Here is a 72,089-nt window from a genome sequence, read left to right on the forward strand (position 1 = left end):
GTCAAATTTCTACTTGGGTATTAGATACCGCCTGTGGTTCTCATATTTGCAATTCGTTGCAAGGAATAAAGGGAAGTAGGAATCTTGAAAAAGATGAGGTGATTCTACGTATGGGCAATGGAGCAAGGGTTGCGGCCATATCTGTAGGATCATTTAGTTTACATATGCCTACGGGCAAGACTATTATTTTGAATAATTGTTATTACGTTCCCTCTATTGTAAGGAATATTGTTTCTATCCCTATGTTGGATTTGGATGGTTTTTCATTTATTATTAAGAATAATGAATGTTCTATCCTTAGAGATAATATTCTTTATGGACGTGGAATTTTAAATAATGGTCTGTATGTATGTGACGTAGAGCATGATTTACTTCAGATTGAACAAACTAATAAAAGAAAATGAGATGATGAAAATCTGACCTATTTATGGCACTGTAGGCTTGGTCATATTAGTGAAAATAGACTTCGGACATTGCATAAGGAAGGGTTACTAGACCCCTTTGATTTTGAATCATATCCTACATGCGAGTCTTGTCTATTGGGTAAAATGACCAAATCTCCATTTAGTGGACATGGAGAGAGGGCTGCAGATTTGCTAGGATTGGTACATACAGATGTATGTGGACCAATGTCTACGCAAGCCATGGGTGGATTTTCGTACTTCATTACTTTCATAGATGATAGATCTAGATTCAGATTTGTGTATTTGATGAAACACAAGTCTGAAGCCTTTGAAAAGTTCAAGGAGTATAAGTATGAAGTGGAGAAACAAACCAAACAAAGTATTATAACTCTTCGATCAGATCGAGGTGGTGAATACTTGAATGGAGAGTTTCTAGATTATCTCAAAGAAAATGGTATAGTCTCCCAGTGGACTCCTCCATATACTCCACAGTTGAATGGGGTATCTGAAAGGAGAAATCGAACTCTGTTAGACATGGTTCGGTCCATAATGAGCTATGCGAATCTTCCAGTATTCCTATGGGGTTACGCATTGGAAACCTCTGCATATTTACTGAATAAGGTGCATTCCAAATCTGTTCCTCAAACTCCATATGAGATATGGAAAGAAAGGAAACCGAGTCTTAAACACGTTAAGATTTGGGGATGTCCAGCTTATGTCAAGAAAGTTGACCCAGATAAGTTGGAATCTCGATCCGTAAAATGTAGTTTTGTGGGATATCCTAAAGAGACTTTAGGGTATTACTTTTACACCGATCATCAGGTGTTTGTCTCCAGACATGCTACCTTCTTGGAAAAGGAGTTTATCCTTGAAGGAAACAGTGGGAGCAAAATTGAACTTGATGAAGTTCAAGAAGCACAAACTACTACGGTTCAAGTGGAAACACCTGTTCAGACTGAACAACCTTCTGTGGAACAGCCCATTCGTAGGTCAGAGAGAGTGTCTCGCCAACCTGAGAGGTATTATGGCCTTGTCATTGAGAATGACAATGAGTTGTCAATCATTGATGAAGACGACCCTAAGACCTATAATGAGGCTATGAGTAGTGTTGACTCAAAGAAATGGCAAAGTGCCATGAAATCCGAAATGGAATCTATGTATACCAACCAAGTATGGACTCTGGTTGAAGCGCCTGAATGTGTTAAGCCTATTGGGTGCAAGTGGGTATATAAGAGAAAGATTGGAGCAGATGGCCAGGTAGAGTCCTATAAGGCCAGGCTCGTGGCAAAAGGATTCAAACAAAGACAAGGGATTGACTTTGATGAAACTTTTTCGCCTGTAGCCCTGTTAAAATCAATTCAGATTTTGCTTGCGATTGCTGCTTACTACGACTATGAGATCTGGCAAATGGACGTGAAAACGGCCTTCCTCAATGGGGAACTTGAGGAGGAAGTGTATATGACACAACCAGATGGTTTTCTTTCTAAGGGAAATGAACACCTAGTGTGTAAGCTGCTGCGAACCATATATGGTTTAAAGTAAGCTTCTCGTAGATGGAACATCCGTTTTGATGAGACAATCAAAGAGTTTGGTTTTATAAAAAAGATAGATGAACCATGTGTCTACAAGAAGGTTAGTGGGAGCGCGGTAACATTTCTTGCATTGTATGTGGATGACATACTTCTTATAGGAAATGGTATACCGATGCTGCAATCAGTCAAAGTGTGGCTATCGAAGAACTTCACTATGAAGGACTTGGGAGAAGCATCCTACATTCTCGGTATGAAGATCTATAGAGATAGATCTAGAAGAATGATAGGTCTTACCCAGGGTACATACATCCAGAAAGTGCTTAAAAGGTTTAGCATGGAAAACTCCAAAAAAGGTCTCATACCGATGAGCCATGGAGTGTCCCTTTCCGAAAAAATGTCTCCTAAGACACCTGAGGAAAGAGAGCGTATGAGTAAGATTCCTTATGCTTCAGCAATAGGATCTATCATGACCGTGATGTTGTGTACAAGGCCTGATGTTGCTTATTCAATAAGTGTGACGAGCAGATATCAGTCCAATCCAGGTGAAGTCCACTGGAAAGCAGTGAAAAACATCCTTAAGTACTTGCGAAGGACTTAGGACATTTTTCTTGTTTTTGGCGGCGAATCTGATCTGAAAATAGAGGGTTATACTGACTCTAGTTTTCAATCAGAGAGTGATAGCAAATCCATGTCAGGGTACGTGTTTACTCTAAACAGTGGTGCGATAAGTTGGAAGAGTTCCAAACAGTCGACAACAGCTGACTCCACATCGGAAGCAGAATATATAGCTGCAAGTGAGGCTGCAAAAGAAGCCGTTTGGATGAGGAAATTTGTTTCTGAGTTGGGAGTTGTTCCTAGCATTAAGGAGCCTATTGTGTTGTATTGTGATAACAACACAGCAATAGCACAAGCCAAGGAACCTAGGTCTCATAAAAATTCCAAACATGTTTTGCGACGCTTTCATTTGATTAGGGACATCATTGAAAGAGGAGATGTCAAGATCGAGAGAGTTGACACACATAACAATGTAGCAGACCCACTCACAAAGCCACTTTCTCAGAGTCACTTTGATCGTCATAAAGACAGGATGGGTATTAGATACCAAAGTGATTGGCTTTAGTACAAGTGGGAGATTGAAAGAGATATGTCCTAAGTCCAATCATGTATGAGGATTTAGGAATAACTTTTTATGTAATCTATTTTGATTTCATTGATATTAATAAAAGACATGTTTTGTTTTTATTACGGGCTCTATCTATTTAAGTGTTTAAATAAGATATAACATAGTTTAGAGTAAAGTTTTTTATGGATTATGATGAGATCATAATAGTGAGACCTAAAAGATGATAACTCTAAACTTAAATAGTTCTTGGTCATAGGATTACTAACTGGTAATTAATAATCCGCAAAGATCGGTACATACTATGCTTGCTTCATTATGAAGGATGTCTGTTCTCATAGATATTTTTGTGGTGACACTATAGCTAATATGTAGGTGCTTATTATAGAATAAGTTCACTGAATATGACTCGCACAGCTGAACGACTGATGGAGTTCACTCACGTGTCAGCAGTTGTTCACATAGTGATAGTTGTACAAGTATCCTTAGACTTGAGGTCATCATAGTCATCTTGTGTACACTGAACTATGCTTTGGTTTAGTTCTTAGTCTCCAGGGACAATTATTAGGGCTCTACTGGGTATAGGAATTTGTACACGAAGATAGTGTATAATCAATAAAGGATCTACCCCTTCCAGTGAAGGAAGAGAATGTTCATAGCTGATCCACTTATGCTAGTTCTGGAATCTCTGGCCAGAGTGAATGAAATTAGAAAGGAGTTTCTAATTTACATAGAACTGAGCATAGTGAATGGGAAAGCAAATGATTAAATTAGATAGGCTTGACACAAGATCCATGCCTTGTATTTAATCAGGACATTGGAGGGTAGAAGGAGTTAATTGTACGGTAACTATTCACTGACAGGTTCTTGGTATTCTAAGCAGTGAATTCATATTATCCGGATAGTCGGTTATGTTGAGAAGCATCACTCACGATGTAGAATAAATAATGATAAAATAGTTTTATTATTATTTATTTCTACTACCGGCTTAATATTGAACCTACAGGGTCACACCATAAAAAGAGAATGATTTAATGGTGGAGGAAATAATTAATAATGGCTAATAATTATTTATTTATGAAATAAATAATTAATTGGCAAATTTAATAATTGATTAAATAAGATTTAATTGATTATAAATTAATTAAGAAAAGTTCTTAATATTATTAATTAAGAATTTAATTTTTGGAAATTAAATCAAGAGAGAGAATTATTTCTAAAGTGTTTAGGAAAAGGATTAATAATTAAAAGGTGTTTTAATTATTAATGAGAATAATAAATGGGATAATAATAATAATATTTATGGGAAAATTTCAGCGGAAAATTTTGCCTATAAATATACTATTATAGACCCTATTTTTATTTGAACCCCAAAAAACCCAAAAAATTTAGAAAACCCAATTCTCTCCACCTCCTTCCTCCTCCTCAACATCGTTTTCTTGGTGGATAACGGTGGAGTGCTTCACACTTGAGGAGCAACTGCTAAGGATCTCTGATCGTTGTCTACGAATTATTTTAAAGGTTAGATTTGATCCCTATGTTTTTACCACGATTTATATGCTTTTATTTGAATTTTATATGTGTATAAGTATTTTGCCATGCCTCCGCTGCGATTAAAATCCAACAATGGTATCAGAGCATAGGTTGTATGCATATAGATCTGTGGTAAAAATTTCAGAATTTTATGTGCTTGTATGAATTAATTATGATTTTTACAAGTTATATCATGGATTAATTTTGTCTGATGAGAAATCGTTTCTCAGAATAATTTTGAATATTGATCTGGGTTCTACAAGTGTTGTAGATCGTCTAGGTATTTTTTTCATAATTTTATGATGTATAGATTTTTTATTATGAATTTTTGAAGTTCTTGTAATTAAATTCGTAATTAAATTAGTATGAATATATGTATATATAGTATATATATGTTTGTATTGTCTGTGTTGTTACTGTACTGCTGCTGTGTTACCTGTTGAATGCTGCACGGAAGCACAGACATAGAAAAGCAGATGTCAGGCTCGTTTTCCGAGGAAAAAGACGGCGACTGCTGCAGAGAAAAAGAAAAAAAAAGGGGGTGTCGCGCATTCCGGGAATGCGTTACACCCTGTGGCGCATTCACGGAATGCGTTACACCTTTTAATTGGTTAAAAGGGTTGTAACGCATCACCAGAATGCGTTACAGGGCTTGTAACGCGTTCCTGTAATGCGTTACAGCCCGACTGTTTACATTAAAATTGATTTTCTGGGAGTTTCGTAACTCCGTTTTAGGCGTGCAATATACCTTTGGATTCGTTTTTCCGAGACGGATCTAATGGAGTGATCAATTTTAGTTTATATAAAAGCTTTGAACTGTTTATATTTCCGGAAGTATTTTAAAGTTGTTTTTAACTGTTTTAACTGCTTTTAAATGCTTCATGTGATACATAGAGATGTATAATGCTTAGACTAATGTGCTAGATGATATAACATGCCTACCTTGATGTTTATTCATGTTTATATATGTGATATATGCTTAGTTTATCATGCGATGATAGATTTAGGTGAACTTAAATGAACATAAGGCGTTTGTTAGACAACCTAGTATAGTGAAATTGTTTCATAACCTTAATAATAATATTATGAATACAATCATGAGATTCTTGTGTTTATGAAACACGTAATTGAATATGAATTTTCGATATGAGAGAAAGGATGATTCTGTCAACAACAGATTTCTATCTGTAAGAAAGGGTTATTAAGTGACGCCTCTTGACAATGCTCCACCCGATCTGGGAATCATTTGATTATTGATTATTGATTTGAAATATTTAATTTAAAAGGAAGAAACTCTTTATAATATGATTATGATTGTAACGTAATATAATCCCTCTAAAATTAAATAATATCAAGTAGTAATTGGCCAATGACACAACGGGCTTGTGTCGGTCATAGCCTTCCAACATGATAGAAAAGTAGTTCTTATTTTTGAATCATTGTCGGTTCATGCTACAACCAAGGGATTTGATTTCGAAATAAGAAATACTTGTCTATTACATAGAGATGTGTACATTGAATAAGAATCTAAAGGTCGGTACGTGCCACAGCCGTGGGCCTTTGGGGACGGATTCAATTGTACGGAATGTTGGGTTAGACTTAACTTAGAATATTGAGTTTGTCGTGCCACAGCCGTGACTCAATTATTCAAGAGGCTAAAGTTTGATTAGGGAATAACATAAGATGTAATTGACAAGAGTTGTCTGCCTATTGAACATTACATGGCGGTTCGTGCTACAGCCGGGGTTGTGTAATGGAATACAGGATACCTATTCCCACTAGCATTATGAATGCTTAATTTTTCACGTAGGGGGTTGAATAAATTAGGTAAACTAGTGGGAGCCACTTATGAATAAAGACCCGATTCATATAGTGTTTTAAAATGAAATCGATTATTTGCTAAGTGTTGTTATGTGTTTATCATTTACAGATTTACTTTGTACGTTATGTCTTCTGCACTATCACTCAGGAGTATACTGGATGCTCACAAATTGACCGGTCCTAATTATGCTGACTGGCTTCGAAACTTGAGAATTGTTCTCAGGATTGAGAAGCTGGAATACGTGATTGACTCACCTAAGCCTACCGAACCTGCTAGTGATGCACATAATGATGAACATATTGTGTATCGTAAGTGGATAGATGATACAAATGTTGCTCAATGCATCATGCTATCTTCCATGAACATTGAGCTACAGAAGCAACATGAGCATATGGATGCTCACACTATCCTAATGCATCTACAAGAGTTGTATGATGTGGCGGGGAGGACAACTCGATATGAGATATCGAAGGAGTTGTTCGGTTGTAAGATGTATGAGGGATCATCTGTGAATGACCATGTACTTAAGATGATCAATTTGATTGAACATCTTGGACAACTTGGTTTTGCCATGGATGGGGAGCTGAGCCAAGACTTGGTCTTGCAATCGCTTCCGAGTTCGTTCTCGCAGTTTGTTGTGAACTTTCACATAAATAAGTTGGATGTCAGCCTGCCTGAACTCCACAACATGTTGAAGACTGCGGAATCGAATTTTCCCCCTAAGAAGAGTTCTGTTCTTCTAATTGGTGAAGGTTCCAATCCTAAGAAAAGGAAGAGGAACTCTTCCAAGAAGAAGAAAGTAGGTGAAGAAAAGCCGGTTCCACCAAAAGCTGAAGACCCCAAGAGCAAAGTTGTTTGCTTTCACTGTAACAAGGTGGGGCACTGGAAGAGGAACTGCAAGGTTCACCTTGCAGAATTGAAGAAGAAGAAGGGTAGTGAGACTACCACTTCTGATTCAGGTATGTTCATGATAAAAGTGAATATGTCATTAAATCAAATTTCTACTTGGGTATTAGATAATGCCTGTGGTTCTCAAATCTGCAATTTGTTGCAGGGACCAAGGAGAAGTAGGACTCTTGAGGAAGAGGAGGTGATTCTACTGATGGGAAATGGAGCAAGAGTTGCTGTTGAAGATGTAGAATCATTTCATTTACATATGCCTACGGGCAAGACTATTGTTTTAAATAATTGTTATTTTGTTCCCTCGATTGTGAGGAATATTATTCCCATGTTAGACTTGGTTGGATTTTCATTTATTATTGAGAATAATGAATGTTCTATTCTTAGAGATAATATTCTTTATGGACGTGGTGCTTTAAATAATGGTCTGTATATATGTGACATAATTTACTTCAGTTTGAACAAACTAATAAAAGAAAAGGGATGATGAAAATCTCACTTCATTGTGGCACTGCAGTCTCCATTTAGTAGACATGGAGAGAGGGCTGCAAATTTGCTAGGAATGGTACACACAGATGTATGTGGACCAATGTCTAAGCAAGCCATGGGTGGATTTCCATACTTCATTACTTTCATAGATGATAGATCTAGATTCGGATATGTGTTTGATGAAACACAAGTCTGAAGCCTTTGAAAAGTTCAAAGAGTATAAGTATGAAGTGGAGAAATAAACCAAACATAGTATTATAATTCTTCGATTAGATCGAGGTGGTGAATACTTTAATGGAGTGTTTCTAGATTATCTCAAAGTAAATGGTATAGTCTCTCAGTGGACTCCTCCAGATTGGTATCTGAAAGGAGAAATCGAACTTTGTTAGACATAGTTCGGTCCATGATGAACTATGCAAATCTTCCAGTATTCCTATGGGGTTATGCATTGGAAACATCAACATATTTACTGAATAAGGTGCCTTCCAAAATCTGTTCCTCAAACTTCGTATGAGATATGGAAAGTAAGGAAACCGAGTCTTAAACACGTTAAGATTTGGGGATGTCCAGCTTATGTCAAGTAAGTTGACCCAGATAAGCTGGAATATCGATCCGTAAAATGTAGTTTTGTGGGATATCCTAAAGAGACTTTAGGGTATTACTTTTACACCGATCACCGGGTGTTTGTCTCCAGACATGCTACCTTCTTGGAAAAGGAGTTTATCCTTGAAGGAAACAGTGGGAGCAAAGTTGAACTTGATGAAGTTCAAGAAGCACAAACTACTACGGATCAAGTGGAAACACCTGTTCTGACTGAACAACCTTTTGTGGAACAGCCCATTCATAGGTCAGGGAGAGTGTCTCGCCAACCTGAGAGGTATTATGGCCTTGTCATTGAGAATGACAATGAGTTGTCGATCATTGATGATGACGACCCTGTGACCTATAATGAGGCTATGAGTAGTGTTGACTCAGAGAAATGGCATAGTGCCATGAAATCCGGAATGGAATCTATGTATACGGTATACAAAAGATAGATTATAGCAGATGGCCAGGTGGAGACCTTTAAGGCCAGGCTTTTGGCAAAAGGATTCAAACAAAGGCAATGGATTGACTTTGATGAAACTTTTTACTTGTAGCCCTGTTAAAATCAGTTCGGATTTTGCTTGCGATTGCTGCTTACTATGACTATGAGATCTGGCATATAGCCAGATGGTTTTCTTTTCGAGGGAAATGAAAACCTAGTGTGTAAGCTACTGTGAACCATATATGGTTTAAAGCAAGCTTCTCGTAGATGGAATATCCATTTTGATGAGACAATCAAAGAGTTTGATTTTATCAAAAACGTAGATGAACCATGCGTCTACAAAAGGGTTAGTGGGAGCGCGGTAACATTTCTTGTATTGTATTGAAATAGAGTTGACACACATAACAACATAGCAGACCCACTCACAAAGCTACTTTCTGAAAGTCACTTTGATCGTCATAAAGACAAGATGGGTATTAGATACCAGAGTGATTGGCTTTAGTACAAGTGGGAGATTGAAAGGAATATGTCCTAAGTCCAATCATGAATTAGGATTTAGGAATAACTTCCTGTGTAATCTGTTTTGATTTCATTGATATTAATAAAAGACTTATTTTGTTTTTATTACGGGCTCTATCTATTTAAGTTTTTAAATAAGATATACCATAGTTTAGAGTAAAGCTTTTTATGGATTATGATGAGATCATAATAGTGAGACCTAAAAGATGATAACTCTAAACTTAAATAGTTCCTGGTCGTAGGATTACTAACTGGTAATTAATAATCCGCAAAGATCGGTACATACTATGCTTGCTTCATTATGAAGGATGTCTGTTCTCATAGACATTTATGTGGTGACACTATAGCTAGTATGTAGGTGCTTATTATAGAATATGTTCACTGAACATGACTCGCCCAGCTGAAAAACTGATGGAGTTCACTCACGTGTCAGCAGTTGTTCACATAGTGATAGTTGTACAAGTATCCTTAGACTTGAGGTCATCATAGTCATCTTGTGTACACTGAACTATGCTTTGGTTTAGTTCTTAGTCTCCAGGGACAATTATTAGGGCTCTACTGGGTATAGGAATTTGTACACGAAGATAGTGTATGATCAATAAAGGATCTACCCCTTCCAGTGAAGGAAGCGAATGTTCAAGGCTGATCCACTTATGCTAGTTCAGGAATCTCTGGCCAGAGTGAATGAAATTAGAAAGGAGTTTCTAATTTGCATAGAACTACGCATAGTAAATGGTAAGCAAGTGATTAAATTAGATAGGCTTGACATGAGATCCATGCCTTGTATTTAATCGGGACATTGTAGGGTAGAAGGAGTTTATTGTACGGTAACTATTCACTGAATATGTTCTTGGTATTCTAAGCAGTGAATTCATATTATCCGGATAGTCGCGATATGCTGAGAAGTATCCCTCACGATGTAGAATAAATGTGATTAATTAATTAATCATATTTAATAAATTAGAGAATTTATATGAATAATGATAAAATAGTTTTATTATTATTTATTTCTACTACCGGCTTAATATTGAACCTACAGGGTCACACCATAAAAAGAGAATGATTTAATGGTGGAGGAAATAATTAATAATGGCTAATAATTATTTATTTATGAAATAAATAATTAATTGGCAAATTTAATAATTGATTAAATGAGATTTAATTGATTATAAATTAATTAAGAAAAGTTCTTAATATTATTAATTAAGAATTTAATTTTTGGAAATTAAATCAAGAGAGAGAATTATTTCTAAAGTGTTTAGAAAAATGATTAATAATTAAAAGGTGTTTTAATTATTAATGAGAATAATAAATGGGATAATAATAATAATATTTATGGGAAAATTTCAGCTGAAAATTTTGCCTATAAATATACTATTATAGACCCTATTTTTATTTGAACCCCAAAAAACCCAAAAAGTTTGGAAAAACTAATTCTCTCCACCTCCTTCCTCCTCCTTAACATCATTTTCTTGGTGGATACCGGTGGAGTGCTTCACACTTGAGGAGCAACTGCTAAGGATCTCTGATCGTTGTCTCCAAATTATTTTAAAGGTTAGATTCGATCCCTATGTTTTTACCACAATTTATATGCTTTTATTTTGATTTTATATGTGTATAAGTGTTTTGCCATGCCTCCGCTGCGATTAAAATCCAACATGAAGGCAGAGAGCCAACAAATAGATAAGAGATTAATACCGAGAAAGATGATAAGGGAATAATGAGGTATTCCTACAAAATTTGGGTTCCAAATGTTCAAGAGCTTAAAGATGAGATCTTAGATAAAAGCTAGTTTGAGGAATAAGATTTAGAGCAAACCCTGAATGTAACACCCCCAAATCCGGGGTCGGGGATCCGGGTTGTCACGAGTTCTATTTCCCTTAATAACACCCAATCTTAATAATTAATCAACTACTCTGTACTGTGACCCCACAATAAACACACACACCACAAGTTATAGTCTCAGAGATGAACATCCAAAAATAATCACAAGTCGTTTTATTCCACAATTATATGCCAATACACCTTAAACAGGTTTCTGAATAAATTTACATTTCTCTGCCATTATTACAACTCATAATATACATAAGTCTGGTACATCATTAGTTGAAAACTTAGCCTATTGGTAATTTCTACCTCAGCTACAGCGGCCTCAACGCTTCCAGAAAGCTGCGGAACGTTTCCTATCCGCTTGCGAATTGAGAGCTTGGTCCTGTTCATCTTATCTATCTGATGTTGTGTGATGAAAGAAGAAAGCAAGGGTGAGCACCAAGGCCACCGAAATAATATGTATAATAATTTACAATATATGAGCATTCTCATAGTACTCAAGAAAGTCTTGGTTAAGAAGAAATGAACCAAGTTGATATCTTAATGCGATGAAGTCGCAAAATATTCAGTATATATATATACATATATACTTTTCAAAATATTGGAAGTCCTCTTCCATGCATAATACACACAGAGTTCCAGTGTATAACTGTATAAAAATACCGTTGCAAGGTGATCTCATATATCTAACCTTGTCTCAACGCTTTTCTGAAAATCTTTGTCATGCATAAGATAATCATTTACTAGATATAAGTTTAAAAAATGAAGTTACAAGATACTCCAATATACTTATATCCTTTCCAAATACTACTTGAACTACCACCGTTCAAGTTATAATTAGTTCAAAAGTTCATCACATAGATGAGACTACAAGATAATACTTGAATATATTCAACCTTTAAAATATCATCAAAATAAAATGAAGTTATGAGATACTTCATTTGATGCAAACATCATTTTGAAAACTTGACCCTGCCAACACTCAACAATCGCCCAACCGTAGCCTTTCTATCGAAGTGCTCTGGGTAGTGTTGCAGAAATATCCAATTGGATGATGAACTCATTACGGGAGTTTGCCGCTCCAGGAAGACCACTTACGATGATCAGTCGTAGTAGTACAACCCCACCATTTTCTACATGTAGAGGAGAACCTGTCGGATTTACTTGTCAACCGAACACTGAACTCCTAAGGAATGGACCGCCTTAGCGGAACTTCCAGGCCATTTGGGCCAATATAATAAGGCTGGGCCGGCGCTACTCGACCACTTACGCCACTCCTAGTTCAGATGAAATCCATGACTCTGAAACGTAAAGCTCGTCCCCACTTTCCCCAAGTAGAAACTTGTTGATACGGCTCCACCAAGAAGTCGTATCTAGTTGGAAAGGAAAACTCACCGATATTTCCCACGCGATGCCTGTTAATGGATTAACTTGTTCCAAGAATTTTACTTCCCGAGTGTTGGGTAAGTAATCAAAAACTCTTTTATCAAGACAACAACCTTGTTGCGAATATAAAATACACCACAGAGCCGGATCCCTCAGGTTTTGAGCGAGTATTTAAATCCCCTTCGAAAGGAGGATCTTAAATATAAAAATGAGTTTTGGGATCCGCTCTAACTTTTAAAAATCATTTTGAAGACTCGAAAACATTTTTAAGAATGTTTGGAGTGATGCTGATTTAATAAAATAAATCAGTCCCAATATATAAAAATATCTGAATATTATTATTTAAATAATATTCCCATAAAGAATAATCTTTATAAAAATAATTGAAGTAGATGTTGTAAAACTTATACTTGAAATGACTCTTAAATAACCAAAGATATACTTATACGAAAGTAATATCTTTATTTGAATAATTCAAAAGTAAGTTTGATTATCGACACATTATTCTTTAATAAAATAAAGAATATTATTAAATAATAAGCGGAGTCATAATACCTCGAATGAATATTATAAATAATATTCATTAAATAAAATAAAGGAGTCATACATCCTCAAATGAATATCCAAGTAATATTCAATAAATAATATAAAGGAGTCATAAGTCCTCGAATGAATATTCAAGATAATATTCATTAATAAAATAAAGTTATCGAATAAACCTTATTCGATTAATTGCTTTGAAAACTATAACCATATATATAAAAAATATATATATATATATATATATATATAATTTACTCGGGATCCTCGACTCCCGGTTTTAGAAAATGTTTTCACCTTTGGGTCCCTATACTAAGGGTATATGCAAATTACCGCTATTCTCTAGCATAGGTATTATCAACTGAACCAATAGATATATATGGCAAGAATATGAAACAGGCATGCATATGTACCATATCACATGCTACAATATATCGCAAGAATTTGCTAATATAACCATCATGCATCTATTACAAGATAATGCATATACAAGTGTATACATAACAACAACAGTATAACGGGTAGAAAACTTGCCTAAGCGACTGGGGGTGATAAAAGGCTCGGGACGAGTCTGGTAACCTATAAACAACAAGTAAGTTGGAATTAAACCAAAGTCACTTGTAAATCTATACTTTAACTAACTTAGACTCTAACGCTTGTTTTGCGCTTACTGATTCTCTTAAGTTACTCGAGTACCCTCGGCTCCACCATTTTTAATAATTTAACCATTACGAGTTTTAAGGCGATTCCTTCGCGAGTGTCTTACCATTTGCCTAATACACTCTACATAAATGATTCATACTCCAATTAGTCCTTTAGGGTCCTTAATAAATGTTTCAAAGTAAGGCGAGGGATAAGGTTTCGTTCGCGAAACGTCGTTACTTAAAACGGCCAATTCTCCTAAACCGTACATCGGAATCAAACGAACTACATATCAAAACGAAGCTCGTAACATGAACTATCTAAACATGGTAATGGTAAAAACCTAGCAGTGAGTTCTCGGGTCCTAATGTTAAGAATAAAAACAGCCTAAAGTAAATTGGACATTACGAAGGCTATGTTTACGTGATTACCCAATTTTATATCACTCCAATTCATCACCAAACAACCCCAATCCATTCATACAACCAAAGTCCATCCTTATCACATCATAACATCCCCAATAAATTCAATATTAAAATTTATACTTATGCTTAAGCTTGAATTTAACTATACTTAAGTTCTTTTAACCAAAACAACAAGATTCACCATTCCATTTCACTACCACTCCAACCCAAACTCTAAACCACAAACATTAAGCTACTATATCACCATAACAATCAAAATCATCTTATTATACAAAGGAATCTAGGGTTTGGAGATGATATACCTTCCTTGAAGTGGTGGGAGTAGCTAGGAAGCCTTAAGAAGCCTTGAGAAGTCTTAGGGATGCTTGGATCTTAAAGGAAAACAAGAAAAAATCAAGTTAAAAACTTTGAAATCACTATTCATTGTCTTCTTCATTGATTTCTTGAAGAAGATTGAGAAAGAATTGAAGGCTTAAACTCATAAGATAGCCATAACTATGCATAAGGATGACTAGGGAATTATCTTACCAATTTAGGAAGCCTTGATCTTGAGTTTTGAAATTTCTTTCTCTTGAAAATGGCAAAAGCCGAGAGCAATGAAGAAATAAGAGGTTTTGTGTTTTTTGTTTTGATGAAATGAAATGTTTGGCTTGGTTGATTGAATTAGATTTGTTTTATTTTAGGTTAATTACCAATTTAACCTTGGTTTTGTGTGGTTAACAATCCACCACATTTCCTTCCTTCTTATGTCATGCTTGCATCACTTTGTGATGTCATCATCCCTCCTTTGTCCTCTTTCTATTGGTTGGATGACATCATCCCCACTAATCTCTTTGATTAGCTTCTAATTGTTTGCCTAATGACCGCTGATCTGTTATACGGTTCGCTTAACTTTCGTTTTCGTTTATCGTTTGAGGGATCATACCCGGGATCTTATTACTTAGGTTCCCTTAACCTTTCTCAATACATTATATTCCTTTTTATGATCCTCTATTATAATCCTTTAATTTAAATCCTTTTTATCCTGTTACCTTATACTCAATTCTTTCCGTATCTAATGGATTTCCGGGAAAAATCAAAGTGTTCGGAATTGGATTCTGACGATCTTTACATACACTTATATACCATATAGAGTACTAATAAAATCTCAGAATATCCATAACAGAACCCCTACATAGTGTGGCATGAAAAGTTTTCTCATTCAGCTAAAACACTATTCATAAGGGTTACAAAAAGTTCAAAATTTTGGGGTTATTACACTGAACGTGATAGTCAGGGAGGTCGTCATCAAGATAGAAGGAACCCATAACATAATGGAGTGGAAAATGAGGATTTAAAACATGTAGGATGACCCCGATTATGGGGAGAAGGAGGGAACGTTCAGACTAAGGAAACGGAAGTCGAGTAAGGAAAGGAGACCCGAGACGGTACTCCTATATGACAATTCATGGACCTTTTTAGACAGAACTTAGACTATTATCCCCAACCACCACCCTGAGGAAACAATACGGTGAGAAATTCTTTCAGGTTCTTTAAGTCGCTAAGCTCTCAGAGTTTCAAGGAACAAGCTGACCCAGTCGAGGCAAGAGCCTGGCTAAAGGAAATATAGGAATCATTTGAGATTCTAAATGATTGACGAATCACAAAAGATTGTTTTTGTCACTTACCCTCCTAAGAGAGAGACCACCCGCTGGTGAAAGTCCAAGGAAGGCACGGAGCCAGAGGTTACAATAAACTGATTAAAGTTCAGTCAATTGTTTTCAGGAAAGTACTTCCCAAGGTTATGGAGATAGTGTAAAAGCTTTAGAGCCAGAACAAAGGCGGACGAGTATGATGAATTATGAATCTAAGTTGTAAAAGTTGTCAAGATTCGTTCTGAGGACACGAATCCAGAATGACGGGATGTTTGAAATCAATGCTTATGTTGTGTTGGTTCATGAAATAATGATAAGAGAAAGGAAAATAAAAAGAAACTGAAGTGGAAAGGAATATAAAGGCAATAGAGTTTGAGGAATGATAAGGGAGTTAGGTATGAGGAAACCCTAAAGACTCGTAGCAATAGAAATAGAAAAGTATGTAATCGTTAGGATGAGGGTGATTCAGCAGGAGTTAAAGTTGATGATTGAAGGAATAAAAGATACGTATATTTTATCCCCTGTAAGTTGGGAGGATTCGAGGAAACCTTGAGATAGTTCGAAGGATAAATAATGAGACGCGGATAGACTGAGGAGACAAGGAAGTAAGAAATTAGGAAAATTGGATGAAGGAAGTGACCTTCAAGAATGTGAAGTGTAAGACCGGTGGCTTGATACCCAGAAAGGGAGACGCCGGGTATGAAAGATATCCCAACATTGAGATGACTGTTGAGATAAACAACAAAAGTAAATAAGGAATTATTAAGAAGAAGTTCACATTGAACATGACCAATATCTTCCAGAACATCCTTGTTATCGTTACCAAATTAGGCAAGAAAAGCGGATAACCGTTGTTATCTTTTGGAGGACATATTGATTGACCTAATTTTGAATACATATGTTATTGTGAAATTAGGCATATACTATCGAGGTGTGAATGATTGAATAAGACACCCTTATTAGGGATATATGACTTGATTTATCCATGGAAGGATGCATGTACCTTTTTAAAGGTGGAATTAAGGATAGAACCTCGGTAACTTAAAATGAATCCTAGGGGAATGCATAAAGGTTGGCATTTCACCCTTAATAGGGATAGTATGAGTTTTGACAGTATGAATTGGAAAGGATTAAGGTAATAACAACCTTTAAGAATCAGTGGGGAAATTTTTCAGAAGTATATAGACAATGATTCTGGTATTAATAAATGATATCTTAATATGCCCTGTATCTAGGGAATACAGGAGGAACGACTCAAGGATAACCTTAGAGGTTTTACAAGGAGAAAGGTAATATTCAAAATTCTCAAGAATAGAAATGTTGATAAAGGAAATATGACGTAATTATAATGATGCCAAGTGGGGCACGTGTTAAACCACGAGAAAGTATGGATCGAACCAGTAAAGGTCGAAATTGTTCAGGGTAATTAGGACCTAAGATAAAAGATGTTCTAAGTATGACCAACCGTAGTAGTAATTGGTAAAGGTTTAATTCGTGTAATCGCCATGAGCGGGCTATCTATCTTAGAAGGTCCTATCTTGAGAATAATCCAGGACCATGTTTCAAAAACGACTAAACGAACCTTTGAGTTAAGTCTTCTATTGAAGGCATATGATTAAGAATGGTATTAACCTGCTATCGTTGCTTTGATTGAAACTCTTCTGCAATTTTATCTGCTTGATGTCATGAAAGTACGTCAGGATCTGGAGTGTTCTTCATGAATTATGAATGGGGTTTATGTTAACTCCTTAGAAGAATTCGATACGACAGGTATGGACTCCGTATGGTTAGCCATTAAGATTCCAAGAAAAACGAATGACTACCGTAGGTCCGTGGTGGACTATAGTAATGCTCCAATGAGTCTATGAATAATGAGACAATGACAACTGTGAGAGTTGTATTGTAATGAATGTTGAGATTGAGTACCACTAATCGGGTCGTGGTGATGTATAAGTTATCATTGAATAGACTAATTAAGTAGATTATTTACCTATCGAATATTTATTCCTCCTTATCAATAGAGGATCGTATGACTATACGAGGAAGGTTGCGATGCAAGCATAGAATTCTAGTAACGATGATGTCTAGAATGAGATCCTAGATTCGATTTTCGATGTCGAGGGAGTTTCAAAGGTGATTGTGTATAAGCTCGAGGAAGAGCATGGGTCCATAGAATGATGGACAGAATAGCAAAAATAATTAGGCATGTGAAATACGATGCTATAATGCTTAATGTTGATTTATATACATATATGTTTTTTTCTCCTATGATAAACCTCTATAGTTCAGAGGTAGATTTCAAGCCAGATATTTTGTGGCAGTATATATTTTAATATATATACAATTCTCTTCAATTCGTTCTTTTCTCTCCTTTTCATTTCATGTAAGATGAGAAGTACAACCCTTCCAGAAGGGGAGGTATTGTCGAATGACTATCTATCTGTGTGATAGAAGCCTAGTAGGATACCATCTATTGTTTAATTGCTTGTCAAGTACTAAAGGCTGGCCACCTTCTGTACTAACTATGCGATATAACAAGTGTTCATGATCATAGTGATCTCTCAACAAATTCCTTTACTTCTATATGATGGATCAAGCTTTCGAAGATAGAAGCAGCTAGAAAGGAAGTAGTATCAGTACGGTGGTATTCTGATTCTAACACGTTCGTGATACTAAGGTTGACGTGGTTATTAAAAGGTTATAGAATGCTAACGAGCAAAAGTGTAACCAGTATAGTATTATGTACGGAAGATAGTAACGACTACGAACTGGAAAAGAATGGGTATTGAGAAGCAAAAGCTATAATGCTAGAAGCTATGATGAGATTCGGTGCAATAGACTTGAAAGAATTTGGAATGATCACTTAACGCGGATTAAGTTTTCTCAAGATAATCGATCGTATGTCAGTATCGAGGTATCGCCTAATAAGATCCTTGAGGGAAGACAATGTCGATCTCCCTTATGATAGGATGGAGTTGGAGAGTGCAAGATGCTCAGACCAGCAGTGGTCCAAAGGACCAAGGATATAATAGATTTAATCAGAGGACGGCTGGTAGTAGCCCAAGATGGGCACACGAAGTATGTTGATTTGACACAAAAGGACAATGAATAGGAAGTAGGGGACCTAGTGTTGTTATAGGTATTCCCTTGGAAAGGATTGATGAGGTTCAGAAAGAAAGGAAAGCTAAGTCCACAAATTGTTGGACCCTTGGATATATTAAGACGTATTGGGAAGTTAGCATATGAGCTAGGCCTACCCCCGAACATGTAGCAAGTCATAACGTGTTTAATGTATCAATGTTAAGGAAGTGTAATTCGGATGCCAGATAAATAGGGGCATATGAGCGCATAGACATACAACCAGACGTAACCTATATGGAGTAACCAGGAAGGGTTATAGATTGAAAAAGGAACAAGTGCTTAGGAGAAGGGTTATCAAACTATTCAGAGTTTGATGGAAGAACCACAATGTGGGAAAATTTACTTGAGAGTTAGAAAGTGCAATGCTAAGAAAGTATCCCTATTCATTTTCTATCTGATTCCGGGACGGAATCCTTTTAAGGAGAGGAGATTGTAATAACCCCAATTTTTGGAATTTTTTTGAAACCCTTATGAATAGTGATTTTGGTGAATAAGAAAACTTTTCATACCACACTATGTAGGGGTTCTTTTATTGATCTTCTGAGATATTATTAGTACTCTATGTAGTATATAAGTGTATGTAAAGATTGTCAGAATCCAAATCCGAACACTTTGATTTTTCCCGAAAATCCACCAGATACCGAAGGAAGTGAGTATAAGGTAACATGATAAAAAGTATTTAAATTCAAGGATTTTAAGAGAGGATCATAAATGGAATATAAAATATTGAGAAAGGTTTAGGGGAAGCCCAAGTAATAAGATCCCGGATATGATCCCTCGAACGATAAACGCGAACGAAAGTTAAGCGAACCGTAAAACAAATAAGCGACCAAGAGACAAGCTTGTACAAGAAGCCAAGGATTGTGACATCATCAAACCACAAGACAAAGACATGTGGCAAATGGATGACATAAGAAAGGTGACATAAGCATGACAAGTGAGATTGTTTTGTTGGTTGATTTGTAGCTAAGCATTATTTACCATGGTAAATTCTAAACTAACCAAGCTAACAAAACACCACACAAATACACCAAGCAAGCAAAAAAATTCATTTCCTCTCTTTTCTTCATGAAGCTCTCGGCTTCTTTCTTAGAAAAAGGGAATTCAAAGCTCCTCCACTTGCTAATTTACAAGGTAATTATCCTAGCTTCTCCTAGTTAAGTTACATATTTCCTAGGAATCTTAGCTTCAAAATCCTTTCCTAGCATTTCCTATAAATCATTCAAGAAGATGGTGAATAGTACTTTCTTGAAATTAATTTTTGTGTTCTTGATGTCTTTGAAAGATCAAGCTTGTAGGAGGTTAGATTAAGGCTTCCATGGGCATTCCAAGGATCTTTCATGGATTAAAAGCTTCAAGGAAGGTATAACTCTTCATGATCTTAGTCTTAAGTTTTGTTGTTTGGATTTCCTAATTTTTAGATTATGGGTTAGTGTAATGGGTGTGTAATCATGTTTAGAGCTTTGTTTAGTAAGTGGTTTTGTTGATTTTGGAGTTAAGAGTGATATTTGTTGGATTTAAAGTTCTTGGCCACATTTTTGACTTGGTTTAGATGAATAAGTTGAGATATTGAGTTATGGTTGAATGATATTGTATTATGGTTGAATGATGGTGGAATGGTGATGATTGTGGGTTGTTTGTGAATTGAATTGGAATTGTACGAAATTGGTAATCGCGTAAACATAGCCGTCGTAATGTCCGATTATCCTAGACTGTTTTTGTTCATAACATCAGGACCCGAGAACTCACTGTCAGGTTTTGACCATTGCCATGATTAGATAGTTCATGTTACGAGCTTCGTTTTGATATGTGGTTTGTTTGAATCCGATGTACGGTTTAGGAGAAACGACCGTTTTAAGTAACGGCGTTTCGCGACCGAACCATTACCCCTCGCCTTACTTTAAAACCTTGGTTAAGGACTTTAAATGACTAATTGGGGTATGAAACAATTATGTTAAGTGGATTAGGCAGTTGGTAAGGTAATCGCGAAAGAATCGCTTTAAAATTCTTAATGGTCAATTTATTAAAAATGGTGGAGCTGAGGGTACTCGAGCGACGTAAGTGAATCGTTAAGCGCAAAAGCAAACTTTAGGGTTCAATTGGTTAAAGTCTAGTTTCTTAAGCGACCGGGGTTTAATTCCGACTTATGTTGTTGTTCATAGGTTATCGGACCCACTCTAAGCTTAAGTCTATCCGGGAGCACTCAGGCAAGTTTTCTACCCGGTATACTGTTGTTGTGATGTATATATGTATATGCATTATCTTGTGATAAGTGCATGATTGTTATTAGCAAATCTTGCGATATATTGGAGCATGTGATATGGTATATATGCATGCCTGTTTCGTAATCTTGATATCTAATTGTTGATTCAATTGATTATAAGTTGCATAATACCTATGCTAGAGATAAGCAGTAATTGCGTATACCCTTAGTATAGAGGACCCGAAGGTGAACATTTTCTAAAACCGGGAGTCGATGTTCCCGAGTATATTATATTATATATATTTTTATATATATAGATATAGTTTTCAAAACTATGAATCGAATAAGGATTATTCGATAACTTTATTTTATTAATGAATATTATTTTGAATATTCATTCGAGGGCTTATGACTCCGTTTATTTTATTTAATGAATTTTATTTTTAATATTCATTTGAGGACTTATGAATCCGCTTATTTATTAAATAATATTCTTTATGTTATTAAAGAATAATGTTTCGTTAATCAAACTTATTTTTGATTATTCAAATAAAGATAGTACTTTCGTATAAGTATATCTTTGGTTATTTAATATTCATTTCAAGTATGAGTTGTAAAACTTCTACTTCAAATTATTTATATAGAGATTATCCTTATGGGAATATTATTTAAATAATAATATTCAAATATTTTCTAATATATCGGGACTGATTTATTTCATTAAATCAGCATTACTCCAAACATTCTTAAAAATGTTTTCGAGTCTTCAAAATGATTTTTAAAAGTTAGAGCGGATCCCAAAACTCATTTTTATATTTAAGATCTTCCTTTCGAAGGGGATTTAAATACTCGCTCAAAACCTGAGGGATCCGGCTCAGTGGTGTATTTTACATTCGCAACGAGGTTGCTGTTTTTGAGAAAACATCTTGATTACTTGCCCATCGTTCGGGAAGTAAGTTCATCTATTTGAGTCGGCATAAGCAACATGGGCTCAGCGGGCGTCCATGAAAGTGTACGTGGCTCAGTGGGAGTCCATCAAATGCGTAAGTGGCTGAGTGGCAGTCCAGCATAAGGTCCTATTGCGGCCAGGGTGATGACCAGTGGGGAATTCGTCCATCTACTAGTAGAAAAGGTTACTTATTGGTATCTTTGCCTGATCAGCAAGATATCAGATTTATGCCAAGGTTTTCTCCTTTCCAAATTCATTGGATATTACAACTCTGTTTATAATTTTCATATCAGAGGTTTTCAAGGAGTGTATGAAATATATATATATATAGGTGTGTATATATATATATATCAGGACTTAATGAAGTATCTCGTAACTTCATTATTTATAATGATATTTCAAAGATTGAATCTATTCAAGTCTTATCTTATAGTCTCATCAGTGTGATGAACTTTTGAAACTAATTATAACTTGAACGGTGGTGGTTCAAGTAGTATTCGGAAAAGATATAAGTATATTGGAGTATCTTGTAACTTCATCTTTTAAATTTATATCTAGTAAATGATTATCTTATGCATATCAAAGATTTTCAGAAAAATATTGAGACAAGGTTAGATATATGAGATCACCTTGCAACGATATTTTTATACAGTTATAAACTGGAACTCTGTGTATATTATACATGTCAGAGGATTTCAAAGATTGTGAAAAGTATATATGTATATATATACTGAATATTTTGCGACTTGGTCACGTTAAGATATCAACTTGGTTCATTTCTTCTTAACCAAGACTTTCTTGAGTACTATGAGAATGCTCATATATTGTTAATTATTATACACATTATTTCGGTGGGCTTGTTGCTCACCCTTGCTTTCTTCTTTCATCACACAACAACAGATAGACAAGATGAACAGGACTAAGCTCCCAATTTGTGAGCGGATAGGAAACGTTCTGCAGTTTCCTGTAGGCGTTGATGCCGCTGTAGCTGAGGTAGAAATTACCAATAGGCTAGGCTTTCAACTTTTGTTGTACCAGACTTATGTATATTTATGAATTGTAATAATGGCAAAGAATATGTAAATTTATTCAGAAACCCTTTTGAGGTGTAATGACTTATAATTGTGAAATAAAATGACTTGTGTTATTTTTGGTATTCATCTCTGAGACTATAACTTGTGTTGTGTGTATATTGTGGGGTCACAGTACGCAATAGTTGGTTGACTGTTAAGATTAAGTATTGATAAGGGAAATGGAACTCGTGACAACCTGAATCCCCGACCCCGGATTTGGGGGTGTTACATATAATCACGTTATCGACTCGGAAACTAAATTTCCCATGCATAACATAGTGTGGCTAAAAACTTTCCCCAATTTTCATGGTTACTATTCATCAAACATTTTACAAACTCTTCAAAATTCGAGTTATTACAAATTATAACGGGAAAACTCTTATTAGGCCCAAGAAACATGTACTTAAGAGTGTTAGGAAGAGGTTTGAGTTCTAATTCTGGTGGACTTTGCTCAACTGGTTCACTAGCTTGATAAAGTGACAAAGAAAGTTGTTCAAGCTCTTGGTTAGTTATAGGAATGGTGGACTCTAATATTTCATTGACCTCATTAGTGTAATCGAAATCAACCCAATTTTGATCAAAATGATTTACGCAAAAGTCAAGAGCATCATCGACACTCAAGGTTTCATGATCAAGTATTTCATCAATTAAAATAATTTCCATTTGTTGGTCATAATATTCATTGGGTTGGATCCTGACATGAAAAATATTGAGATCAATGGTCATATTTCCAAATGTTAGTTTTATTAAACCGTTCCTATAACTAATCAATGCATTGGATGTGGCTAGAAAATGTCTTCCTAAAATGATTGGAATTTGATATTTATGATTTTTGACTGGTTCAGTTTCTAGGACCATAAAATTAAGGGAAAAACAAAATCACCAACTTTAATCAACACGTCTTCAATTATTCCCTTAGGAATTTTGATAGAACGGTCGGCTAACTGAAGTGTGACATTTGTCTTTTGAAGTTTATATAGACCTAATTCTTGGCAGAGAGAATATGGAAGAAGATCCACACTAGCACCTAAGTCAAGTAAAGCTTTTTCAACAAAAGTGTTGCCTAGGACAACCGGGGTCCTTATATTTCATGGGAATTTTATTCGAGAGAATTGAACTAACTTGAGATGTTAAAAAGGCTTTCTTAAGAACATGAGTGGTTCGTTTATGAATACACAACTCTTTAAGAAACTTAGCATATGAAGGAATTTGCTGAATGGAATCTAAAAGAGGAAGGTTGACCTTGACTTGCTTGAAAACTTCTAAGATCTTGTCTACTTGAGCCGATTGTTTGTTCGAAATAAGTCATTGTGGATACAGAGCTTTTGGCATAAAGACTCTTTCGTTAGACACATCAGGACTAGGTTTCGAAGGTGGTGCAATCGAATAAGGTGTTTCGCTAGATTCAAAATCCTCAGGTTGCTTTGAATGATCTAGACTAGGACTCAAAGGTGATGGATTAGGTTCTGAACTCGAATTCTCTTCTTTATTAGCATCAACACCAACTCGATTTCTCACTTGATTTCCCGACCGTAGAGAGATGACGGCGTTCACATCATGAGGTCTTTGATTAAGCAAAAATTTAAGATTCACCTCAGGTTGACTTGGAAACTTGTTCTTCTCGCGCTCACAAATCGTGTTAGCTAATTGACTCATTTGAACCTCTAACTTACATATTTCTTGGGCATTGGAATTCAATAATGCCTATCTTGGTTCATGGTTTGCATGAAGGCTTGTTGAGATTGAGGATTCAAGGGGGCTTGAATTGGGTTTGAATAAGGATTTTAACTAGAAGTGGAGTAAGAGTTTGGATTAGGCTTTTGAAAAGTAGGTTGAGGAGATTGGTACTTCTGACCTTGGTTCCAGGAGAAATTAGGATGATTTTTCGAACCGGAATTGTATGTGGGTGCAAAAGGGTCATTCCTGCGCCTAGGTTGAAACATAACATTCACTTGCTCAAACTCTTGAAAGTTTTAAGATCCATGACTATGAGAGTTATAGTTCGCACACATAGACGCTTGGGAAGGGGCATTAGTGGTTTCTAAAGCTTTTAATATTCTAGTGAGAGTAGCTAACTTTGCTTCGGTTGTTATAGAATTACCAATTAAATGTGAGCCTTTATTAGCTAATGAACCGAGTGTTTCATTGTACTTACTAGGCTCCCTATTCAGCTCCTTAGTAGACTCCCACAACATGATATTTTCCGTTAGTTCCTCGAAAAACTCCCAACCTTGATCCTCATTTTTTCCATGAATTTACCTTGGCATATAGACTGTAACAACGCGGTTGTAGAACTATCTAAGGCCTCGTAAATAGTCTTACAAAGTCTCCATTTTCTATTCCGTGGTGGGGACATTGGGACAAAAGATTTTTAAATCTATCAAAATATTTCCAAAAAGACTCGTTTTCTCTTTGATGAAATTGATTAATCTCGTTTGTAAGTCTCGTAGTCTTATGTTTGAAAAATATTTTTTTAGAAAAATGACTATGAATCCCTCCCAAGTTGAAATAGAATTAACCGGTAGGCTATATAACCACATTTTATTATTTTCCTTAAGAGCAAAATTGATTAGTCTAAGCCTAGTGGAGTCCTCGGTCAATTGCTGGAGTTTTTCTAAGGCACAAACCTTCTTGAATTCATGAATAAAAAGATACGGATCCTTACCTTCACTCCGGGTAAATTTAGGTAACATGCTAATATGGTGACCTTTATTTCAAAATTATTACCATTAACCAGTGGAAGAGTAATACAAGAAGGTTGGGCTGAACGGGCGGGGTAACAAAGATGCTTAAGAGAAACTGCCATGTTTACTACCGGTTCAAGAATTTCTACGGGTTCGGATTCCAATGAGGAAGTACACTCAATTGGTCTCACTAACCTACAGGAATTTTCTCTAATCCATATAGTGCGCATACACAAGATAGGAATCAAGTAGTAAATAAGTGCAAGAATTTAAAACACGCAAAAGAAAGGGTGAAAAATCGAAAGAAAAATTCTAAATCTAGGGTTCCCTAAAAATTATAGACTTGCTCCTAAAAAAAGATATTACTAAAAGTCACAAAACTAAAATTATTCTATCTGATTGGCCAGGTAGGTGCAAGCATTGCCAAGAGAGTAAACACCATCCTAGTCACCAATCTAAATGGTCAGGTAAGCTTTCGCTAGCCTAGACACCAAAGAATGAATACTTAAATATTTGTTCATTTCAGGTTTTCTTCCTAGTTGACGCGAAGTCCTAGGGCTAATGTCTACTTAATTTTATTAAAAAGGCTATGGTATGCAAAATGATGGATTTAATGGTTGTGGGCCAAGAAAAGAGTGATAAAATCCCTCCCCTTATCTTGTGATGTGGTTTTGCCCTTAAAGTTTATTTAAATGATACAACACACAACGAGATATAAAAGCGATAAACAGTTATGGATGTTTACACTATGTGTCTTAACTAAAGAAAAGAAGAAATTAAACGTACCTTGGGTCCTCCAGAAATCACCACAAATTATAAGGTATGAAAAATTAAAAACAAGAAAATAAAATCTGAGATGATGTGCTCCTAGGTGAACAAATGCATGATGAAACAATTATGTATTTAACTAACTATTTTTTTTAACTTTTGAATTTTCAATTTTTTTGTAATTTTTTTAACTGTTCATATACCTTGAAGTTTGAATATCCTGCAAATGCTAAGAACATCCTAATGGCTTTAAGTCTAGCAACTAGTGCGAAGGTTTCATCGTATTCAATCCCTTCTTCTTGAGAATATCCTTTAGAAACCAGTCTCTCCATCTTTCTTGTAACAATTTCATATTCATCAAACTTATTTCCGAAAACCCATTTAGTTCCAATCACATATTTATCTTTAGGCATGGGTACAAGCTTCCACACTTTTGATCTTTCGAACTTATTGAACTCCTCTTGCATAACAATCACCCAATCTGGATCTCCCGGAGCTTCCACTACAAGAATAATGTCAATAGACATCACACATTAGACATCGGTTAACTTTGCCACTGATGTTAAAAAAAGTATTGACATCACCCCATGTTTTTGTGATGTCTTTGTTCTTTGTAGACATTGGTTATAATTAAACCGATGTCTAAAATTCACCAAAAAAAATAAAATTCGCGCCCACCTTTTCTTTCCCCCGTTAGTGAAATTTTTATTCAGATTTTAGTTCTACATTCCCCCCAATCCCAAAATTCTCCCCCCTTCTACATTCCCCCCAATCCCAAAATTCTCACCCTCTCCCATCTCTCTCTCCCATCCCTCTCTCTCCCCTTCTCTCTCATGAATTTGAATAGATATATAGGTGGTGAAATGGCGCTGGTTTCATCGAATTCAAAAGATTCATCTTCACTTCCTTCTGGATCCAGAGAATCCAATTACTACCGCAAACAGAAATCTCTTGGTCTCTTATGCTCAAAGTAATCTCTCTCCCACCTCCCTTTGTATACACAACATCCTTAATTTAATTCTATATGCATCTGTTTTTTTTTAAATTTTATTATAGTTTCTTGATGATGCTGTTGCCCGTCTAGGTATTCTTCCTGATACCCCCTTTCTTTATTTTATTTCTCGATTTAATTTTTATTAAATTAATTTAGAATAATTTTTTTGATTTTTTACTTTAATTGGAGAGGTCTTGTGTGTTGAATTGTGTAATTCTTGTTTATATGTGAATTGTAATGAATATCGTGTTGATTTTTTTTGTAATTGGTTTAATTTTAGGTGTTGAGAAGCGAAGGTCTATGGTATTATTAATGTTCTTGAAAGCATTGGTGTAAGATATATAGTTCCTCGCCTTTTCTTCCATTTATATTATTTGGTTTAGGGGAATTTTCTGATTTTGATATTGATATGCAGCTTCTTACCAAGAAGACCAAAAATTGTTATTTATGGAAAAGGTTTGGATTCATTCCAAAAACTCTACAGCTGCTTAAGGTGTTTACTTTATCCAACTTGTGCTTTTATAAAGAACTTGATTATTGAACTTGGTCGAATATCCTTTGATTGTATACTTATATGTAATAACGCGGTTTGTATTTTAGGCAGATGAAGTCTCCAACCCAACCAAAGAGCAACTGGTTGATGTAGTTCAGAGGCATTTCATGATGATGGTAATTTATGCATTTTCTGTAATAATCTTTTTAAATTGCGAACTTGTTAACTGTCATTATATAAATAATATAAATATTGTCCCAAAACTCTCCTCATGTTTAAGAGTGTTGAGATTTAGACCAGTCATAAGATTGCTCCGGCAACTGATATATAGTGTATGCTTGATTTTTCTAACCAAATAATAACTTGTTAGTTACTGCTACTCTTAGTATATTAGTTTTGGCTTTCTGCCTTTTAAAGTTCTAGTAATATACTACATATATGTATTGACTTTAAACAATTTATATGTTGTTGGTGAAGCAATTGGACGAGTTGCAAGTCATACCGGGGTTTGTGCACTCTGCTAAGCGATTGAAGATGGTGTGTAAATGACAACTAATATTGTCTCTTCCATTAAAAAACTTGGGTTTGTTTACAAGATTTGAATACAGGAAGCTCCAAATATCTTGACGATAGTCCTAAAGAGATTTCAGGTAATTGTTGTCTAAGCAACAAGCGTTAAAATACTCATGTACTGATCCTTAAATCCCTTGTTCTACACGTTGAGTTTGAGGTTTAGCCATAAAGATCCAGATTTTTGTCCACCAAAAAAAGCAGTTTGGTAGGTTTAGCGTGTAATATAAGCAACTTACTATTTAAGGTGTCCTTAGTGATACCCATTGGCAATTTTCTTTTGGTAAGAGCAGTTCAACATTTTAGTTATTATCTTTATCCATTGTTTAATCAACATGGTAGCCTAAATATATTGTGAAGCCATTAAGGCTAACATTCTATTTAAATTCCCTACTAACTGGTCTAGTTGCAGAGCTATTGCTTCTTTCTGTTTAAATTTGTTGAGTTTCTCTATTCTTTAATAGTCTATTCAGAATCATGATTTTGCTTTCTCAGGAAGGAAATTATGGAAAGATAAACAAGTGTATTACTTTCCCAGAGATGTTGGATTTGATTTCGTTTATGACTGTAGCAGATGATATTACATTACCTATAGATATGCTTAATGCATCTTTCTCCGGGCATTACATTACCTACTTAATGTAAGGTCAATTTTTTTTCCAATACTGTGAATCTTTGACGCAACAGTTCTCCAGTATCAGAATCAGAAACTTGTTCAGCAGTTAGACGTGCAGAAGCATGAGTTGCACAATCTTGAAGGCAGAATAAGAGAACTTAAGGACAAACAGTCCACATATGATGAGATATTAATCACAGTGAACCAACAATGGAATCAGGTTGCTTCATCTTTTGCACGTCTCATATTCTGCTGTCACTATATAATTTATGTTATTATTATTTTAACTATTTTCCTTGCTCTTCTGATGTAGTTGGTTGATGATTTTATTTTTCTTGGCGCACGTGTTGGGGCTGGAAAAAGTACAATATAGATGTTGGATCGTGCATAACGTGTGAGAGGTTTTTAACGATATTAGTTTACTTTGCATAATACTGGTGATCCCATAAATGCATTGATTAATTGTATCTTATCTGTAATTTAGGTTCAGTTCCATCATGTCCTGCAGAGGAGATGTTTCTTTGTAGAATATTAGAATTGAGTTGTGGAAAGAGACAAAGCTGAAAGCATAAGGCAGGTTTTGCATGGGAAGCCATCCGGAGAAGGTCGGGAAACTTGCCTATTATTAAGTAATGCTATATATAAACATCGCTTATTATTATTATTCGCTAGATTATGGAACTCCTCTTGTTGCTTTCTGGCTATCTGCTCTATTACAATCTTAGATATTGTTGTTCTTTATAACCATTTAACATTGACAATGTGCTCTGTTACAATCTGGAGTATGCAGATACTGTTGTGCAGTTGTCTAAGATTGACAATATGATGAAAGAGGAGGCTAATAATCTGCATGAGGTGATTGAAATTCTACATTTGAAGCATAAAGAATATGCTGAAGATATGCAAGGCAGTTGGTTCAGGATAGATGACACTGAGGTAATGAGTCTCTATTGAATGGATCATATATTCACAGTATTGGAAAAAAAATTGATCTTATCCCTTGTTTATCATTCATGACTAACTGTTGTAATATTTTTTGATAAAAGTCGGTTATTTTCTATCTTTATACATATAAAGAACATTAATAGATTTTAAAAACATGTAATTTTTAGATTTTTTATTCATAAGTAGGTGGTTGTATCTTCTTCGTGAGTGTAAATTGGGTATAACAATGATAGCATGTCAATAGACAAGTTTATAGGAATGTTTATTAGTTGATACGAAAAGAGTGAATATTGTGAGGATTCAAATCATGTTCCATTTTTTGAACTTGTAAGTTTGTGATTTTTTTCTTAATGTAGTGTACTATACATGATTATAAAAGATCATAAAGTAATGTACTTCAGAACTATATTAGAGCTCACTACAGAACAGTACATTAGAAGGGTTTACTTGATATTCAATAATCATAATACTGAAATCTCAAGCTGCATAAAATTTCAGTGGTACTTTTTGTTTGGAAAGTAACTCTTAACTGTCACCCAACTCACGTCTTTTAAACTTACTGCTTTTAGGAAAATTAGATTGTAGTGCTGTAAAGTTTATAAATTTATGTTTCCTCTTACCCTTTTGTTATCGTGCAGGTTGAATCTCCCTTTCCACCTTTTGATAAGATAGGCATCAACTCAGTACATAGGGAGGTTGAAGAAATTATTCTCGATATTTATGTTAGCAGGGATGACTTAGCAAACATATAACAATAGTTTGGTTTTGAACGATTCTGTAATAAAATTAGATACTTGATATTTATGTTGCTGAATATAAGTGTTTAGTTAGTTCATTATTTAAATACTTTCAATGAATAAATACTGATGTCAAAAAAATAATTGTACATCACTTTTAATATATAAATATTGATGTCTCAAATGCAATTGTACATCAGTTTTAGTGAAGAAAAACTGATGTCAAAAAAGTTGATATACATTGCTTTTTCCTAAAAAACCGATGTCAAAGACTAACATGTTCAACTCTAAAAGGAACATAGACATCACTTTGTTTGGGATACAACTGATGTCTAAGTGCCAACATAGACATCACCTTTTACTAAATAAATCGATGTTTAATATCAGATTTTACATCACCTATATGTAAATATTCGATGTCTATGTGGAAAAAAAGATAGCCCATTATATGTTTAATTTGTTGTAATAGGTGTAATTTATTTATTAAATTATTTATTTCTAAAAATTTTTTGTAAAAAATAATGCATGGACATCACTTTTTTTCCCAGAAATGATGTCTAATTAAGTAAAGACATCGGGTTATGGCCGATGTGTAGAATAGACATCACCGACATCAACATCGGTTGCCAAACAACATAGACATCGGCCAAAAACCGATGTCTATGGGCATTTTTCTTGTAGTGTTCATCTACTTTCTTTGATTCCATTTGAAAAAAAACTTAGAATAAAGACATTCATTCGCAGTATCTATTCTAGTCTGAACTCTTGACTCTACAATCCCAATTATTATATTAGGAGTATGAGATTTATTCCATTTAGTTGTTCTAGGCAAATTAGCTCTTGATGACGCATCATTTTCAGTATTATGTTGAGTCTGACTAGAGGATCCTTGTCATGCTTCTTGTTCTGCTCCCCCTAAGTTATTTCCAATTTGATCTCCAAAATCTGAAGCTTGACTAGTTTCATAGATAGTTTTAGTGTCATTACTTATATCTGGATCATTTCCACTATTTCCATCAGAGTATGAATCGGAATTATGACCATTACAGAGTCATTGCCATTGTTATTACCATCTGGAACAACCTTAGGTTTTTCTTCATAATCAGAAAGATCTTCAACATCAAGACTATCAAAACTATCTTCCTTCTGAATACTTGGGAGCTTGGCATCATCAAAGTTACATTAAGGCTCTCCATAACCTTTAGATCACTAATCACATATACCTATACGCCTTTGACTCAAGAGAATAGCCCACAAAGATGCATTCATCAGCCTTAACATCGAACTTGCCAAGATGCCATCATTCTTAAGCACAAAGCACTTTCTTCCAAACACATTAAAGTATTTCACTGATGGTTTCTTATTGGCCATTAAATCATAAGGGGTCTTCTCGTACATCTTGTTAATCAGGGTTCTGTTTTGAGTAAAGCATGCAGTGTTAATTGCTCCACCCCAAAAATAGGTAGGAAGATTGACTTTATTAAGCATAATCCTTGCAGCTTCAACCAATGTTCGATTCTTCCTCTCAACCACTTCATGTTGTTGTGGTGTCCTTGGTGCTGAAAATTATCTTGAGATGCCTTTTTGATACAGAAATCATTGAACTTTGCATTTCTGAATTTTGTACCATGCTCTGATCTGATAGTACAAACATGCACTCCAGCTTCTAATTCAATTTTCTTGATGTGATCAACAATCATATCAGTTGTTTCATCCTTTAAATGTATGAATAACACACATGTATATCTGGAATAGTCATCAATAATCACTAAACCATAATTATTTCTTGACATTGACTGGGCAAAACAAATCCATGTGAATGAGTTGTAGTGGTTTAGTGATGTCAGTCATTGTCTTCTTCTTTTGTGATGCTCTCTTTGACTTTTCTTTCTCACATGCTTCACAAAGTCCATCAGGACTAAATTCTAGCTTGGGCAGACATCTAACCAAATCCATCTTAACCAAAGAATTCGTGGTCTTGAAGTTTAAGTGGGAGAGCTTCTTATGTGATAACCAACTTTCATTTGGAGAAGCTTTTCTATAGAAACACATTACTTGACCATATTTAGCAAAGTTCCAGTCAACTATGAACAAATCACCCTTTCGCACTCCATTGAGAGTAAGCTTCTCATTTTTCTTATTAGAGATCAAGCATTTCTCCTTTTTGAATAAGACTTCACATCCTTTGTCATGTAATTAACTAATACTTAGGAGATTACACATAAGACCTCCTAGTAACTTAAATTAGGAGGGCACTTGAAATTAAACATGGGGGAATTTAATCAGGAAACATAAACTAATTTAATCTTAAAAATGTTAAAAGCAAAGGAAACGAAAGAGGAAGATGACGATCCTCAAAATATAACCACGTGCACAGGAAAGATACTAACAGAAGCAAAAGTCTTAGTGATTTCAACTAATGGACCAAAAAATTACAAATTGTTACATTAAAGGTTGTTATTAGTTATGGAAGTGCCAAAATTAAACTTAACAAGTGCTCTAATATGACCCCAACACAAATGGCGTTTTGTGCTAGAGCTTAACTATCGTCGGTGAAATTAAAAAAAATGTCGGAAGAATAAAAGAGAAGAAATCAAAATGTTAAACTAGAGGGCTCCTTTCGAATCCCAAATACGTAACTGTAAGATTTTAAAAGATATCATAACCCAAAATAAAAATAATAAGACATAAAAGTAGAAGAGAATATGCAATAAAAAGATTTGAATAACATTAATTGAAAAGAGTGTTACAATAATTGAAAACTTGAGAATTGGAAACTAGATCTAAAATGTAAAAAGAGAGGATACTACTAAAATTAGGGTAAAACTAACAAAAAACTAAGGTGCTCAATACAAGGGGAATGGGGTATTTATAGCTAAAAAGTAGGGTTTAGGGTAGAGTTGGGTGAATCTTGGCCATCCAAGTGAGAGCTATCTTTTATTGATCTTGACACTTGATTTCCACCAACTCTTTCTTTTGGCTTTTTCTTTAAGTTGCTTGGTGACATTATAACTCTTCCATTTTTGGCCCGCAAGGGTTGGCTCAGTTGGTTAAAGAGGGGATAACTATCCTCTTGGTCACAGGTTCGAATCTCAAGGGAGGAGAATTAATGATTATGCCTCCTGAGCCAGAGTATGTCGCTATGCAGTTTACCTTGGTTCACGTGATTTGAAGGCTATTGCATGAGCCCGTGGGGTTTACCCAGTGTGCACCCGAAGGGTAACGGCTGAGGGTTCCCTACGATATAAAAAACAAATCTTCCATTTTTCTCTTTTCTTTTATTTTCTTCATATTTCTCATTTTTCTCACTATATATAAAATAATGAGAATGCAACAAAATAATTTATAAAAAATATGAAATCAAGCAAGAAATAAGTATAATATTATGCAAAAATATGTGATTATCAAATGCCCCCATACCTATCTTTTGCTCGTCCTCGAGTAAAATAAAAAATAAAAAATGCTAACTAAGAAAAATCATATTCTCCTTTTCGTAGGCGTGACGGAAAATTTTAGGCTTACCAACCCAACCCATTAAACCCATAGAAGATCTCCATAGGAGGAGTATTGTCTGCTAAGGGTTAACAGAAGATATACTCATAAAATCTTTGAGACAATATAACAAACATCTACCTCAATTTTACTCTAATGTTCATTGTTGTTAATAAAAAGATTTTATAAATCAAATACATGCCTTAAATATTCTTCTAATAATACCCAAGATGTAGGTGACTCAAATCTACTTATGTCGACTTAGAAATTTTTACAAAAGATCCCAAGGTGTGTCATGAATTTAAGGCCTTTGATGGATTTAACTGTCTAAGAATATTTTCTCTTTTTCAACGAATATTGAGCTAACCCATTCTCTATCAAAACAAGTATCTAGCCAAACTTCATAGTTTTTTTTATAATTAACTTTATGATGTATGTTTTCTTAGGATTTTTATGTTACCCATGTAGCGAGCTTTAGGTCAGTGACTCCAAAACCAGATGGTCATAGGGCACTAGGTTTTAAAACCTCCCGATGAACTTAATAACTCGAGTAACAAAGGCCACAAAACAAGACTAGTCAATTCTACTTGTGCCCATTATCTAAAAATATTTTATTTATAACTGTTTTAGCATCATCAACCAAGTGAATCCTATGTTGGATAATTGTCGGACTAATTCCTTTAATATTAGAAATACTCCAACCTATTGCTTCCTTATTCTCTCTAAGCACACTTAAAAGTTCCTCTTCTTGAGATGGGGTCAAATTAGAAAAAATTATAACGGGAAAACTCTCATTAGGCCCAAGAAATATGTACTTAAGAGTGTTAGGAAGAGGTTTGAGTTCTAATTTTTGTGGACTTGGCTAAATTAGTTCACTAGCTTAACAAAGGGACAAAGGAAGGGTTCAAGCTCTTGGTTAGTTATAGGAATGGTGGACTCTAACATTTCATTGACCTCATTAGTTTAATCGGAATCAGCCCAAGTTTGACCAAAATGATTTAAGTAAAAGTCAAGAGCATCATCGACACTCATGGTTTCATGATCATGTATTTCATCAATTAAATTAATTTCCATGTGTTGGTCAAAATAGTCATTGGGTTGGTTCCCGACATGAAAAATATTGAGATCAGTGGTCATATTTCCAAATATTATTTTCATTAAACCGTTCCTACTATTAATCAAGGCATTGGATGTGGCTAGAAAAGGTCTTCCTAGAATGATTAGAATTTGATTTTTAGGATTATTTACGGGTTCAGTTTCTAGGACCATAAAATCAACGGGAAAAATAAAATCATCAACCTTAATCAACAAATCTTTAATTATTCCCTTAGGAATTTTGATAGAACGGTCGGTTAATTGAAGTATGATATTGGTCTTTTAAAGTTCACCTAGATCTAATTCTTGGTAGATAGAATATGGAAGAAGATTCACACTAGAACCTAAGTCAAGTAAAGCTTTGTTAACAAAAGTGTTGCCTATGACACGAAATAGTAGGACAACCGGGGTCCTTATATTTCACGGGAATTTCATTCAAGAGAATCGAACTAACTTGAGATGTCAAAAAGGCTTTCTTAGGAACATGAGTGGTTCATTTATGAGTACACAACTCTTTAGGAAACTTAGCATATGAAGGAATTTGTTGAATGGCATCTAAAAGAGGAAGGTTGACCTTGATTTGCTTGAAAACTTCTAAGATCTTGTCTACTTGAGCTGATTGTTTGTTCGAAATAAGTCGTTGAGGATATGGAGCTTTTGGCATAAAGACTCTTTTATTAGACATATCGGGAGTAGGTTTTGAAGGTGGTGCAATCGAATGAGGTGTTTCACTGAACTCAAAATCCTCGGGTTGCTTTGAATGATCCAGAATCGGACTCTAAGGTGAGGGATTAGGTTCTGTACTCAAATTATCTTCTTCGTTAGCATTAACACCAACTTGATTTCTCACTTGATTTCCCAATCGTAGAGAGATGACGACGTTCACATCATGAGGTCTTTGATTAAGCAGAAATTTAGGATTCACCTCGGGTTGACTTGGAAACTTTTTTTTCTCGCGCTCACAAACCGTGTTAGCTAATTAAATTATTTGAACCTTTAACTTAGATATGGCTTATGAATTGGAATTCAATAATTGCCTATATTGGGTCATGGTTTGCATGAAGGCTTGTTGAAATTGAGTCAAATTAGTTTGAGATTTTAGCAAAGCCTCAATACTCTTTTCTAAGAAATTAAGTCTCTTATACGAATCATTAAACCCTGGAGGATTCAAGGGTGCTTGAATTGGGTTTAGATAAGTACTTTGACTAGAAGTGGGGTAAGAGTTTGGATTAGGCTTTTGAAAAGTGGGTTTAGGAGATTGGTAGTTTTGACCTTGGTTCCACGAGAAATTAAGATGATTTTTCCAATCGAAATTGTATATGGGTGCAAAAGGGTCGTAACTAGTTCTTAGAAGTAAAACCTAGTCTAGCATTAGAATGTTCACTATAACTAGCCACTGTACACTAGGTTTCTTTGCCTTATCCTTCTTAGAAGTCTCTAAGTCTTTAACAAGCATCTCATGATAAATAAACAAGTTATTAGCATCATAATGATCAACTATAGCTTTATTGAAAATGGGTTTCTTGGCATTCTTAAGCATATGATGTGTACTAGGGAAATTGGTAACTTTCTCCTTGGGTTCTCTCTCAACTACAGGATTCTTAGAAGACTTTCTAAGTTCATTATAGTTTAAACCTATCCTAACCTTTCCACCAACTAACTGATCAGCTATGAATTATTTAGAAAGATAAGCTGAATCAGTAAAAACATGCAATTTTTTATCTAACTCTGCAATTTTGTTGTTCAACTCCGACTCGATCTCAACCAGCTTCTGATTCTTAAGTTCTAGATATCGATTGTCCTTCTAAGCTATTCTAAGGTAACTACTATAAGAGATAATTTATCATTTTCAGGTTTAACTTTCTTAAGTTCTTCTTTTAAATCTCCTACAGTACCATTAGAAGCTTTTAAATAGTAAAAACAATTCCTATAACTCGTACATATAGCATTATATCTATCAATACAAGGTTTATCACTACAATCTACCTTTATCCTGTCATAAGCAGTTTGAGAGCCAAGTTTTACAGTACCTCAAAAAGCAATACAACTTTCATTCTCACATAAATTTGAAGTATATAAATCAGTGGAGTGAGGTGATTACCTGTGAGTCAGAGCTTGTGATAAGTGCTATATTTTCAAACTGCTTTTCCTCATCATCTGTGTCAACCCAACCCTTCCCTTCAGCTAAGTAATATTTTATTGCATGCTTTTTAGAACTTTCTGAGTCCTTATTATGAAAGATTTTTCCTTTGTCCTTCCCTTAATGAGACTTTCTACATTCAGTGGCAAAGTGCCAACCTCATCACAAATAAAGCATCTGAATCTGATCCTATCAACCATCTCAGTCTTATAGCCAGACCCTGAAGATGAACTCGATCTTTGTCCTCTATTGTTGCTTCCAGATTCCCTAAAGCATTGCTTCCTTCTAAACCTGATGTTACTAAACATCCCTGCAAGATTGACCATTGTAGGATCTGTCATATTCTGCAGCTCTTCAGTGGTATAGTAGTCACTTGGATCACCCGACATATTTCCATCATCCATTTCACCTTCAAAAAGTGTTTCAGTTTTAGACTTAGGCTTTGCAGCCATTATGTCTAGATCTTGATGGTCAGAGGCTACAAAAGCAGTTGTCTTGAGCAATTTAGCATTCTTTACATCCATTGTACATCACCATAGATCATTTTCCTTTACTCATGTTCCATTTCACGAGTTTTTATTTTTCCACACAGCTTTTCCAGAGTCATGATATTGAAATCCAGATGCTCAAGAACTGACTGGGACTTGTTATCCAATTGGTGAGGTAAGGTTAACATAAACTTCTTGTTAATTTCTCTCTGAGGGTACCTCTTCCCGTGTATACTCATCTCATTAAATAATTTGTTCAACCTTTCGAACACCTGATTTATACTTTCACCGGGACGAGATTTATACCTTCACCAGAACGAGATTTGAATGCCTCGTATAAAGTTGTCAACATATCGAGTCGATTATCCTTGACATCATCAGTTCCTTCCATTAACAGTTCTATGATTTCCCATATTTGTTTACCACTTTCATAAACCATAATCTGGTGACTCATGTCTTCATCCACTGCATCAACCAGAATTAACTGCAAGTTGACATCCAGACTCATCATTTCCCTATCAATTCTACGAGTGTGGGATTCATTTCATCTAGGTCTTCTGGATCCTCAATCTCAAGTATAATTGGAACCTTTCCGTAAAAACTCAAAATAATTGGTATTTGCAGCCCTAAGAAATAGAAGCATCTTTTTTTCCATAGGTTATAGTTTTTCTTGTTGAACTGAGGGACCTTGATGCTACTAACTTCCTGAGTACTCATATTTTCCAGATCTGAAAATTTCCACAATATAACGCCTAAAAATACGACTACCCAAACATTCAAACCAACACCAAGTCAAATCAACAACCCAAAATCAGATTTACACCAATGAAAGCACTCTCAGTCTCCGTACAACCAAAATCAACTCAAAATTTATCAATCTAACCGATCTAATCTATATATCGATTAACAAGATCTGATACTAATTGTTATGACCATAGTACACATACAGAGGGTGGGATGAATGTATGTTTATCATTTTTCAATCGATTAATGCGACCGAAAAATAAATTAAATGATCCAATACACGATATTCGGGGAGGGTTTGATTACAACACAGGAGACAATATATCATATACTACCTATCACTTAAAAAAGATACAACTCGAATCAATGATATTAATACAACAATTAAACCTTGATCTAATGAGTGCAATCAATATTGTAAGACTTAAATGGTATGACAAGATTTGGGCAGCACTTCCCCTTGTAAAATTAACAAATTGAATCAAAGAAGCTTGAGAAAATTTATACAGAGATTCTTTTCCCTTAACTTTTGGAGAAGTCTGTTATTCAAATCTTCAATCTGCTGGGTATATAATATATGTGACTTGATTAGAAAAATAAAGATACGTGGCTTAATCTGGTCCAAGCATTCAAATTGTAGGAGCAAAAAATGACAAAGGAAACCACTACTAATCGACAATTTGTTAAAGTCGAGTAGTAGCTCCCTTTACTTTATTCTTACAAATCGACCAAGTGATTGAGAGAAATAAACACGCGGGTCCCACCAGGAAGCAAGCTTTTGGCTAATATGATTTAACTCATCGGTAACATATTATGTTGATTAGTAGTTTGATGATTTACCATTTCTTCATTTGGAGCACTGGAGTAAAATCAAATGAAACCATTTCGACGGCTCCACATCCATGTACTACTCGACAATATAAATTAACAGGAATTGAGTAGCCATTCTACTAATTGACTAACAATAATGTCAATTAGTATTATATTGTTCCAAAGTTATTTTAAAAGTATAGAAATCGATCAGCGGAGAGAATCACTTGCTTGGCAATTTGACTTCAAAAATAAAACACTAGTTCAACCATTTTTCTTTTGCATGTGCAAAGTAAATCAGACAAGTGGCCTAGCATTCTTCATTTGTTATCTTTTAATTAGTTATAATTGAATAACTCATGGCATAATGGCTTCGTTTTCTTTATCTAATAAAATAAACAAGAGCCCGATTACATGCAAGTATTGAATTCGACCCTTGATTCAAGTACATAAAACGAATTTAACCAGTGGGTCCCTAGTGGATGTAAGCTTTGATTGCAACTCTTTGTAATATTTGAGATCACCCTTGCAATTTAAAATTTGACCAAGTAATTTTAATTTCTTGAAATTAATTCATGTGTTTTTGAATTCAGAATTTGCCCCTTTTCTTGAAATATATTCATCATTTGGCTATATGAACTGATTCACTATGTAAGCTTAGTCAATTTAAATTATGAGTCTGTTGTGGACATCTAATCAATAAGACCATTTGTTTTATATCAATAAAATATGTTTGATATTTTTCATAAGATCAAATAAATAACTAATATGTATCAAATTTACTAATTTGAACAAAGAGTGGTTATTTTACGGACTTGACATACATGAAATTTGACATTAGTCGCCACAAAATATGTTGATCACTCAAACTTCCAAGAGGTGTGCTTGCCGGTAGAAGTTATGAACCCAGTTGATTTTGATGTATTCTCTGACCTATTAGATCTGATAAAAGGATCGGGATTGAAAATAAATAAATATTATGACTAAATTAGTATATGGAAAAAGGTTGAAATCATTCATGAATAAAAGTATACAACTATTAAAATAACACTATATTAATCCCTATACTGAAAACAATATATGTCGGACCTATATCGACATGGCCAACACTATAACATATTCTAAAATACATGTATCATCACTACTAGAAAAACGTCAATAGACATCAGCTAAAAACCGATGTCTATGAATGAAAAAATCTGATGTCTTCGTGGGTGATGCTAAAGACCCCCCCCCCATTTAACATCGCTTTTAAACTGATGTGAAAGAGGACATATAACATCGGTTTTTTGTATGAAACCGATATATATATCTTGATGTTAAATTTTTAATGCACATCTATTATTTATATATTAATATAATATGATATTTTTATCAATTTAAACATATTCCAGATAAGGAAAATGTTTTAGTTTGCCCATTAATCTGATGCTACTAATACCGATAACATCGATTTTCAAGAAAAACTGATGTGAATTGAACCTTTATCATCGGTTCCCATCTGAGAACTGATTTCTATAGTCACTGAACTGATGTTTATAAGAATTAATAACATCATTTTTTTAAAGTTCTCTTTAACATCAGTTCTGTATTCTTATGCCTTTGTCTGTTATGGTATTTAACATTGAGTTTTTTTATAAACTGATGTTTATGTACTACTTAAACCGATATATTAAGCCTTGATAGACAACAATTTTATACTGATGCCAAAAATTTTCCAAACTAAAAAAATTGCCAAACCAAAAATTTCCAAAACCAATTAGTATATAATACCAAATTGTCTATATATTCATCAACCAGTATCCAAACATCAAGTACAACATGTAATTGTGCACTATCTATAATATCCGACAACATGTAATTAAAACATAGAAAGTTGGCCTGAATTCTGGAGGGCTTCTCTAGAGTAGATGGAATTATGGTCTGAATTTCCAGTGTCACAGCATGCCCTGCAAATGCAAAATACGATTTGGCCTAATGCGTTGAAGACCCTGAAAATTGAATCAGCTTCGGTGCTTTTGTATGGATAACTCACATTTTCGACATGACCATGAGCTATGCTACCGACCCAAGCTATAGTTGAATAGCTACATCAAAAGTTTCAATAATAACTTCAATTTAATTGGTTTTTTAGAACTAATTGCTTAAACTGATTTACTAAATTTACGGACAAGTGAAGTGACTATATAAAGAATACAGGGGTACAATTTTCTTTTATTAACATAAAAATAGTCCCTCCATGAAAAATAAGAGCAATGTTTCTGATTTTGTGATGAACAACTATCATAAAAAATAAGCCTGAGATCATAAATAGAATTTCAAATTACCTGAGAGACATGATGGTACCAGGATAATATTATAAACATGACCCTCGTCCCCTGAAAAATAAAACAACAAAAATAGAATTACTGAGAGTTTATTTAGAATACTAAATTTCAAGTCACAACACATATATCATATATGCAACTATGCAAGTGAATATATACCAGCCTAAGTAGGCCATGTCACAAGGCGAGCTAAGAACTCCTGCACCAACCATGGCTGTAAAGTCGGCACATATTTATGCTTTTTCTAATTTTTTATACAAAAAAGTAAGGAATGAACCAGGTTAAACCCCTTTCTTGACCACGTGGGACTAGTGTGACCTTTTGAACAACATAATGCCCCGGTGTAAGAGTTCTGCATCACAACATATGCAATATTTTTAAATTTGATCTATAAAAGACTAGGATATATGTAGCACCTTGAGGTCTGGTAGTTCAGGTATAAACATGAACAAATATTATAATAAACTTTCCAGGTCATATCTAGTACCCTATATTCATTAACATAAAATTTCATACTGCCAATATAAACTATCTTGGTTGCTAAAGTAACAAGGAATACTTTGATATCCCTCTTCGCATACATAGATAGTTATCTAAATATCTTTTAACCAGTAGGGCTATTTGCAATTTTTGATGTATACTTGTTTCCAAAACAGAACATATAAATAAATTAACAAAGAAAGCTAATTACCGACATTTTAGCACATAATAAATTTAGTGGAACTATGAAGTTCAAAACTTTCACAATACCAAGAAGAAATTTCAAATTAAAATTGTAAATGAAAAAAGTAGGATATACCCGTAAATGGCATGTCCAACTTCATGGTATGCTACCAAACTTTTACTTTTTCCATCTGTCATAACAGTCCCTTCCATTCTAGCAACTATCCTATCGTTTGAATCGTCAATTTCTTTAGATGAGATTCCAGTCTTCCCACGTCAGCCAGCCAATATAGCAGCCTCATTTAATAGGTTTACAAGATCAACATACTAAAACCAGGTGTGCTCATAGCTACCACATCAAAGTCAGCACATATTTATGCTTTTTCTAATTTTTTTATACAAAAAAAGACCATTATGAACCGATATTGAAATTTATTTAGATGTTAGGTAGCTTGTTCTAAGTTGGAACCTTCCAAACCTTGTCTTATATATAAATTTGTAAATCGCGTAGAGATTATTGTGTCTCCAGATGGGTATATTATGACCAGCATATCAGAATTCAGAATAAAAGAAAGGTTTCTGTGTGTATACAATTCTTTATTTAGTTACTTGAAGGATAAAAATCGGAAGCACATACCTCCCTCCTAGGGAGACCTGCAAGAGTGAGCTTCACATTTTCTTGTTGGCATTCCTTGGCCAACTGTGTGTGAGCAAATCGATTGATGCGATGATGGAATTTGCACCTCTCTCCAAATTTGCATCCTCCACTTTTCATATAGAACTGACAGAGAACAATGCAGACTGATTAATATAGGTTTAGAAAGTGATTTATTTATATAGATATAGGGAAAACAAGCAACACACATCATATTCAATCTGTCCAGGCCGTTGAGGATAGATAGCTGGTCCCAAACCTAGCTGCATCAAAGAACAAGAAAAAAGATTTGAAAATTATAGCTTCCAAGTAAACACTAATTAATATACAATTCGTAAGTGATGTTATGCAACACATCTGACTTGTCAAATGTCTGCTAAACATGTGATATCTGATCCCCCAGTCGACTTCATCTGTTCATGTTGTTAGTGTTTGTGCCCTAGAGACAACATTATGATATTTTAGTTTAAGATATTATGATTATTAATGTTTATGTTCTATCAATTATTCTCTTTATAATTTATTAATTCTTAATTTACTGCGATATAAATGTTAGATTAATAGATATCCTTGGAATATGATATGCAATTCTATATCTCTAAGTACGTGACTTAGAAATGAGATTATGAGAATAGTATCAATATTCCCAAAGCTCCCTAGTCGAGAATTATTATTAAGGGACAATAATAATGCATTAAGACTAGTGTGTTTGTTGACTGATGATCACATCTCATTGATCATAGGTATAGTGATACTAAAGTCAAAACCACAGGAAAATGTATATGTACATGGTGCTGAAAAGACCCAATCTGAGATTCTACATGTCTGTTGTGTCATCAGTAATTCTCACAGTGATAATGATGTAATGGTCCTTAGACCTAAAGTCATTAAATTTCTATACGAGAATTAATATACATTGATTCCATTAAAAGTTATCCTTGACCGGGTAACGATAAAAGTGGGAATTGGTTATATTATGAATCGTATGAGAAATATGGATATTCTAGATGGAATTTAACCCTCCTATTTTAGGAGTGATATTATTGGCCTCTTGTGTGAGCTAGACTATGAAATGCGTGGCCACGCTCAAATGTTGATTTGATATGATAGTCTACTCATTGATCAAGAAAACTTGGATTAAACTATGATGGGGATGACACATTACATGCCTCTAGTTTAATCTATAATATTTGGTTAAAGGGATTATATTACATTGTAAATTATTCACAAAAGGTTTAATCGATCACCGATTCAATTATTATTACTTGGGTAACAATGATGTATTACTATATGCCGCTCATTATTTACGATTTTAAATTAGATTTAAAATTCGTTGCCAATGTAATAATAACCTATAGGGTCACACAGTAAGAATGCTTGAAGGATTATTTAATTTAAATTGAATTTAAATTATTTTAAAGTAATTCGAATTATTTATAATATTAATTAAGTATGACTTAATTAATTAGATAAATATTGATATTCGAATTTACTAATATTAATTATGAAATTTATTTGTTAAATAATTAAGTGAGACTTAATTATAATACAAATAGGAATTTCGAATTAATAATAACTCCTAATTAATTAAGAGTTATAATTCATTTTTCTACTCTCTATATAATATCTCTTGTGTGGCTGATTTTTTGGGGTGCGAAAAAAGACTTTTACTAAAACCCTAGCCACCAAGAGAGAAGATGGAGAGAGCAAGAAGAAACGAGGTTGTGCTAGTACACATCCAATCCTTGAGTTCAAGCATTCGTGTGGATACCGATAGAGCGTAGATCGTGAGAGCAGGATGCGTGGTGATTGAACAAGTTTTGGATCTCCATTAGTCAACCAATTTGTAAAGCTTCTTAAGGTAAACAATCTGATCTACGAATTAAATATATGTTTTTCGCATGGATCATGCGGTGGGTTTCGAAAATTCTGATTTTTCACGTTTTTAATTATTATGTGCTCGAAACCCAACAATGCCATTAGAGCTACTTGCGAAAAGTGTTTAATTCATTTATGTGTTTACTGGTTTTATGATGATAACATGTATACAATATTCCATGACTGTTATGTATGCGATTTTGTATGTTTTACATGTTGTTATGTTTATATATACGTATGTATATATATGTTTTGAATATATGATCTTAATGAAGTTGTATAATTCTATGATGATTATATAATCTGTATATATACTGATATATACATGTTTTTTGTTTGTTCTTATTATAATAATCGTATTTGATACGATTCTGAATTGGATGCAGCGGATTTGCTGAAATCTGGGTCTGGTGTCCGATTTTGGCGAACGAATACGTTATTTCATATAGAATCGAGCGTCTGAATGAAAATGATAGATGAAGCTATCATCGACTGCTCTGTGAGGTGTTTGACATCGTTTAGGCCCAGTAATCTGCGATTTAATGTTATCGGATTTAATTTCGAATTTTCTGATTTTTTCAATATTTGGTTTTTATAATTAGATCATGATGGGTATGATATGTTAAGATCAGATTATGTGTTTTAACATGTTATTTTGTGTTAATTGAGCATGGTGGATGGTTATGGCTTATGACCTTAGGTTAATGGTTTTGGTTTTTCAAATACGGCTTGTATGTCGTTTAATCTTGTAATTATTAAATCTCGAATGTAACTCGAGTTCTTCTTGTAAAAACATTAGATTAGTTTTCATATTTAATTCTTTTATTGTACATGAAGACATGAAGATTTGAAGATCAAGGGTAATCCCACACGGAGGCCATCCAAGGAAGAAATACAAGAAAGAAGACATGTAATAGTTAGCCTGTATTTATTTTCTACCTTAGATTGACCTAGATCTTTGTCATTAGCTTGATAAAGATCACATAGGATTAAGCCATAACCAACCACATTTATTTATTGCACTTTACATATATATGTGCATATGATGAATATATGTGTAGAGTAGTTTATGAAGATGCATGCTTAATTAGATTAAGGATGTATGTATTAGATACGACACCCGTGTCATACTTGCTAAACAAGATAAAATCTGTAACGATTCAAGATTTTAAAATGAACAAACGATTATGAGATTCTCGTGTTTATGAAACACAGAATAAAATATAATTTTTCTTTGTTTCTGACATGGGGCGATTTTGTCAAAAGCGAGTTCATTGAACTTGTAAGGTTATGGGTTTTAAGCGAGACCGTTGTGACTCCCTCACTACCTGGAAATCAAACCATTGATAAATATTGATTTGAAGTATTTTATTCAAGGAAAAATTGGGAATCTCTTTATGATGGGATCATGATCATTTTAAAATTAATAAAACCCTAAAGTTAATATTAAGTTGCTCGGATGCCTTCCAATTAGTCCAATGTGTCCACCCCTAGATCGATGAGGAGAGGGTTCGCCAAAGTGAAGTACTCCCATCTATCGTGGGAGATGTGTTGAAGTATATTGATACTTTTTGACTATTGGGTTTGACTTAATTAAGTTACCACAATAGGATTGTGAACTTAGAGGCATAGAGTTTGGCGAGATTTATTAGATAAATATGAACAAATATTGTTCCACCAAGATATCCAAGAGTTATATAGTTGATATAATTGATAAATGTTTTTTACCTAAATAATCATGTTTTAGGAGAAAAGCCAAAGCTGACCTAATGCATGGTGAAATATGGATCTTGGCTCACTAGAAAGGATATAGAAGATATTTTTTCCGAATTAATAGTTAGGGCTATTGATTTGATAAAAATAGTCTGAGATATATATTGTGAATACATATATGAATAATCACTTGAACATAATTTAATGATCATCTGTAGACTAAGTCATTTTATGCACTTTAATATTGTAGATATCAAATGACAAATAACACAAATAACTTATCTATATAATAGTCCTTGAGAAGGACAAGCTGACATGAAATAATTTCCTCGATTGACATGAGAACTTGAGGATTGTCCTCGGGTTAAAGGATGTCACTCAAACATCTCCCTTATTTCTTCTAGCTGAGAATGAAACATGTGCAGAACAAAATGCTTACCAGAAGCAAATTAATTATGCAACTGATGTTTCATGTCTCATGCTTATAATTATGAGTGCTGAGCTTTAGAAGAAACAAGAGCATAATGATGCTTATGATATGATTGAGAACCTTCAAAAGATGTTTGAAGGATAGGATTGTCAGAAAGATTTGACAATAATGAGGCACCATACTTTTGCATTAATGGGAGAATGATATCCGGTTGGACCACATGTTGTAAAGATGATAGGTATATGTACCTTGATATTTTGGGTTTCAAGATTAGTCTGGAGACTCAGTTAGATTTGATCAAACAATCTTTGAACAACTTATATTCTTAGTTTTTTAAGAACAAAAGGAATGAGATAAATAGAATATTCACTGAGTTGTTAAGCATGTTTAGAACTGCTAAAAATAACAGGTAAATGAATGAATTACATCCATATTGATGATGTACACATGGAAATCAAATGGGAAGGGAAAGTGGACAGGAAAGGTGAAGATTTGATCTTATTCGGTGCCAAACCAAAGTCCAATCCCAAAGGGCTTTTGAAGCCTAATAGTGGTGTTGCTAAAAGAGATGATTGTCATTTCTGTGGAAATAACTGGATGAGTGGAAGTTAAATTGTCGAGCTTATTTGGAAGATCTAAAAAAGAAGACTAGCAATGGTCAAGTTTCAGTTATAGGATTAGAATTGGAGCAATAGTTGTTGCTCTAGTTGAAGGAACTCGATACCTAATTTTTCCCATAAGGCGAGATTGAGAACTTGTTAAATTGTTATTACGTGTCTGTCTTTAGCGGATACATTAAGTCAATTTCTTGTCAGGACAAGAAAGGTTTTCATTTTAATTAAATAAACAATAGTTGTTTATTCTTTTTCAATGATAAGACTTATATTGTTGCACAATTAGTTAACAATTTATTTGTTCTAAGTTGACTCAAATCAAACATTACCTCTAGCATTGTCGTTAAGCCATATTAATGAGAAACGCATTTCTGAGTTACATATAGATGAATACTTGGATAAGTTTGATTTTGAATCATACAAAAGATGCGAACTTTGTCTCATTGGCAAAATGACTAAAGCTTCTTTTACCTGATCAGGTGAAAGGGCCACCGAATGATTATGACTTATACTTAATGATGTATGTGGTCGAATGCGTATGATGGCAAGGGGGCATATACTACTTCATAAAATTTACTGATGATTTTAGTAGATATGGAAATGTGATTCTTATGAAGAACAAATCCGATTCTTTTGAAATGTTCAAAGAATATAAGGCCGAAGTAGAAAAGAAAACAAGGGAAAGGTATAAAAGTTTTACGATCAGATCGTGGAGGAGAATACTTAAACTTCAATTTCAAGAGTTTCTTGAAGGAGTGTGATAGTGTATCATAACTTATTCCTTCTGGAACACCTTAATGGAATAGAGATTCTGAGAGGAGAAATCGTACCTTGTTGGACATAGTGCGATCAATGATGAGTCAAGCGAATCTTCCATTCAGTTTCAAGGGTTATGCTCTAGAAATGGCTACATATACACTTAACCAAGTTTCGACTAAAGCGGTTCACAATACTCCATATGAGATATAAAGTGATGAATGCCATAGCATGTCATTTATGAAAATTTAGGGACGTGAAGCGTTTGTAAAACGTTTAGCCTTTGACAAGCTTGGACCAAAATTAGATAGATATCATTTTGTGGGATATCCAAGTGAGACTAGGGTGTAGTTTTATAATCCTTTCGAGAACAAAGTGTTTGTTGCTCGGGCCGCTGTATTTTTTGAGGGAGAACTACTTTCTAAGAAAATCAATGGGAGGATAATACATCTCGATGAAGATCGAGAACCACATGATAACATTGAACGAGAGTTGGAATAAGATCAGGATGTACATCAAAATGTTAAAAGTAATCATGTTTAGGAAACACAGGTTATTCGTAGATCTAGTAGGATTCACCATGAGTCCGGGAGAAATTATGGATTTCTTTTGACTCAAGATGGTGATGTGATGCTTACGGATAAGGATAACCCTCACACCTACCAAGATGCTATGAACAGTCCAGACTCCGAGATATGGCTGGAGGCCAAGAAATCCGTGATGAAATCCATGTATCAAAATAAAGTATTGACTTTAGTTGATCCACTCGAAGGGGTAAAACCTATAGGGTGCAAGTGGGTTTTCAAGAAGAATACTGACATGGATGGTAAAGTACAGACCTATAAGGTGCGACTAGTGGCAAAATGTTTCAAACAAATTCATGGTGTAGACTATAATGAGACTTTTTTCACTAGTTGCTATGGTCAAATACATCAGGATTTTGTTAGCAATAGTTGCTTACTTTGACTATGAGATTTGGCAAAAGGATGTGTTTGCAAGAAGGTTAGTGGGAGCCATGTGACATTCCTAGTATTATATGTAGATGACGTATAACAAATATGGAATGACATACCTTCTCTACAGGCTGTTAAGACTTGGTAGAGAAATAGTTTCTCGGTGAAAGACTTAAGCGATGCTACCTATATATTAGGGATCAAGATCTATAGAGATAGATTGAAGAGATTAATCGACCTAGTCGGAGTACATACATGGATAAATTATTGCATCATTTTATGATGCAAGAGATAAAGAAAGGATATGTTTCGATGTCTCATGGGATAGTGATCTCAAGAGATAATTGTTGAATAAATCATTAGATGATAAGGGCCGTTTGAGAAAGCTCCATATGCTTTAGCAATTGGATCTATAATGTATGTAATGATATGTACTTATCCTGATATTTCGTGTGCTTTAAGCATGACGAACATATACCAGTCTAATCCAGGTGAGGGTCACTGGATAGTTGTCAAGAATGTTCTTAAGTACTTAAAGAGGACTAACGATTTATTTTTGGTGTAGGGAGAAGATATGAAACTAGTTGTAAAGGGTTACATTGATACTAGTTTCTTAACCTAATTTATGGACAGACAAGGATAATTATGTGTCTATGCCTGGTTTGTGTTTTGTCTAAATATAATTGATGTTAGCTTGAATAGTTCACAGCAAGAACATTGATGATTCAATGGAAGCCGAATATATTGATATTTTCGAAACAGCCAAGGAGACTGTTTAGGCATATCTTTAAGCGATATCACCTTATTAATAAGATTAATGAACAAGGAGATATAAATTTAAAGTGCATAGTAATGATAGTGTTGCAGATCCACTGACTAAGGCTTTGTCGCCACAGAAGCACGATGGTCATACTAGTTCCATGAGTATTAGATACATGGGTGATTGGCTCTAGTGCAAGTGGGAGATTGTTAGTGTTTGTGCCCTAGAGATAACACTTTCATGTTTTAGTTTAAGACATTATGATTATTAATGTTTATGTTCTATCGATTATTATCTTTATAATTTATTAATTCTTAATTTACTGCGATATAAATGTTAGATTAATAAATGTCCTTGGAATATGATATGCAATTATATATCTCTAAGTACGTGACTTAGAAATGAGATTATGAGAATATTATCAATATTTCTAAAGGTCCCTAGTCGAGTATTATTATTAAGGGATAATAATAATGCATTAAGACTGGTGTGGTTTTGACTGATGATCACATCTCATTGATCATATGTATAGTGATACTAAAGTCAAAAACACAGACAAATGTATATGTACATGGTGCTGGACAGACCCAATATGAGATTCTACATGTCTATTGTGTCATAAATAATTCTCACAGTGATAATGATGTAATGGTCCTTAGACCTGAAGTCATTATATTTCTATACGAGAATTAATATACATTGATTCCATTAAAAGTTATCATTGACCGGGTAATGATAAAAGTGGACATTGGGTATATTATGAATAGTATTAGAAATATGAATGATCTAGATGGGATTTAACCCTCCTATTTTAGTAGTGATATTATTGGCCTCTTGTGTGAGCTAGACTATGAAATGCATGGCCACGCTCAAATGTTAATTTGATATGATAGTCTACTCATTGATCAAGGAAACTTGGATTAAACTATGATGAGGATGACACATTACATGCCTCTATTTTAATCTATAATATTTAGTTAAAGGGATTATATTATATTGTACATTATTCATAAAAGGTTTAATCGATCACTGATTCAATTATTATTACTTGGGTAGCAATGATGTATTACTAGATACCGCTCATTGTTTACGATTTTAAATTAGATTTAAAATTTGTTGCCAACGTAATAATAACCTATAGGGTCACACACCAAGAATGCTTAAAGGATTATTTAATTTAAATTGGATTTAAATTATATTAAAGTAATTGAAATTATTTATAATATTAATTAAGTATGACTTAATTAGATAAATATTGATATTCAAATTTACTAATATTAATTATAAAATTTATTTGTTAAATAATTAAGTGAGACTTAATTATAATACAAATAGGAATTTCGAATTAATAATAACTCCTAATTAATTAAGAGTTATAATTCATTTTTCTACTCTTTATATAATATCTCTTGTGTGGATGATTTTTTGGGGTGCGAAAAAAAAGACTTTTACTAAAACCCTAGCCACCAAGAGAGAAGATGGAGAGAGCAAGAAGAAACGAGTTTGTGCTAGTACACATCAAATCCTTTAGTTCAAGTATTCGTGTGGATACCGATAGAGCATAGATCGCGAGAGCGGGATGCGTGGTGATTGAACAAGTTTTGGATCTCCATTAGTCAACCAATTTGTAAAACTTCTTAAGGTAAACAATCTGATCTACGAATTAAATATATGTTTTTCGCATAGATCCTACGGTGGGTTTCGAAAATTCTGATTTTTCACGTATTTAATTATTGTTTCCGTTACATTTATGTGCTCGAAACCCAACACATGCTAGTTACCAAACCCCAAGCATTGTATACATGTATCGACAAGTTTTTGTTTACATAATTATACAATTTAAATATTTACATTTACATATTAATTAATACACTGAAAGGTTTAACCTGGTGTGGTTAGCCATCTAATTTTTATGAATAAATAAAGCTTTATCAAGCTGTTGTAGAATACAACTGATAAAATTCCAAGGAATAAATTTACTACTAAAACAATCTCAGGACACTATCCCACACAAATCATGATAAATGGCTAACCCAGTTCAATTATGTTTATAGTTAAAACAATTTACACTAGAATTTAGCGTCACATACAGCAAAAGTAAACAATGTTGGGAACAAAAAAAAAGATAATACCGTTAATGAAAGTATGCATGAGCTGTGTTAAGTTACCGTTGGCTGGTTCAACCTAGGGTCAATACTTTGAATCATAGATGCAGCTAGGTTGACAACACCAAAGTTCAAATGAGGAGCAGGAGTGGTGGCAAAAGCTGCAGCACCGGCATTGTTGTTGCACGTGATGTCTATACTATCAAGGCTGCATAAATTCAGTCAACTCAAGGTAGATGTTCAACTAAAGAAAATCCAAGATGCCTCACCGCAATTAATATATCAGGAATTCTGGGCCCTAAGATAAATGATATGATCTTCTATCAAAGCTTTTGAGAATGTCTATACAAGAAACTATCACTAAACAAATTATACAGGTTACCACATAAAAGCTACATTGGATCCTATAATAAAAAGCAGAGCATTATTAATATGGTATGCGCCCTTTAAGCAAAAGATATATGCTTACAAAGAGATGGCCAGATGGTTTTCCAATTTTGTTAGACAGCAGGATACATAATGATACATACCTTTAGTGCTGCACGCTTACAGTGAGATTAAGCCCATAAGTTCTCGGTCGAAATTCCGCAACCTTACAGAATACAGATTGTTTATTTTCCTCTGCCATTTTATCACAAACCTTCACTACAACCAATAATCATGTCAATCAATACCCAATACAAAAGTCAAATCATCAAATAAATTGAACATTAATCCAACTGAAAAATCAGCAATTTACTTTCTTATTCGCCATCAACGTCATGAAAACCTTGCAAAATCAAAAATATCAAAATCAAATACACGCACGCACAAACATATAAACATTAATATAACATCAAGGGAGAGAGAGAGAGAGAGAGAGAGAGAGAGATTGTAATTACAAAAGAGTAGAGATGGCCTCAACCCCGGGGTCAGGAGTTGACGTCATCAACAAGAGTAACAACAATCATAATTCAGACCAACTCATTAAGAATACATAACTACGACCCCTTTACCAAGACCTTTTCCAGGTTTGAGTATGACTTAGGTTACTCAACTAACACAACTCAAACTTACAACAATTATCTCGACTCAGCTAACTTAACACAGCAACTCAACAGACCACCCTTAGTCCATCACAACCATCTCAGAGGAGTCTGACACGAAGGGAACTGGAACTCTGCCCGACTATCACCGAAGAATCTCCTAGGCATCTGCAATACATATGTAAAATATTCCGCAATGGTGAGCAATCAATTGCTCAGCAGTACCACTATATGAATAACAAGTAGAACAGTTTAAAGTAAAGCAGTTACAGGAACAGAATTCATAATTTGCTTAGAAAATAAGTAAACATTCATAAACCGGACATCAAAACTAGCATGCTCTGCAAAATAACATCATCTGTAGTGTGCTGTGTAAAAATACCATAGTTCAATTTTAGCATGCTAATCACATTTATAAAATTGCCGTATCAACTACTCATGCCCTTACGGGAATCACAAAACCAAATCAGATACGTAGCGGATAGGTGAAGACAGCTGATCAGGCTATCAACACCAGACGGCTTCAACTGCCATCTCATTCACCTGTTCCGGAACTCAGAGACTAGCTAGGTCTCTGACCTGCTGGACTAATCAGTTATATAGTGCACGCAACCGAATTAGCCTGTTACGCCACCTCAATAGGCCCACTCTGGCCCCAACGTATCCCATATCTGATCGTTTTAACCAGTTTTCAAAATCACTTTTACCTATCTCTTTTTCAAAATCAATCCTGTCACAGCACACTATTCAAATCCTCTTTTCATTTAAATCACGTTTAAAGATAGGTGTTCTCAGAAGTTACTTTTCCCCAAAACATAATTTAAAACAACATTCAAATATGGGGGATACGTAACTTAAAACGTTTATGTTCCATTACGAAAGTAAAACATTTAGCTATTCATATGCACTGTACCATAAAAGAATGGTCAGGGGTACTTGCCTTGCAGAGCATTACAACTATCACTGACTGATTTTGATAGACTTAAACGTTCGGGCTCTCATGGAAAAATGACTGTCTCACTAGAAGACATCCCTGCTTCGCAGCAATCTATCTCAAGATAGTATCCAGGACTTTCAGGGTTCTTCGCTTGGGAACCTCGAGGCACTTCCCTACTGATCACTAGATTATCTTAGTTCGATATCACTTCTTGAGTCCTTTGACTAAGACCTACAGAGCCGAAATATCCTACGTTAGACGTCTAGGTATGCTTGACATATCCTCGATACCAATTCTACCCAAACGATAACAATCCCGACTCGCACTTATATGTACTATTATAATACGATAACACACACAATAATCAGGGTTCACATTCTCGAAAATCGGTTCGGTGTTCGTTTCCAGAAAATACATATACTCGTAATTTTTACAAAATCAGGGTTATTGATGCGGTAAAATATTTCATCACATTGTACAATCAAGTTTCGTATAAAACACACACATATGTATATATAGCCACTCAACGTCCTAGATAATCATCGAATACGCTCCCGTATTTCCGTAGTTCAATTTTTCGGAAATCGGGCAGCGTCTCCTTTGTTTATCGGACTACCCGTTGAACCAATTCGACGTCAAATCACAAACACCACCAATCAATTCAGTCCAAACCAATCACGCAATTTACATTTCAACATTTTCCCAACCACCGATTTAAATCAACTAATCATTATTATATCTTTTATTTTTATTCGTATTTTTATGTTTTGAAATATTAGGACTCATAATTATATCATCACCGTCCACCGTCCGCTCGTCGAAATTCATCACGGACGACGGTAAAATCCGCGGGTACCCGAATAATTCGGGTTTCCGACGCGAACTCCACCAATTAATAAAAGTTTCTGCACGAGAATATTTTATTTCACAAAATCCAATCAAACAAATTTCTTGCAGATAATAATTAAGTTAATTAACAAAAAAAAGAAAACAACAGCACACGCGCCTCCCTACGCGCACAACACAGACACAATCAGAACAGCAAAACGCAACCGGAAATCGGACAGGGGAAAACGCAGGCGACAATCAGAACAAGACCAGCACAACACAACCACATGCATACACATGTAAACACATATATATACATAGGTAACAGTAATAGAGCACGAACAGAGAAGCCAAAACCGGCCGGAAACTCCAACGGCGGCTTACCGGAGCACGAAGCGAGCACCACCAGGACACAGGGGGTGAAAAGATTGAGGAATCGAGAGATTAAGAAAGGGAGATTTACAAGGATATTCAAGAGAGGACAGAGAGATGAATCGAGAGAGACAAGATCGAAATCGAGAGAGAGCAGAGAGGAGAGATTGATGTTGTTTTTGTTTTTAATAACAAAAATGCAGTTGAAATGCCACAACAGGGAAGCAAAACACGTGTCCCCTTAAACTATAACAAATTGACACGTATATAATAGGATAATCACGAATAATTTGCGGGCGATAAAATTCCGAAAATTTACCACACTAGTTTTAAAATTTTATAAATAGCCCGGAGTTAATAAGGCATGAATTTTGTAAATTTTTAGATAATTTTGAAACACTACTTATACCCGCATTTAATAATTAACGAACTGAGCTGCACTTAAAACAAATTCAGAAAATCACGAAAACAGTCTTAAAGCGTTATAAATATCCCGAAGTTTATAAAAACATAAATTCCGTAATTTTAAAACAATTTCTAAAACTCAATTTATACCCGCTTTTAACAAATATATGATTCAACGCGCGGGTGAAAATAATCCCGAAAATTCCCAAAATAATTTTAAAATTCCCGGAATATTTCAAACCTAAATAAATATGAGTTTCATAATTTTTGAAGAATTCAGGAATTAAGTACATATTTTACAAATAAATGAAATCAGAAAATCATACAGAGTTAAATAATTGATGAAATATTGATTTCTAAATTTTATAAAATCCCAAAAATAAATATTGAAATTATAAAGCCATAAGAACAATTTTAGAGACATTTCAAATATTTATGCAAATAAATTTGCACTAAATTCACTTTTAAAAGTGAAAACGATTCAATACAACTCAATAGTTAATTACGTAAATAACCCGGTACACCTTAATTCACATAGAGATCATTATAAATCAACACATAGTGATCGAAACCAATGCACATATTTCATTTAACTATTTATTTAATAATTACACTTTTAAATAATATAAAAGTATACGAGTCGTTATATTCTTCCCCCCTTAAAAAGATTCTGTCCTCAGAATCTGACTTAACTAAATAAGTGGGGATATTTTTCAAGCATATCTAACTCTAACTTCCAGGTAGACTCTTCTACTCGTGGATCTATTCAACGCATACTTATTAGGGATATAAACTCCTTCCTATGAACTCGCTTTCAATGATCCAGAATTAGGATCGATCATTCTACGCAGAATAAATTTGGATAAGAGCCCATTGGCGCCTAATCAAGGACTTGGTTCAGTCAGATATATATTGCCTTAATATTGATACGTGGAACACATTGTATACATTTTGCAACTGCGGTGATAACATCAACTCATAGACAACTTTGCCTATATTGATTTATACTTCTAACGGTTCACTATATTTAGGACTCTACTTGTCCCTTCTATTCAAACTTAACCAATCTCTTTCCGAAATGAATCGTTTACCCGCACCAACGATCCTAATTCTATATCCATATTCTTTCGATGAAATTCCGTTTTCTTTCTTTACCTATCCCGAGCTGTTTCAACTCTTTTCCGAATCAACACCACTACACTCTTGATGTACTGAATTAGCTCAGGACTTAACAATATCTCTATTCCCACTTTCTCTCAATAGAGTGAGGATCCACGCTTATGTCCATACCAGGCTTCGCAAGGTAGAATTCTCTTATCAACATGATAACTATTAGCATAGAATACTCAATCTTTAGTAGATGATTATCGCGGTTCACTTTTTAAACCCATCATATATATACTCTCCACACATCTTATATTGTCTAAATCATCTTCTCACTTTAACCCTCTGTCTAAGGGTGATAGGTAATACTGATTTTCAATTTAATTTCCAACATCCGATCACTTCTTACTCATTTCCATTAGTTAAAGCTGGGAAATAATCTTATATAATAACTTCTCATCACCTTCATATACTCAACTTCAGTTCCCACCGTTTCCAATTCCTTTACTGATTCCTTGGCAATCTTGCCTACATTTAATCATTTTTCCCTGCACGAGGCATAAGAATTACTACACCAACTTTACTTAAATGGTGGTTAATGAAATGCTCCAAATCTTTTGTTATTTTCAACCAAAATTCATATTTTAAAACTTAGCGTATAATTGCTTCCCTTTTAATCTTCATAGGGAAATCCTAGGTCGTTCTACACAGACTTCCTTAATCTTTGAGTAGCTGAGGATATTATCAATAAATACAACTTGCTTATCCAAGTACTCCTCATACACCATGTTCCTTAAATTCTTAGAGACGACTCTTAACCTTATCATTCCACATGATATCTCCAACCTTGCAATGCTTATAGCTCATCCTAATCGCAATCCTTGACATGCCCTCAGGCTGTATCTTAAGTCAATCCCGTAGAAATCACATATTTCTTGAATTAGGTCATATAAGTAATCAATCCTTTATAGGGGTTACCTACTCTTATTTATTATTTATTAAACTCCCGATAATCAGTACACAATCTCATAGTTTCATTCCTCTTTATAGTAACATCACTAGTGCATCCCCAGAGAACTATATCTGGTATGCTTTCTTTTCTTTCTAATAACTGTTACCATTATCAACTAATTATTTCATTCCACTGGCCTCCAGAGACTCCAGGGCATTTATTATTACCCAACATTCTTCCAGCTTAAATGTTCACTTCTTCATATCTTTACAGATGGTGGATCTACCTTATATCCTGAGCTTATTACTTCTTTTCTCGCATGATTGGAAGAATTCCTTATATTTCTCCTGCCTCCAGAAACTTATCTTACTATTGGCTTCTGTACACTTTACACTTCGCTTCTTCTCAAACCACTCCTAGTCATAACACAGGGCAACCAACTCAATCCTAAAATCACATCAAACCCTTCTAACTCGGAGGTTGTCAGATCAACTGCAACTATATCCAACTTCTAAACCCTTATGATGTAGTATCTTGAATAACCGTTCTACAACTCCTTGCAACATGCCCACTTTCTCCAAAATTGTAATACAAAACTCCTGGGTTACCTTCCGAGGCATAATGACCCTTATATCCACACTTGACACATAGCACACTCTTTTTGCACGCACCACTGCGTCTCCTATCACAGGACTTGCATTCCATTGCTCACTTGACTGACTGGGCTGGAGTGGGAGCAATTGAAGTAGCACTAGATCTATCTTGAAATAAACTCTATTTCCGGAATCTCTTACCCCTATTCCGACCAAACTAATTCTCAAATCCCTGAGTGGATTCTTCTTGGTTTGCTTTATCCTTAACACCTTCCGACTTCCTTTTCTTATCACTTTCGTCCCTAACAGTCAACTTCTGCTCACCTTCCATTACCAGGGCGGCCTGAACCATAGAGGAGTATGTCTTGAGTTGCAATGCCACAACTCCTCTGCGAATTTCAGGCTTCCACCCTTGTTGGAACCTCCTTGCCTTCTGACTCTCCATACTTACATACTCAAGAACTAATCGGGCCAATTCTATAAACTTGGCCTCAATTCCAACACACTTCTTTCACCTTGTCTCAATTCTAGAAACTCAATTTTTCATTTGACCCCGCATACAATCTAGGAAATACCTTTCCAAAAACAACTCAATAAACCTAGCCCATGAAACAGGGTCGTCCCTTCTAACGCTCTGGTTGATTCCCACCAATAATTCACTTCATTCCTTAAAGAGTAATTTACATACTCAGTCTTAAAATTTTCACTTACTTGGACAAAATTGAAAGCTTTTTCCATCTCCTTCAACCATGCTCCAGCAGCTACTGGATTAGGTTCACCTTTAAACTTAGAAAGGGTTAACATTCTGAAAAGATTTAAAACTAACACTTCGGTTCACTCCTTGATGTTGTTGCTGCAACAGTAATTACCGCCACTAAACCTGTTAGATTAACTGCAACTGTTGTTGCTACGGCTGGCGCAACAAATCTAGAATTTTATTTATAGTTGGACCATTCGCAAAACTACTACTATTTTCTTTAGACTGGGTAGCTTTCTTAGGTGGCATTTTCCTGAGATATATAAATAAGTTTATTTAAAACATAACAAAACATTTAAGAAAATATCATCATTTTTAAACAGTGCACCTGTATCAGGAAAATGCTGCCTAATAAATTACTCATGTCCTTAAAATCGGGGTCCATGTACAAAAGAAATCTAGATTAATAGCACTAGCAATCATAACAACAATGACAGTAGCAGAATCAATAACAGTTCAAGAAAACTAAAATACAAGGGAACTAACACCATGGCATGACTCCTCAATACAACAGCAACTAACCACTTCCCGTCATTGTTCTATTACCTCATTAACACCAATCTGGTATATAATAAAACTTGGCCGGCTATAACAACCACCACTTACACAGAACCCACTAATAATTCAAGTCAAACTTAAGGAATGCTAGACTCCTCTAGGCACCATGGTCCAAATTTCAACCAACCATTCCTCCGGGGATAATTTCTTATCACCCTCCAGTGATTCATCAATCACTGAATTACTCTTCCTTCTCAGGGTGACTTCTGATCTCCTACCATTAACCTATCTTCCACAAAGTTAACTTTTCTAAAGCCGCAACCTTCAATATCGAATCATAAATCCTCTCTACTATTATCCTTTCTTGGATAGCTAGCAATCCAATGTACATCTTATATTTCTTCCAGACAGTCAACTCTCAACTACTTTCGATGACCAGGACTGTCTAATCACAAAAGCTACTGACAATCCACTGCCTCGGGACTTCAAATAAAATTTCAAAGTCGAAGAATCAATAATACGGGGAGGACAGGAGAAGAAAACATAGGTATGACTGAGAGCAACCATACAAGTACATAAGATGGCCAGTCTTAGTACCATACGGTCACAACACATAACTTGGTGGCGTCCCACCAGACCCTTTTGTCACGTAGACAAATGGTCAATTCATATGCATTGTTTGTCCCAATCAACCGATAGAATGAACGAAACAAGAAACAAAATTTAGGCAAGAAATTCACAAATAGAAAAGAAAGAATCTGATTTGTAAGGAGATCAACAGAACCTTAAGTAGCTTACTTCAGGTTCATAACCTTCTTACAGGAAAAATAAGCAACTTATAGAATAGGAAACAATTACTCTGGAAGCAAAATATATCTCAAGGAAGGAAATGAAAGAGTTCAAAGATATCACCTCCCATTCTAATCCACCTTCACTACCAAACTTAGTCGTCATAGCAGCCCCTGACTATTATCACGCTATCCGAACTCACCAAGGTCACACAATCGGGCTAATAACATTTCTTGAGATAGAGAAGATAATATTTAAGAATAACGCTGGTGTCTTCTCGGCTGGCACAACAAGGACCCGCTCAACGCTCAATCCTCGCAACCAGACTCGTGTTCTCGAGAGACAACTAGAAATCTCTATTAGACATTACTAATAATACCTATGCGAAGGAAACATACTCTAGGTTAGGGCAGTTCCAGTCAATCCTCAATAAACGTCAGGGTTACGCTTCCGAAACCCTTGACTAAACTCATAGACTAACTCCTCTGATTGAGTTGCTGACTCACATCTATCTACGAACCTTTCTTCACTTTTTTGACTCTACCCCTAACTTAAATCAGGGACACAAACCTATAGCTCTGATACCAACTGTGACGGCCTCAACCCCGGGGTCAGGAGTTGACGTAATCAACAACAGTAACAACAATCATAATTCAGACCAACTCATTAAGAATACATAACTACGACCCCTTTACCAAGACCTTTTCCAGGCTTGAGTATGACTTAGGTTACTCAACTAACACAACTCAAACTTACAACAATTATCTCAACGCAACTAACTTAACACAACAACTCATCAGACCACCCTTTGTCCAGCACAACCATCTCAGAGGAGTCTGACGCAAAGGGAACTGGAACTCTGCCCAACTATCACCAAAGAATCTCCTAAGCATCTGCAATACATATGTAAAATATTCCGCAAGGGTGAGCAATCAATTGCTCAGCAGTACCACTATATGCATAACAAGTAGAACAGTTTAAAGTAAAGCAGTTACAGGAACAAAATTCACAATTTGCTTAGAAAACAAGTAAACATTCATAAACTGGACATCAAAACTAGCATGCTCTGCAAAATAACATCATCTGTAGTGTGCTGTGTAAAAATACCAGAGTTCAATTTTAGCATGCTAATCACATTTATAAAATCGCTGTATCAACTACTCATGCCCTTACGGGAATCACAAAACCAAATAAGATACGTAGGTGATAGGTGAAGACAGCTGATCAGGCTATCAACACCAGACGGCTCCAACTTCCATCTCATTCACCTGTTCTGGAACTCAGAGACTAGCTAGGTCTCTGACCTGCTCGACTAATCGGTTATATAGTGCGCGCAACCGAATTAGCCTCTTACGCCACCTCAATAGGCCCACTCTGGCCCCAACGTATCCCATATCTGATCATTTTATCCAGTTTTCAAAATCACTTTTACCTATCTCTTTTTCAAAATCAATTCTATCACATCACACTATTCAAATCCTCTTTTCATTTAAATCACGTTTAGAGATAGGTGTTCTCAGAAGTTACTTTTCCCCAAACCATAATTTAAAACAACATTTCAATTATGGGGGATACGTAACTTAAAACGTTTCTGTTCCATTACGAAAGTAAAACATTTAGCTATTCATATGCACTGTACCATAAAAGAATGGTCAAGGGTACTTGCCTTGCAAAGATTTACAACTATCACTGACTGATTTTGATAGACTTGAACGTTCGGCCTCTCATGGAAAAATGACCGTCTCACTAGAAGACATCCCTGCTTCACAGCAATCTATCTCAAGATAGTATCCAGGACTCTCAGGGTTCTTCGCTTGGAAACCTCGAGGCACTTCCCTACTGATCACTAGATTATCTTAGTTCGATATCACTTCTTGAGTCCTTTGACTAAGACCTACAGAGCCGAAATACCCTACGTTAGACGTCTAGGTATGCTTGACATATCCTTGATACCAATTCTACCCAAACGATAACAATCCCGACTCGCACTTATATGTACTATTATAATACGTTAACACACACAATAAACAGGGTTCACGTTCTCGAAAATCGGTTCGGTGTTCGTTTCCAGAAAATACATATACTCGTAATTTTTACAAAATCAGGGTTATCGATGCGGCAAAATATTTCATCACATTGTACAATCAAGTTTCGTATAAAACACACACATATGTATATATAGCCACTCAATGTCCTAGATAATCATCGAATACGCTCCCATATTTCCGTAGTTCAATTTCCCGGAAATCGGGCAGCGTCTCCTTTGTTTATCGGACTACCCGTTGAACCAATTCGACGTCAAATAACAAACACCATCAATCAATTCAGTCCAAACCAATCACGCAATTCACATTTCACAATTTCCCAACCACCGATTTAAATCAACTAGTTATTATTATATCTTTTATTTTTATTCGTATTTTTATGTTTTGAAATATTAGGACTCAGAATTATATCATCACCGTCCACCGTCCGCTCGTCGAAATTCATCGCGGACGACGGTAAAATCCGCGGGTACCCGATTAATTCGGGTTTCCGACGCGAACTCCGCCGATTAATAAAAATTTCTGCACGAGAATATTTTATTTCACAAAATCCAATCAAACAAGTTTCCTGCAGATAATAATTAAGTTTATTAAAAAAAACAACAGCAGACGCGCCTCCCTACGCGCACAACACAGACACAATCAGAACAGCAAAACGCAACCGGAAATCGGACAGGGGAAAACGCAGGCGGTAAATCAGAACAATACCAGCACAACACAACCACACGCATACACATGTAAACACATATATATACATAGGTAATAGTAATATAGCACGAACAGAGAAGCCAAAACCGGCCGGAAACTCCGACGGCGGCTTACCGGAGCACGAAACGAGCACCACCAGGACACAGGGGGTGAAAAGATTGAGGAATCGAGAGATTAAGGAAGGGAGATTTACAGGGATATTCAAGAGAGGACAGAGAGATGAATCGAGAGAGACGAGATCGAAATCGAGAGAGAGCAGAGAGGAGAGATTGATGTTGTTTTTGTTTTTAATAATAAAAATGTAGTTGAAATGCCAGAACAGGGAAGCAAAACACGTGTCCCCTTAAACTATAACAAATTGACATGTATATAATAGGATAATCACGAAAGTTTTGGCCCCGATTTTCTCCGATATTTGATTTTTTTAACGAATAATTTGGGGGCGATAAAATTTCGAAAATTTACCAAACGAGTTTTAAAATTTTATAAATATCCCGGAGTTAATAAGGCATGAATTTCGTAAATTTTTAGATAATTTTAAAACACTACTTATACCCGCATTTAACAATTAACGAACTGAGCTACACTTAAAACAAATTCAGAAAATCACGGAAACAGTCTTAAAGCGTTATAAATATCCCGAAGTTTATAAAAACATAAATTCCGTAATTTTAAAACAATTTCTAAAACTCAGTTTATACCCGCTTTTAACAAATATACGATTCAACGCGCGGGTGAAAATAATCCCGAAAATTCCCAAAATAATTTTAAAATTCCCGGAATATTTCTAACCTAAATAAATATGAGTTTCATAATTTTTGAAGAATTCAGGAATTAAGTACAGATTTTACAAATAAATACAATCAGAAAATCATACAGGGTTAAATAATTGATGAAATATTGATTTCTAAATTTTATAATCCAAAAAATAAATATTGAAATTTTAAAGCCATAAGAATAATTTTAAACAATTTTAAAGACATTTTAAATATTTATGCAAATAAATTTGCACTAAATTAATACAACTCAATAGTTAATTACGTAAATAACCCGGTACACCCTAATTCACACAGAGATCATAATAAATCAACACATTACGATCAAAATCAATGCACATATTTCATTTAACTATTTATTTAATAATTACACTTTTAAATAATATAAAAGTATACGAGTCGTTATACAGCCAAACATATTTGGGAAAAGATTGAGATTTTGTGTGAAGGTACAGAGGAAGTAATGTCTAATCAAAGGAGAATACCGGTGTCTCAGTATGAGGGTTTCATGGAAAAGCCTAAAGAAGGAATTACTGAAGTTTTTGAAAGCTTTAACAAACTGATAACTGACTTGTAACTTCAAAAAATTATTATGAAGCTGAGGAGGTTAAGCTAAAGTTCTTGCTAGCTCTTCCTGACCATCTTGAACAGAAAATATCAGCTATTAGAAAAGGAAGAGATTTGAGCATAATAACACTGGAAGTTTTATATGGGATCTTGAAGACATATGAGCTTGAAATTTTGCAAATAAAGTCATTAAAGGCAAACCATGGACATGTGGTTGATGGTTCCAGTTCTTTAGTTTTCAATGACAGTGAAGCAAGTGAAGATGAACAAGATTCTCAAGCTTCAGTCACTCATGCTGTTGAGCAAAAGAACAAAGGACCTCAGAAATAAGTTGTTTTGGAGCTAGAGGAAGATGAGTTCTACACCCTTGATGAGCTAGATGAGATAGATCAATCTATGGCTTACCTGGCTAGAAAATTCTCTAACATTAGGGTTAAAAAGCCAAGGTTTTTCAAGAATAAGGGACAATCCTCCAACAACAATAATTGGAAATCAAAAACTCAGTATAACTTAGCTAGCAAAGGTGGCTACAAGACTGGATATGTTGACAGATCAAAGATAAGGTGCTTCAACTTTGATGAGTTGGGTCAGTTTGCTACTGAGTGCAGGAAGCCAAAGAAAGTAAAGAAGGATAAAGCCTATATGGAATTGGAAGCAAAGTATGAAGCTCTCTTGAAGAAACAACAGGGAAAGGCTTACATATCTGAAGGCAAGAGTTGGGATGACACTGATGAAGAAGATGAAAATGAAGAGTTTGGAAATTATGCATTTATGGCTCTTGAGCAAGGAGAATCATCCTCATCAAAATAATAGATACCAACTCTAACTACTATTGATTTAAATACAAGCCAATATAAATAAACTGTTGAAAAAATGAGTGTAGAGATGTTTCATATCCACGGAAGCATGTGGCAGCTACTGATGAAGTGAGTAGACTGTCAAAGACAAATGAGAAACTTGAGATTGAGAAATAAGAATTGGAATTGCAGCTTGTTGAGCTTGAAACTGTCAAGCAAGAAAATGAATATTTGAAGAACAAGCTCAAGTGTACAAGTGAAATAGAAGCTGTGTTGAGGAAAGTTGGATAAGAATGAGGTGAGACTGAAGTCTTTCAGAATGCATCTCATTTGGTTGGACAGTATCATGAGAAAAAAATCATGTGCTAATATAGCTATTGTTTTGGACTATGATGCCTTGAACAATAATAAGAAAAGTGAAGGTGACAAAGTTAAAGCAATTGCAAATAAAGATGTCCCAGTTCTGCTGAGAAAATTTGATGCACCTTTGTTCAAGGCATGTGAAGTCAATTTTAGTAAAGTTGAGTTGGTCATCAAGAAAGAACTTGCAGATGAAGACAATGAAAAGAAAAACGAAGGAACCACTCCTACTGCTGAAATCAAAAACAAGCCGATGGTCAATCAAGTTTCAAAGACACCAATCAAAAATGAGAATGCAGGAAAGAAAAAGAAGAATAGGAATGGGAATATTGGAGTGAACAAGAGCAACAACTTTGCATTTATTGCAGATGCTCCCAGGAAACAATGTCAAAAGTGTGGCTCTATAAATCACCTAACTCACCTTTGCAAAAAGGCTGTTAGTGAGCCAAAAGTGGGAGCATGCAAATATAATGAAGCAAAGGCTGAAGATCCTTATTCCTTCTGTGATAATTTTGATTACATTCCTTGCAATATGAAAGTGATGACAAGATGTCATAAACTAAGATTATATCTCCAAGAAGTTAAACTTGGGTTTACAGCTAAAAGGAAAATGCAAATCAATCTTGGAACACTGTTCTTTTTTAGTCATCAAATTCTACTTCTGCAACTTCAGTTAAAATGAAGAAAGTACCCAACACTGTTTGGGTTGCTAAACACACTTAATCCTTATTGTATGCAGAGCAAGGTGAAGAAAGTCATATGGATCATAGACAATGAATGCTTCAGGAATATGACAGGTGATAGGGCCCTGTTATCACAATTTGAGGAGATGGATGACCCATTGGTGACTTTTGGAGACAACAGTAGAGGATTTACAGTGGGATATAGCAAGTTAGTTTCTGGAAATGTTGTCATTGAAGATGTAACACTGGTAGTTGGTCTTGAGGTGAATTTCCTGAGTATCAGTCAATCCACAGATAGAGGATTCAAGATTTCATTTGACAAAGGAGACTGCTCAATTATCAGCAAAAAGACTGGTGAAGTTACTTTGAAACGAGCAAGAAAAGGAAGCTTGCTTGTTGCAGATTTATACCCAGCAAATAAGGATGGCATATGTTGCTTCTACACTAAGGAATCTATTGAGAAAAGCAAGTTGTGGCACAAGAAACTCTCTCACCTTAACTACAGAGCAAATAATATCTTGGTTAAAAAGGAATCAGTGAGAGACATGCCAAACTTGGAATTTGCTCAAAATGAAGTTTATGAGGCTTTTCAAAAAGGAAAAATGAAAAGGTCTAGTCACAAAAGCAAAGTTGTGAATTTCATAAATGCACCTCTGCAACTTATTCACATGGATCTGTTTGGACAAGTTAATGTCTTATCTATTTCTAGAATGAAATATGCACTTGTGATGGTGGATGACTACTCAAGGTACATATGGGTAGAGTTTATGCATTCAAAGGATGAAACTCCACATATCATTATTGAACACATCAAGAAAATTGAGAAGTGGGATGAAGATCAAAATTGTGTGAAAAGATTGAGGAGTGACAATGGCGCAGAATTCAGAAATGCAATCTTAACTGAATTCTGCAAAGATAAAGGGATTGTTCAGGAGTTCTCAGCTACAAGAACACCTCAACAGAATGGGGTATTTAAAAGGAAGAATAGAACTTTGAATGAGGCTGCTAGAACAATGCTGCAAAATGCCAATTTTCCAATAAGTTTTTGGGAAGAGGTTGTCAATGCTACACTCAAAAATATATCTTATCAATAAAAATCTTGGCAAGTCACCCCACTCAATCCTATCAAAAAGTAATCCTACTGTGAAGCATCTGCATATGTTTGGAAGCAAGTGTTTTGTTATAAAAGACAACTCTGAATATGTGAAAAATTTGACTCTAAAGTTTTTGAAGCAATTTTTCTGGGATATTCATTGGAAAGAACTGCCTACGATGTTTATATGCTTAAACAAAAGAAAATTATGGAAAGCACAGATGTGACTTTTGATGATGGCAAGTGTTCAAACTTGGAATGCCTTGATTAAAATGAAGATGAAGCCCTTAAGTTTGAAAATCTCAACATTGATAGTGATTCTAAAGATGAAGCTGAGATCAACACAAACAACAGAATGAATGAAGAGTCAACTGAACTAGTGAATCATGAGAATGAAAATTCATCTCATACACCTGAATTTGATAGCACAAACTCAGGGGGAGAAATAGAAGAAAGTTCTGCAAGTCATGCCAATGGTAAAAAAATACAGAAAATTCAAGTCAACAAAATCACACCAGGAAATGGGATAAGAGTCACACAAGAGATGCAATTATTGGTGATCCAAATACTGGAGTGAGGACTAGAAGTACAACTGCAAATGAATGTCTATATGCATATTTTCTGTCACATATTAAGCCCAAAAAAACTGAGGAAGCTCTACTTGATCCTGACTGGATATCTGCTATGCAAGAAGAGCTAAATCAATTTGAAATAAACAAGGTTTGGAAGTTGGTTCCTGCACCAAAGAACATAAGCATAATTAGAATAATGTGGGTGTACATGAACAAAATGGATGAAATGGAATTGTAACAAGACACAAAGCAAGGTTGGTTGCAAAAGGCTACTCATCGGAAGAAGGGATTGATTATGATGAAACTTTTGCTCCAGTTGCAAGACTTGAAGCAATAAGGATCTTTCTTCCATTTGTTGCACACTCAAATTTCAAAGTGTATCAAATGGATGTAAAAAGTGCATTTCTTAATGGTGACTTGGAAGAAGAAGTTTATGTGCAACAGCCACCTGGCTTTGAAGATCCTGAATTTCCAGATTTTATTTATCAACTTCTAAAGGCTCTCTATGGATTAAAGCAATCACCTAGAGCTTGGTATGACACATTATCAGAATTTCTGCTAAAACATGGATTCACTAGAGGAACAATTGATAAGACTCTATTCTAAAAGCAGCATGGTGATGATATGATCCTAGTTCAAATCTATGTGGATGATATCATTTTTGGTTCTACTAATGAAAAATTATGTTAAAGATTCTCAAGACTCATTCAGAGTGAATATGAAATGAGCATGATGGGAAATTAAGTTACTTTCTTGGACTTCAAGTCAGCCAAAGAAGTGATGAAATTTTCATCAGCCAAACCAAGTATGTTAAATATTTATTAAAGAAATTTGGAATGGTTTATTGTTCACCTGCATCAACACCTATGTCTACAGCTGTAAAGTTGGATGAAGATAAGAAAGGAAAAAGTGTAGACATTTCAGGTTATAGAGCAATAATTGGATCTTTATTGTATTTGACTGCTAATAGACCAGATATTATATTTACAACATGTCTGTGTTCAAGATTTCAAGCCAATCCAAAGAAATCACCTTTGATGGTTGTGAAGAGAATTTTCAGATACTTGATGGGAACACCAAACTTGGGATTGTGGTATCCCAAGGGAACTGGATTTGAAGCTATTGGATACAAAGATGCAGATTTTGCTGGATGCAGTGTTGATCAAAAGAGCACTAATGGAAGCTGTCAATTTCATGGACAAAGACTTGTATCCTGGTACAGTAAGAAACAGCAATCTGTGTCGACTTCCACAGCTGAGGCTGAATACATAGTCGCTGGAAGTTGTTGTGCTCAAGTGCTTTGGATTAGAAATCAATTAATGGATTATGGCCTAGTGTTACACAAAATTCCAATTATGTGTGACAATACTAGTGTTATATCTATTGTTGTTAATCTAGTTAATCATTCTAGAACAAAGCACATTGATGTAAGGTACCACTTTATTTGAGAACATGCTGTAAATGGTACTATTGAGCTCATTTTTGTTCCAATAGAAAAATAATTAGCTGGCATTTTCACTAAATCATTGGATGAAGCAACTTTCACTAGACTTGTTGGTGAAATTAAAATGTTAAATTCTTCATCCTAAAGGCAAGAACTCGTCTAATATATTGCAGCAGATTAATTTCTAATAAATTAAAATTAATTTGATTTAATTGGAAATTAGATGGAATATGATTTTTAAATATTTCAGAATTCTCTGCATATTTATTTTTTCGATATTCAAAATTCAACTTGGAATTTTTTAAATTCTAATAAACTGTCTAAATGTTAATTTACATTTCAATATGTGAACTTAATATAAGAAAGAACCAAAAAGAATAAAAATATGTAGAGAACTGAGTTCTCGATAAGTCTAATTGACTTCTCGATAAGTCATTTTGAGACTTCTCGATAGTGTTCTCGATAAGTCTTTTTTCAGACTTCTTGAAGGACTTCTCGAAAAGCCTCATTATGACTTCTCGATAAGTCTTGTAGAGATCTCGACATATGTTCATTCATAGAGTTCTCTAAAAGTATCCATTTTTAGACTTCTCGATAACTTAGAACTTTATTAATTTAATTTAATAAATTATTTTAGTAAAATACTTTTGATATAAAATTATTCTGATTTTATTTTGATTTATTTAAATAAAAATTAGAAAATTCAGTCCATTCAGGACAAACTGGTATTTATTTAACATCTCGATAAGTCACTATCTAATTCTCGATAAGAGTCAGGAAAGTGACATATCGATATGTATCTATTCTCTCATGTGACTTCTCGATAAGCAAATCCCAAATGTTTATCCCTACTTCTCCACAAGTCATTCACCTTTTTCTATAAATACCCAGACATCTCGACATAACCCCTCTTTACGCTTTTGAGATCTCAGGTGACCTAAATTTTGCAAATCTTAACCGTTCTCTCTCATTTCGAACTCTTTTTATTTCAAATCTCGTACCCACTCTAATTCAAACAATAGCATTGGCAGCCAACAATGTTAGAGCTATTATCCCCAAGGATGGAACCAACTAGTTGGCTTTTACAGATGCTAATCAAGCTCCTGACAGCTTCAAATGTTTTGTCAAGCTTTTAGATGAATCCTACCTTGCAGGAGCTTTGACTGCTAATCCTATTCTCTACCTGGATGTGCTTAATGACTTTTGGAACTCAACTGTAATGGAGACAGTTGTGCATGACAACCAGGAAGCTTCTTTGGTGGTTAGGTGCTCAAATCAAGGGAAGCAGGTGGAGTTTGGTGCAAGTGATGTCAATAAAGCACTAGGTATCCCTACAGAAGGCTTAGTTGTGACGGCCTTAACCCCGGGGTCAGGAGTTGACGTCACGAACAACAATAAACCATAAATATATTACAACTAACTCATTTTTATTCAATATAAACACAACCCTTTAACAAGATCTTTTCCAGGTTCAAGTATGATTTAGATTACACAATTAATACAAGCCAACTTATTTAAACAACCTGATATAATTAACTTTCTACAGCAACACAACAGACCACATATGGTCTGACACAACCGTTTCAGAGGAGTCTGATATATGAGGAACTGGAATCTGGCCCTACCTATGACAGAAGGGTCTCCTAGGCATCTGCAATATATGAATATACAAAACATTTTACAAGAGTGAGTGATCAATCGCTCAGTAGTACCAGTATATGAATAACAAGTAAAACAGTTTATGATAAACAGTTATAGGAATAGATATCATAACTTGTTACAAAAACAAATAAAATAAGTGTAAACTAGATATCAACAACTAGCATGCTCTGTAAAATAATAACATAAGTTGTGTGTTGTATAATTACCAGAGTCCAATTTCAGCATGCTATTTTCATTTTCAAATCCACTGTTCCATTACAGGAATCACAAAACCTTATGTCCCGTTACGGGGACCACAAAACCATTTGTTCCGTTACTGGAACCACAAACCACCATCAGAGATATATTGGATGTTATCTAGGGACGGCTGATAAAGCCTCCACACAATTTATCTAGGATAGCTGGCCGGAATATCACACAATTCATCTAGGAAATCTGATCGGGCTTTCAAACAATTCATACCGGATCTGCAGAGACTAGCTAGGCCTCTGATAAGTTATATTGGACTAATTGGTGAAAATAT

The 72,089-nt window shown here is 34.8% G+C and overlaps 2 long non-coding RNA genes across 2 annotated transcripts; both read left to right on the forward strand.

Annotated features, from left to right (window-relative positions):
• The first annotated feature begins 28,680 nt into the window (after positions 1-28,680).
• On the forward strand, positions 28,681-29,696 carry LOC141689093 (uncharacterized). Its single transcript, XR_012562246.1, has 3 exons — positions 28,681-28,758; positions 29,174-29,514; positions 29,608-29,696. It is a non-coding gene; the product is annotated as an uncharacterized LOC141689093 (long non-coding RNA).
• Positions 29,697-29,778: 82 nt separating this feature from the next.
• Positions 29,779-30,982, forward strand: LOC141690023 (uncharacterized). Its single transcript, XR_012562638.1, has 3 exons — positions 29,779-29,899; positions 30,085-30,230; positions 30,878-30,982. It is a non-coding gene; the product is annotated as an uncharacterized LOC141690023 (long non-coding RNA).
• Positions 30,983-72,089: the final 41,107 nt, after the last annotated feature.

This window comes from Apium graveolens, chromosome 10 (assembly GCF_009905375.1).
Source record: "Apium graveolens cultivar Ventura chromosome 10, ASM990537v1, whole genome shotgun sequence".
Classification (NCBI taxonomy): Eukaryota; Viridiplantae; Streptophyta; class Magnoliopsida; order Apiales; family Apiaceae; genus Apium; species Apium graveolens.